Source organism: Candoia aspera, chromosome 5 (assembly GCF_035149785.1).
Source record: "Candoia aspera isolate rCanAsp1 chromosome 5, rCanAsp1.hap2, whole genome shotgun sequence".
Lineage (NCBI taxonomy): Eukaryota > Metazoa > Chordata > Lepidosauria > Squamata > Boidae > Candoia > Candoia aspera.
Window position 1 is genome coordinate 94,292,444 of NC_086157.1, and position 64,201 is coordinate 94,356,644.

Below are 64,201 nucleotides of genomic sequence, written 5' to 3' on the forward strand. Positions count from 1 at the left end.
TGGGTATGTTGGTAATGCCTTCCAAAAATTAATGGGTGAAAGTCAGGATAAAATCTCAATTTTGTTTAATTTCCATTTAAATTTTATTAAAATGAATTTTAGATTATATGTATATTTAGGTGGTGGTTGGTCTCAAATGATAAGAACAGTAGGACCTGGTTTGTATTTGAATGGGAAACCTCCAGGAAATTCCAGAGCTGTAGGCTAGATTGGGAAGTTTTTTTTAAAAATCCCCAAAGAAAGCAGTGGCAAACCACAGGTGGTGGTGGTGGTTGTTAGTTGCCGTCCACTCATTTACGACTCATGGTGACCCTACGAATAACAGAATGAAATGCTGTTTGGTCTTGCGCCATAAGCCTGACTGTTGCAATGTTTGCATCCATTGTTGCTGCAGGTAGTCCTCATTTAACAACAGTAATTGGAACCAGAATTTCTGTCATGAGTACTGATGGTGAGCAGGAGGGGGCCCCTATCCAGAGGGGAAAACGCATGCGTAGTACTGAGGAGTTAAGCAGCCATTCAAAGAGACACAGATCAGACCTGCCTTAACCTTTGGGGTTTATCTGTCTGGGTTTTCTCACGCTTCTTCAGTTTGTTAGGATTTTCTGTCTAATGTAGCAGTAATAAAACACTAGAGACCTATTCCTTGTCTCAGCGTGGTTCCTGACTGTTAGGACATCAGTCCTAACAAACTCTACTACTCCCATTGAAAGATGGAGGAACCAAAAAAAAAAAAAAAGGAAGAGACATTTGGAAAAATATCTTCAGAAAACCAGGAAATTCGGCAAGCTATCCAACAACTGGCAGCAGCATTGCAACAACATCAACAACAAGTAGATCTCCAGATCAACACATTACAAGCAGCTATGCTACAGCAGTTACAACAACCAGCCCCGGTTGACCCACAACCGGTGCCAGCAGCAGCAGCAGCAGCTCCGCCAGTAGTCTTGAGATCCCAGGGCAGTTTACCAGAGAAGTTTGGAGGAGAAGCAGGACAGGTGAGAACATTTCTCACACAGTGCACAATGTTTTTCGACAGCAGACCGGCAGAGTTTCCCACAGACAGAACCAGAGTCACCTTCATTTTAAGTCTGCTAAAGGGCCCAGCAGCCAAATGGGCTATTCCCATGGTGGAGAACAACGACCCAATTCTCAATGACTACCAGAATTTTCTGGCAGGGTTCCGAGCACATTTTGATGACCCAATCAGAGAGGTCACTGCCAGCCAGGAAATTCGGAAGCTCAAGCAAGGCAACAAGAGGGTGGGAATTTACATTGCTGATTTCAAGCTGTTAGCAGGAGATCTGGACTGGAATGAGAGTGCCTTGAAAGACCAATTCAAACAGGGGCTGGATGAGGAAATTAAAAATGAATTAGTGTGCCAGGGAACACCAGCTACCCTAGAAGGTTTATATCAACTGTCTGTGGTCATAGACGCCAGGCTAGAAGAGCTCAGACAGATGCAGCCAGGGAGAAACAGGGGCCTCAGAGCACTTCCAGGATTTTCAGCTCTCTCCGCAGCATCTCTTTACTCAGGACTACTACCAGAGGAGCCGATGCAGATCGGGGCGAGCAGAAGGCTTATTTCCGAGGCTGAGAGACAGAGAAGGAGAGAGAGAGCCCTCTGTTTCTACTGCGGAGTCCAGGGACACATGGTGAGAACTTGCCCAGCGAGAAGCCAAGCAAATTCCGTAAGAGCCCCAGGGCAAGCAGCAGAACCAAGAGCCACCTCCACCTCGATTTCCAACCAGGGAAACTCTGTCGGTCTCCCTCCACAGAGCTCAGCAGGGAGACCATCAATCAATTAAGAAGGGCTCATTCTGAGGATTCCAGGCAATCCTTTTACTACTTACCAGTCATAATGCACGTAAACCCAGAGCACCAGGTCAGGCTAGAGGCCCTCATGGATTCCAGAGCTTCCACCAATTTTATTGATGTACAGACTGTACAAGACCTCAACATTCCGACCATAGAATTGCCACGTCCCATAGAAGTGGAGACCATTGATGGCCAGCCACTCAAGGCAGGGCCGATTAGAAGGTTCACAGAACCTTTGCAACTAACAACCGGAGACCACACTGAGTGGATCCAACTTTATGTTACTGCATCACTTAATGTGCCTATAGTCCTGGGCACACCTTGGCTGAAGATCCACAACCCATTGTTGAACTGGACTACGGGAGCAATCTCCTTCCCAGCTAAGGAATGCCAGCACCACAAGATTCAAGCCGCTCTTCTCTCTCCAGCAACCAACGCAGTCATGGAAGCAGGGAGGGTCCAGTTGCCAGCCAAGTATGCAGATTTCGCAGATGTTTTCAGTGAACAAGAGGCCACAGCACTACCCCCCCATAGGGACTGTGATTGCACCATTGAGTTGATACCAGGAGCCAAGATTCCAGCAAGAAAACAATATCCCATGTCCCTCAGGAAACTAGCCACCTTAAAGGATTACTTGGATTCTAATCTCCAAAAGGGTTTCATCTGACCATCTACTTCCTCAGTGTCTGCTCCTACCTTCTTCATACCAACGAAGCCTGACCCGTTGGCACTGGCAACCCAGGAGGCACCCATGAGAGTGGTGCATGATTTCAGTTCCCTCAATAAAGTCATGGTCAAGGAAAATTACCCACTCCCCCTAATATCTGATCTGCTGGATCGCTTACAGAAAGCACGCATTTTTACTAGATTGGACCTCAGGAATGCGTACTATCTCATCCGGATGAAAGAGGGGCATGAATATCTGACTGCCTCCAATACCAGGTTTGGTAAATTTGAGTACCTTGTTTTGCCACCTTTGGCTTGTCTAATGCAGGAGCCATATTTTCCCGATATATGAATCAAATTTTCTCTGATTTACTAGTTAAGTATCTGGTCATTTATCTAGACATATTGATATTCTCTGAGGATGCTACAACTCATGTAACTCATGTACATAATGTCTTACAAAGACTGAGAGAGAACAAGCTGTTCACCAAACTAGAGAAGTGTGCCTTCAATTTAACTGAATTACATTTCCTGGGCTATAAAATATCAACAGAAGGCATATCCATGGATCCTTCAAAGGTCCAGGCAATTCTCTCTTGGCAACCCCCCCGAAAAGTGAAAGAGGTACAAAAATTTCTAGGGTTCTGCAATTTTTACAGGGCTAAACCCCTCACACAGAAAGGATCAAAATTCATTTGGGGGGAGAGGGAGCAAGCAGCCTTCCAAGAATTTAAGCAGCTCTTTGCATCCCAGCCACTTTTGAAGCATCCTGATCTCACAAAGCAATTCATAATGCATTCAGATGCTTCAAATTTTGCTATCGCTGCTGTTTTATTGCAATATGCTAACAAAACAGAGAATACATTGCTACCTTGTGCATTTTTCTCCCACACGCTCTCACCAGCAGAAAGAAACTATGATGTTTTTAACAAAGTTGCTGGCAATTAAAGCAGCATTTCAAGAGTGGAGGCACTGGCTAGAAGGTGCAACCTTTCCTGTGAAAGTTTGCACTGATCACAAGAATTTACAGCTTCTACAAAACACCAGATCCCTCACCCCACGCCAAATCAGATGGAGCCAGTTTTTCTCCTCTTTCAATTTTGTTATTTCTTATGTTCCCAGGGCACAAAACTGTTTGGCAGATGCCTTGTCTCGATCCATTCAGGCAACCCCCGCCACTCACCAGGAGGTACAGGCTACTATATTACAACCTCACAACTTTGATCAGTCTATGAGGGGGAACCAGACAGATTTTAGCAGCAGGCAGACAAGCAGAGGACCTATTTACAAGAGTCGGAGCTCAGCAGCAACAGGACCCATATGCCAGGGCCAGGATGGATGACCTCCAGAGGGGCCCGCAAGACACTGCCTCCCCATTTAACGTGGAGGCAGGAATCCTCTGGCATAGTGGGCGATTATACATTCCCCCCTCATTGAGGGAAGAAGTACTGAGACTTTGCCATGACCATCAAATGGCAGGCCACAGAGGTGTTTTCAAAACTCTCCATAGAGCTCTGAGAGACTACTGGTGGCCTAAGATGACTGTAGACATAAAGGGTTACGTTGCTTCTTGTCATACCTGTAGATGAGCCAAGCCTCTCCCAGGGAAGCCCACCGGACTCTTGCAACCCCTACCCAACCCCAGTAGGCCTTGGGATACAATTTCCATGGATTTCATCACTGATTTACCCCCGGTCCAGGGGCTGACTTCCATACTAGTGGTGGTGGACCTTTTCACTAAAATGGCGCATTTTATTCCTTGCAAGGGCCTCCCATCTGCACAAGCCACAGCGCAGTTGTTTATGGACCATGTTTTTAGGTATAGAGGCATGATAAATCACTTGGTGAGTGACAGAGGCCCTCAGTTCACTTCCAGGTTCTGGAGGGCCCTTTTCCAGTCATTAGGGGTCCAGATCCACCTATCATCATTGCATCATCCGGCTAGTAACGGGCAAGCTGAGAAAATTAACCAATGGTTACAGCAGTATCTCAGGTGTTACACCACTTATCGGCAAGACAATTGGCCAGCCCTGCTCCCCATGGCAGAATTTACTTATAACAACTCTGTGCAATCCTCTACCAAGATGTCTCCTTTCCAAGCACCCTACGTGGTTAACCCTCAGGTGTTGCCCACCTCCTCCCAGCAGAGAACTGTTCCAGCCATGGCTGATTTTCTTAAAGAGCAACAAGCCACACAGGAGTTGTTAAAGGAGCAGCTAAACAGGGCAAAGAGTGCTTACAAGAGAGCTGCAGATGCTCACAGACAAGAGAGGCCAGCGATTGTGGTAGGAGACAAAGTGTGGCTCTCTACCAAGTTTTTGACCTCTACCAGGCCCTCCAAGAAGTTGGACTCTAAGTTTGTGGGCCCTTTCATGTGGTACAGCAGATAAATCCAGTGGCTTATTGCTTAAAGCTGCCAGCATCCATGAAAATCCATCCAGTCTTTCACAGAGCCTTGCTAGCCAAAGACCCTCCCCCAACTACCTTACGATCGCAAATGCCCCCCCACCTCCAGTAATTGTGGAGGGGGAGGAGGAATACGAAGTTGAGGACATTCTGGACTCTAGGAGGAGGGGAAGGGGCATCCAATATTTAATACACTGGAAAGGGTACCCTGAGGAAGAGCGCACATGGGAAAATGCCAGAGATGTGCATGCACCAACGCTGGTTCAATGATTCCATCAGCTTTTCCCTCACAAACCCAAGCCTCGCACTCTACCAGAGATTCCTCACTTGACTGAGCAAGCAGAGGAATCCCAAGCAGAGGAGTTCGTAAGTTAGCAACCTCCACCCCCACCAGAGGCTCTGAGGCCAGAGAGAGAGGAGGAGGGGGAGCTGCAGCCCTCCACCTCTGGCTTGCATTTCCCAAGGGGGAGGGGGGAAGAATCTTCTAATTATCTAGCTATTTTCCAGCAGCAGCCACCTGGGCCAGAAGCATTATCAGACCTGGAGAGCAGCAGTGATTCGTCCTTGGAGGAGTTTTCCTTTGAAGAATTTCCATCGTTGCCCAGTTCCCATGGGAGCTTGGAGGGGGAGATGGACTCTCATGAGACCCTGGAGGGAGGAAGGAACTCTGGAAGGGAGGGGGCTGAAATGGAATGTGAATATGGAGGGGAGGGTGATGTCATGAGCACTGATGGTGAGCAGGAGGGGGCCTCTATCCAGGGGGGAAAACGCATGCGTAGTACTGAGGAGTTAAGCAGCCATTCAAAGAGACACAGAACAGACCCGCCTTGACTTTTGGGGTTTATCTGTCTGGGTTTTCTCACGCTTCTTCAGTTTGTTAGGATTTTCTGTCTAATGTAGCAGTAATAAAACACTAGAGACCTATTCCTTGTCTCAGTGTGGTTCCTGACTGTTAGGACAATTTCCATCGCTAAGCAACGCAGTCATAAAGGACAATATTACATGACCATGCCACTTAGTGATGGAAATTCTGCACTTCTGGTTGCTGACATTAAGTGAATCACCACAGGTCATTAAGTGAGGACTTCATGTCACCATTTGCAACCTCCTGCTGGCTTCTCCATTGACTTTGCTTGTCAAAAGCCAGCAGTGCAAATGACCACAGGAATGCTGTGACCAATGTAGATATGAGGACAAGTTGTAAGTACCACTCATTCAGCACCGTCGTAAGTTTGAATGATTGCTGAACAAGTGGTCATTAAACGAGGACCACCTGTACTTCTGCTGCATTACCAAGAATGGATGGTATGGTCAGCATGATGTGGCCATGAAATCAACTGGATTAAGCTTGACTGTCCTAACAGTCAGGAATCACGCTGAGACGAGGAATAGGTCTCTAGTGTTTATTACTGTTACATAAGACAGAAAATCCTAACAAACTGAAGAAGCGTGGGAAAAACCCAGACAGATAAACTCCAAAGGTCTGATCTGTGTCTCTTTGAATGGCTGCTTAACTCCTCAGTACTACGCATGCATTTTCCCCCCTGGATAGGGGCCCCCTCCTGCTCACCATCAGTACTCATGACATGACTCAAGGCTTCCTTGTTTTATTATTCATATGCTTATTCTCCAATCATGTATTTTAGAATGTCCCAAATAATTTGGTAACACTTGCAGGAACCAGGAGCCACATTCAAGACTTTGGAGAGCCATTACTCCAAGGTCTCAGTTTGTACACTTTTAACTTAGGTTCTGCACCCATGTCTTAGAAGCATCCAAAACTATTTGCAACACTAAACTTTGCCTGGTGAGTTTTCAAGCAAACAACACTATTGTCACCTTCAAAAAAAGCAGTGATGGACTGAGAATGAAGGAAATGTTATTAGATTAAAACAGGCAACTTTAATCTCTTGATGCATTTAAAGCCCTTGCCTAATATTTCAAGGTGAGTACAGTGTCTCTCTGCACATAATTAAAAGGCACAGTTTTTCATTACTGCTGAATAATACCCAGGAACTAAGAAATGCAATCATTCGCAATCAAGTAAACTCAAATCATGATCTTAAAATGAAAGTTCATTTCCCCAAGCATGTAAATGAAGGGAAGAGATAAGGACTGAGCTGAAAACAACAAAACAACAACAACAACAACAAAATTTTTAACCTTTTCCTCCATTATTCATTTCAAAATTGATGAGGCTCAAGAGCAATAAGTTTGTCCAAGAAAAAGGCAAAAACAGACGAGACCTAATCCATAAATGCCAAATCATATATTTTGAATTATCAGTGGAATCTCTTTAAAACAAGAATAATGGAGTCCTAGAGATTTGGTGACATAATCTGAAAAAATAGATTCTGTCAAATCCCTGTCAGTGAAATACATTGGTATATCAAATATAACTGAATGCACATACAAATATTGAACACCAATTATGAAATTTATTTTATTTATTTATTAATCAAATTTGTCACTGCCCATCTCTCCCCAAGGAGGGACTCTGGGCAGTTTACTATAAAACATACCACTGAAGGCTGGATTTAACAGCAAACTAGCTGTAGAGTCCTTGGTGCTCTCTGAGCTGGGTTGTTTGTTTGCAGACATTTCATTACCCAACTAGGTAACATCATCAGTGCCTAATGGTGACTGATGATGTTACTTAGTTACTTAGTTCGGCAGTGAAATGTCTGCAAGCAAACAACCAAGCTCAGAGAGCACCAAGGACTCCACAGTTCAGCCCTGAGCTACAGATATTCTCTTCTATTGGAGCAAACTAACTATTAAATATAAGGAGGTATAAAATGGTAGCAGCAAATTCTGCTGAACTATTAGTGGGAAAGTTTATGCTTCTTCATCTATGAGTCAACCTGAAAATAATAAGTCTTAAAAGAAGAGAACATGTATGTAGCTCAGGGTTAAACTATAGAGTTCTTAGACAGCACTAAGAAGTCCACAGTAATAAGTATCTAGAATAACATGCATTTTTAAACTCATCAGAGAGAAAATATAGGATAGTAAGCTATGGTTTATAGGGCAGTGAGCCCAGGTATGAATGAAGCCAGTTGCAAGTTGTTTGCAAGTTCTGGAAAATGCCACATCACTGCTTTTCTCAGCTTAGGACTTAAAAAAAAAGATAGCTGTTCACACAAATCAGACTGAAGCAGCTACATACCACCTTTGTCTTTCCCTCTTAATAGTTTTAATGGTGTGTGTGTAAAATCACTCTTACTACCCTGGTCTCATGATGCTTTTGATATAGAGTCCTCTATGGGTGTATCTAGTGATCCAATCTAGTTTCAATTTCTGATGCCTGAGGACATGGGCAGGCTTCTGGGAGTGATACACTCCATCACCAGTCCTTTGGATCCTTGCCCAGGGAGATTATTAAAGTCACTCATAGTTAATATGATAGAATACTCTGTGAAGGAGGGCAGGATGCTTCTTGTTTTATCATTGGTACATTACTCCAGTACTGATTGCCAAAATAGATAATTCATTTTTTTTAACCTTATTAGAAATGCAATAATCAGGTTGGATCATTGTTTCTTATTTGGTGGCAATACTGTAAAGCCCAACAATTCTGGAAGATGATTTATTATAAAATGAAACAAATTTTAAAAGTTGGATTCTTTTTCTGACCAGCTGTTTTTCCCTTGAACGTTACCAAATCATATATTCCCACACAGTATACCAAACTGGCTTTGTATATATGCCTATATACTAGCAACTATTATGTGAAAGGCCATCATTAATAATATCATTATTGCTCACTTTCTGCATTCTACAATGGCTGTCATCCAGCTCTGTCTTTGTCTTTCTCTCTGTGAAAGAGAGGAAGAGAGAATACTTTGTATCACCCAAAGATAATCTCAGTGAAACCAGCAGGGTTTTTTTTTTCATGTTAAGGGGAATCAGACAAATTCATTTCTCATTTTAGGAGGGTCAGAGCACTGCAGAGTTTGAGAACCATCAATCTAGGCCACTGAGTCCAACCTCTGTTCATTGTAAAATCCAAATTAAAGCACCTCCAATGGCATCTGAAGATGCTTTTTAAAGCTTTTCCAATGGCTGTCCCACCTAGACTTAAAGACATCTAGCAAAAGGAAGAGAATTAACTTGCTCTGGTTCCACTGTCAAACTGATCTTACCATTCAAAAGCTTTTTCTTAACATTCAGTTGGAATCTGTCTTCCTGTAACTTAAAATCATTATTCGGTGCCCTACATAGTAGTCAGATGGATTCAGCTAATAGTAGCACTTGACTGACTTTAGTAGAAAACTAAAGAGTTTGAGGGACGCGGTGGCGCTGCGGGTTAAACCGCTGAGCTGTCGATCGGAAGGTCGGCGGTTCGAAACCGCGCGGCAGGGTGAGCTCCCGTTGCTCGTCCCAGCTCCTGCACACCAAGCAGTTCGAAAACATGCAAATGTGAGTAGATTAATTGGTACCGCTTCGGCGGGAAGGTAACGGCGTTCCGTGAGTCATGCTGGCCACATGACCCGGAAGTGTCCTATGGACAACGCCGGCTCCAAGGCTTTGAAACGGAGATGAGCACCGCCCCCTAGAGTCGGACACGACTGGACTTTACGTCAAGGGAAACCTTTACCTTTACCTAAAGAGTTTGGAGACTTGGTTGGGATACTTTGGGGAACCCCAAGACAGTAGACTAGACTAGGAAGTTAAAAAAAAAAAACCTCTGAGAAGAAGGCAGTGAAAGCACTTCTGTATTGCTGCCAAGAAATCATCAATACTATATATTGGAGCCTTTGCTAGAGATGTGCTTGTGAGTATATACAAAGTGCTAAAAAATATTGAGTAATAAAGTAGCAGAAGGACCTGTTAAAAGTATAAATATAAATACAGTTTTCTTGGATGCAGAATATAGGCTTGGTCCAGCTATCAATGAATGCGAACAGATTCTCATTACATTTGAAGCAAACATTAGATTAGTTAAGAAATGCATAGGATAGGAAAGTAAGTAAGTAAGCACACCTGACTTCAGCCTTACTTACTTACAGTGACTGTATCTTAAAGAGAGGGAAACACAAAAGACACACAAAGAGTATCCTTTGTCTCTTAAAGACAGAGCCAGGAGAAAAACAGATACAGGGATAGTGTTTGAAGACCCTTCTTCCTATTTGTCTCTCAGCATTTGCCCTAGAGATAATACAGGCTATAGATGCAAAGAAAGGATGCAATCTCCAACAGTACATCCATGAAGTCACTAGGAGCTGTGTTTCATCTAGAATAAATTTTATTTTATGCTCAGATGGGGAGTTGCTGTAAAACTCTCAGAAAACATCTCTCCTCAGCCCATCTCTGTGCAAAGAATTAAATGAATACAGTTCTGACATCAGAAATTGTAACATTCAAAGAAAGGTAGCAAAGTAGCTCAACTTGCATTTATTTTGCAACTGACTTGAAAGCAGCTGTTCTTGCACAGAGAAATTTCAAACCGAGGCTGCAGGATGAAACCACTGAATTGCAATTCATCATGATCATAAAGCTGAATTACAGTCCATCAATTTTGTCACCTGGGGTCTGAAGCGGAATAAATGATGACTGTTGTATCATTCTACATGTTACACTAATTGATTTAGCCAATACCAGGATGCCTATATACTAGCAACTATCATGTGAAAGGCCGTAGTTAATAATATCATTACTGCTCACTTTCTGCATTCTACAGGGGCTGTCGTCTGTCTTTGTCTTTTCCTCTGTGAAAGGGAGGGAGAAAGATCACTTCATACATTCAATAGACCATGATGTCTATAAGCATAATATAGTGGTTTATGAGCTACCACAAAACACCTTGTTGCTTTTTCTGCAATGGACCACTACAACCATCCCTTTGGAAACTTCTCAGCCCATGTTTTCAAGGAGATCAGAAGCGATCTCAAGGCAGGGAGCATCATACTTATGGACAAGCTAAGTTTATTATTATTTATTTATTAAATTTCTAGGTTGGTTGCATTCCACACTGACCCAGGACTCTGTACTCAGAGTGGTCCGCTGGAGGAGTTAAAAAAGTGAAGATGGCAGCCATGGCCGTGACATCAAAATTCTGCCTTTTCAACTACAGCCCCCATCTTGATATTTTACACACACACACACACACACAGCCAATGCTCCTGGACTTTTTGAGATATGTCACCGTAATGGAAAAAAATCACATGCATGATGCTTGCTACATATGCTCTCTTTATGCCACATGGCATATGGGAAGGGGAGTGGAAAGAATATGCTATTATTGACATTGAATAATGTATGACCTTGGACCTCCCTCCCTCCCTTCTTCTTTCCCACATCTCTACTCTGCTGCAGTCCATAAATAAAAAGCTACAAACAATTAAAACAGAAAATAAAGATCCCCTAATAAAATCAGAAGGCTGTCCAGAACAATTCTGTCTTAAAGCTCTGAAATGTTTACAAAGGAAGAGAATAGCCGGTCTTCAACCAGGAGGCTTCTCCATGGCAGCACCTCCTTGCTTCAGCTCCATCCCCCCACAAACCTCCCCAAAATGTGGGACCAATAGTAGTTTCTCTCTGTTGGACTGAATTGCTTAGGCTGGTACTGCTTGGAGTAGGCAGCCCTACAGATGGCCAAGTGACAGAACCCCAATCATCTACAGGGGCATCCGTGGGTGGTGGTGGTGGTGGAGAGATGGCAGACACAGCATCGCAATGCCAGTCTCATTCCTTCCCTACATGTGTGCAACACTGATGTGCATACAAGAGGGGTGGGATTTGCATGGTGATGTTATGGTCACCATCTTGCCTTTTTTCACTCCCCCCACCCCGCCTTACTGACACCACTGACAGTCAACATTTGATAGCAAACCCTCAAACAGTGGAAAGACAATTTCCCATCAATTTTCAAAACAAAAGGGATATAAAAATCAAGCTAACACATTCACTTGATATACCCTCTGAAAAGGTTTTAAGCAGATTGCGAGATATGAAGCAATGGCTCAAAGTTACGAGAAGGCTGAGTATTAGGAAAAACTTCCTTACAGTAAAACTTCCTTACAATAGCAGTTCAACAGGGGAACCACTTATCCAGCAAGTGGTGAAGTCCCCTTTACTGGATGTTTTCCAAGCAGAGGTTGTATTTTATCTGTTGGGGGATGCTTTAATAGAGAAGTAGACTGATAATATAAATGGCCACTTCCATCTCTAGGATTCTATGAAGAATCCCAAATTCCCCTCAAGAGACAAAGAAAGAGGTAAGGGTCGAAACTTCCATGAGTCAACTTAACTTATGATGACTATCCATCCAACTCATGATGGATGACACATCCATCTTGGGATTTTTGACAACAATGCAGAAATAATTTGTCACTTCAAGGCTTCTAGAAATCTACCACTGCCTATATACATGTCATCCTTGTATCATGGCTTCATCCATTTGCTTTAAATAATCCCATCCATACATATGGGTCAGATTGTGGCTTATGCTCTGATTCTTGCTTTCGATATCAGAGGTCTTGAGTTCTTCAAATTCCAGACAGTGAGTATTGGCAAATCAATAACGGAAGCTTCTTTTCCATGGAACATCCATGGGAAAGAAGCTTCTAGAGACAAAGTAAGTGAGGTTTCTGTTCTATAAAACCTGAATTGTGACTTAGAGGTCCTGTTTTGACAAACTTGTCATTAAAAATACTGTTGAAAAAAAATTGCATGACAATTCACTCTCTGATGTCCTCTCCATTCTGATTCCTGGCCTGCCTCATCTAAAACTAATCTTCTGTTATCTGCCTAAGGATCTGATGTCAGCCATTCAGGGTAGACCAGGTTAAGAAACAGACACCAAACTGATTCCAGAAATGCTACTTTATTGTTTTAAGGTATAATAAAATCTTGAAAGCCTGTCCAACTTTCTTTCTGCTGCATTGTATTCCTAACCAACTTGAGACAGAATTATTTTGAATTCCTTTCTTACACTTGCTTCAATCTCTGGACTGCATAACTGCTTCTCCAAGTCCCTTCTTAATCATCCTTTCATAACTTCCCCAAGATTACCTCTAAATTCCTTTATACCTGGATGCAGCGGTACTGTGCTTATGATCTCTAAAAATTGCAGAACTGTGCAATAGTGCTAGACTGCTCTGCCAGCAGTACAGGAAGTGCTTTCACTCTATAGCACTTACCAATTTAGTGCAAGGCTGAAAAAACAAAACAAAGGAATGGATGGAACCACATACATGCAGTGCCTCCAGAACAGAATGAGGAGAAATATGGAAGTTGGCTTCTGGGGGTGGGGGTGGGGGTAGGGGTGGGCCTTTGAGGTAGTGTTGATTCCTGGTGACTGCCTAGACAAGTCCCTGCTGTTTTCTTGGCAAGATTTCGGAAGTGGTTTGCCATTGCCTCCTTCCTAGGGCTAAGAGAGAGTGACTGGCCCAAGGTCACCCAGCTGGATTCATGCCTAAGGTGGGATTAGAACTTACAGTTTCCTGGTTTCTAGCCTGATGCCTTAACCACTACACCAAACTGGCTCTCTAGAAGTTGGCATTGGTTGCCTATATAAATAAAGGAAAGGAACGTGAGATACCCCTAAATAAAAGCCCTGCTTATGATCCAGACCTTTTGTGATTTCAGTCTGCCTTAAAATATGTTACTCAGCTCAGTTATGACAAAATGGGGTGTAGATCAAGGGGCTTCTGGAAGGAGCTTAGAGATGGTGGACAGAGAACACAGTCAGACCACCCCATTAAAGGGCATTCCACCAGAACCTGCATCAGCAGAATAATGTCGGGCATGCAATTTGCTGCCCCGGCACCTGAGCCATCTTCTGCCTTAATAAAGAAGTCACTAAGTGTTGCTGTCCTGACAGTTTCATTGCGGGACAAGTTAAGGAAAGCATCAGCTGGATTTCCCTGGCTTCATTTCCCCTCCTACTGAGCATCACCTGGCAGTGGAAAGACGCCACCAGCTCCTCAAACTCCAGGAATTTCTAGCCCCTGGCCGTCCTTCTTCAATGAGTTATGAATCTCTCTTTAAATGGAGTGCCCAGAATTATCACAAAGCTAGAGTTGGGGTCTGATCAGTGAAGAATATAGTGAAGCTATGACGTCTTGAAATTTGGACCTTACCTGTTGAGGCAGCCTAAAATTGTGTTTCCCTTTTTATCAGCCATGTGATCTTGCTGACTCACATTCAACCACAGTTCCAAAATCATTTTCAAACGTAAGCGACCAAAACCATTTGACTGGTTAACACCCAATTTTAAAAAGTGTAGCAGCACACAGAAACATAAATGGAACTCATTCCTATTCCTCCAGATCTCTATTAATAACAAAAAGAAAACTGCCCAGCAACTAAAGGAACCTGTTTTTTTAGAACAAAAGGAAAGATGCAACACAATAATTGCATTTTTGCAGCTTTCTTTGGAATCTTTTATCAATAATTCTTTTATCTTCCATCCTAATTCAGAGGTGGGGGGTGGGGAGCGATATTGCAGCCATCCCTAAGTTACTGCTTTCCACATGTGTTGGGACTACAATACTCAGTATTTCTGGTAGTAAATTCTGGGAAAATACTGGGCATTGTAGTCCCAGTACATCTGAAGAAGCCACCCTGGGGAAGTTTGTTGTAGAATGTGATCAGCTGAAATCAACAAGACTTACTTGGCTGTTGGTTTCAGTTGGTTTGTTTGAAGCACAAATCATCTAGAAGGCAACCCACAGTACCTGGAGCCGCTTCGGCACTCCCCCCTCCCCACTGGCAGGGTGGGGAGGGCTGGATCCTTCAGTCTTCCCTGGGCCAGTCTTCCTTTAAAGCAGAAACTCTTGCTTGCTCGCTAAGTTACAGAAAGAGAGGTCGCTGGTAGATCCGCTTGTTTTAACTGAAGCCTCGGGAGGAGAGGTTCAAGTGGGGTAAAATCGAATTAAAAGAAGTCTGCGCTCCAATGACAGCGGTGGACAGCGCTGCCGCCCTGAACGCATCTGTTTGGAGCAAGGATCAGCGAAAAGGGTTTCTCAGATAAGCAGGCTGACGACGCGCATCCTATTTCCAGAGAAGGGACAAACCTCAAGAAGCTTCCTGGCTTCTCATGGCTGATCTTCCTCGAAGGAAATGGAACGGAACGGAGCAAAGAAAAGCTGTATCAAGCACTCAGTGCCCATGACAGAACGAGCCTGGGGTCGCTGTTGTTGTTTCAGCTCCCCAGTTGGGAAAACGAAGAACGTGGTGGCTTCTGTTGATACACTTTTCCATGTCATAGATTTGTCCTCTTCCACAAAGGATTAGAGTATTTCACTTCTACCTCTCTAGTAGGACCCAGCGAATTCCAGATATCTCAGGTATTTCCAGACAGAGCTGGAAAACCGAAAATCCTTTCTGACACTTGGAGACCCCTAACAAGTCTAAAGCGTATTCCCCCCTCACAGGTTCTGGGCTTACACACTGCATTGATGTATAAACCAGCAAATGGGTTTGCACAACAAAAGTTGCAAAAGCAATCAAGCAAACCAACAAAAGCCTGGTTTAACATGAATCTTAGCATCTGGTGTGAATGCAGTTTCTAGGCTTTTAACTGACTCAGCTAAGAATGCTCTGTGAGCAGACTGGGCAGTAATGGGCCAAATGGACCTATGGTCTAACAGGAGAGCTACCTAATAGGGCTGCAAAACTTTGGACCACCACTAGATGGCAGCAAAGCCAATAGTTTCTATATCTCTCTGCTGCCCCTTTGTGGTCATCCAGATCTTTCTGTTCCTTATCTGATAATCCTAGACATGATTCAGCTTTGGGTATTCGTGTGCATCCAGTTTGGTGCAGTGGTTAAGGCACCAGGCTACAAACTGGGAGACATGAGTTCTAGTCCAGCTTAGGCACAAAGCCAGCTGGGTGACCTTGGGCTGGGTGACCATTCTTTCTCAGCCCTAGGAAGAAGACAATGGCAAACCACTTCCAGAAATGTCACCAAGAAAACTGTGTGCACTTGTCCATGTACTCACTGGGAGTCAAGTCTGACTCAAAGGCACCCCCCCAAAAAAAAAGTATCATAGGAGGAATGGGTGTGCACACTGAAGATCCAGGCCCGTGTTCCTCTAGAGCAGTCCAAGGAAACAGCCAGTCAAGTGCTCTGAGGGGCTTTGAGCAGAAGTCCGATGAATCAGTGAACATTTTAATCATATCTTGCAGAAAAGCCCCAAGCAGGATATGGACTGTGCACCTTCAGCTTCTTCTGGCATAATGTAGCCATCAAGAGAGGAAGCCCCAACAGTATGATTTCTGATTCTATTGGCTTATCTCCTGACTTACGTTTCCCAAGTCGGTGCCTGACTCCAGTTTGGAATGCTCGCCCAAGCTGAAAGGGGCACCCCAAATCATTTCAGCGCAAACTTTGACCTTCCAAATGCATTTCTAACTGGAGAAAACTTTGAGTTCAGACTGACTCAAGTGACCACAAGGCAACGTGTGCTCCAGTCCAATCTCATGAAGACTGACATCAACAAGCAACTCTCCAGTAATACTTACACTGTAGCTTCTATTTTGCCATTTGGGACAGAGATTCTAAATGGCCAGAGCCCTCTGCAAATGTTTATATCTCCTCCTCATTCTTCCAAAGGACTTGATTTTTCTGGGGCCAGCAAAACAGAAGGCATGGGGGTGGGGGGAGAAGCACTTTCGTGGTAGTTCTTTATATGCCCTCTCTTAAAGCAAAACAAAACAGGAAACAGTGGAAGCATTACTCAGAAGTAAATCCCACTGGCTTATGGCCCCGGAAGCGTTAGTAGTGAGGCTGTTCAGGGCCAGCAAGTATGAAATGGAAATTGTGCTCTGGAGAGCACTGCACATCTTTCGTGTTGCCACTGTAACCTGCTTCATTCCTGCAAGTTAATTCTGTTACACATTTTTTTAAAAAAATGGAATCAGACTGTATAGAGGTTTACATACAGGAAGGTGCCCTATCAGAGGATCTAACAAGCATTATTTGTTGTTTTCTGTATAGTAAACCTTGTGAGTCCTGCTATCGTTCATGTTAGATGAAGAAGAGAAAAAGCAGAGATGAGTGTGGATTCTCCCGTATTTTACAAGGGCCTTCTTTATCTCTCTTTTTTTATTCAGGGCAGAGCAACAAGGCAAAGTTAAGCATCAAGAAGATATTTCTCTTCTTCCGTGTAGGAGAGAGCTGTGTTAGTTTATGGTAGCAAGAAATCAGAAGGGGTCTGCTGGCAAGGCTAACAAATTTTATCCAAACACATAAGGTTTTATGAGCTGCCTAAGGGCTTATGCCTTTTAATAACATTTGTCAGTCAGAAAAGGTGCTATCATTCTCCCTCTGACTTTTTGCCCATATATACAATTTAGCTGTTATATTGACTTTTGTCACCAGGGTAGATCATGTTTCTGCACTTGTCTGAGGTAGCATTGCCCTACATGTCTACCCAGAAGTAAACACCAATGAGTTCGACTCCTGAGCGGAGCTGCACGCTGGATCCAAGCCAACGAACTAGTTATTACATCCTACAGTTTTGAGGGGGGAAGAGTTACCCTTCCCAATAAAATTAGTTGGGAGCATATAAAGGGACCGTTGAATGGAGAATATTACTCAACATCGAGTGAAATAAAATTTCCTGATTCTGGTAGGAAAGTAAAAGGCGTTTCAGCGTTCCCACTGAACTTAGTGGGACTTTCAAGTCTTTCACCATGACTGGATAGTGCCAGCACATTCTGCAAATCCAAAGCATAGCCAGACCTTTCAATTTATATCTATATATATCTCTAATTTTTTTTTTTTTTAAACTTTATTTTTGCTTCAATGCCTTTACATAAATAAATAAATAAATATCTCCTGGTTTTCCAGAAAACAATTCAGCCGTACCATAATATATTTCAAGAAGGGTCGACTTAAGAAAAAAAGCAAAACAGAAAAGAAACCCACATCAAGTTAAACCCGTTGCTGTCTGCCCCTGTTCGTACTGAAATGTCCCTCTGCTTCCGAACAACGGGAAGCAGGATCTAGATGTTACGCCAAGAAAGAACCCGAAGGGAAGGAGAGAGGGAGGGAGGGAGATGTCAGGCTCGGAGATAGCCAAGGCGAGGAATCCCCGGACACCGACAGATAAACCAAGTTGACCGCTTTCCCCTTCCCTACTCTTCAGAGAAAGAGAGGGGTCGGCGTTGTGTCAACCTCCATTGGCCAACTGTGGTCAATCTCAACCCACTCCATAACAGAGCAGGGGAGGAAGAAAACTGCCTCGGAGAGGGAATAGATGATACTCCCCTTCGCCAACAGCTCTGGACCAGTGCGCGCTCGTGGCGGACGGGGGCGGCGGGGGGCGCGGTATTTACATCGGATCTATAGACCGTCCTTGTCCATTCCATCTCCGGAAGACCAGGCGGGCCCAAGGAACTAAGTCGCCCAGGCGGCGGAGGCGTCACCCCTTAGGGAGTCACGGCGAGTTCCCTCTCGTCCTTGCCCGAGGAAGACGGGGACATGGGCGAGTCCTCCTCGTCTTCGGAGCACTTGGCGGCCGCTGAGAGGGAGGCGCACTTACAGCCGGGAGCAGACGGTCCCCCGGCGCGGTGGGAGCCGCCCTTGCCTTCCTTCTTGTGTTTGACGCGCCGGTTCTGGAACCAGATCTTCACCTGCTTCTCGGAGAGGTTGAGGTAAGTGGCGATCTCGATGCGTCTCAGACGCGACAGGTACATGTTGGAGGCGAACTCCCGCTCCAGTTCCAGCAGCTGCGTGCTGGTAAAGGCCGTGCGCATCCGCTTGCTGCTCGGCAGCTGGCCCGACGTGCTGTCTGCGGAGAGGCAAAGCGCAAAGTCAAGGCCGGCAGGTCCCAGCCAGTTTGGCCCGCGGGCAGGCCAACCCTTCCCCAAAGACCCCCAGCGAGTATGGAAGCTTAGCGCGGACGAGTTTTAGATCGTCCCAGCCATGCTATACAGATCGCTACTGCCGCTGGCCAAGGGCGCAGTTATAAGCGCCGTCTGGATACGGCGAAGTGACCCTTGAGATGCAGTTTTCACTGGGCTTGGAGCTGCGGGAGCGACGGAAGCAAGGATTATCCGTCTAACCTGCAGCGTGGAATGACAAGGGATCCTACAGAGGAGCGCGTGTTCCCAGCCGGGCATTTTCTTCACGATGGGTTCCCCACTACCTGCTAGCTCCACACCATTGCTCGAAAATGTCTCTATGAGCTCACTTGAGGTTGTGCAAAACTACCTCAGGTCAGCAGGCTGGAAGGCGGCAAGTTTAGAATCCCCCCCTCTAAAAGCAGCCCGTGGAAGTCAGATCTGAGCTAACCCTCAGCAGCTTAAGCGCCGGCTGCCATTCTCTGTGCAGGCACCCATCAACCTCCGATTCTCAACACCTCTGCTTGGATTCAAATCTCTCTTCCGCAATCCGGACTTTGTTCCTAAAACTTGACTACCACTTAGGTGTGCAATCCAGTGTGACAGTCCATCACTTTAATCCCACTGACTGCGGGAGCTGTGGACTTTGGCTCGAGGGTATCAAAGTACCCCAAGCTTCTGTTGAATTTTCTCTAGGGAACGACAAAGGGTCCCTCGAGTCGAACTCGACTCGTGGTGTCTTAATGGACATGTCCAGGGATTGGGGGCAACGGTTCAGGAGTGGATGGCCACTGCCTCCTCCCGGGATTCTTTCAGACTTGTTATTCTCGCCTACAGCTCCGGAATTCCCTGGTCATCAAATACTAACCACTTTCGCCCCTCTTCCGAACCTCGAGAAAGTCATCCAGGGCTCCCACCTGCTAAGGCAACTTTCTCTAAGAACTCTGCTTTCCAAAGGTTGGACAGGAGGGAGCTTCTGACCAGTTTTATCCCACTCCCGCGCTCCTCCCTCCCATTAAAGCAACCCCATTCTTAAAGCATTTATTACTCCTAAATTCGCCTTTATTCGGAAGTGTAGTGCGGGAACCCACTGCACCCTGCGGCAGCGCCTGTTCCATCTAGATAAGTGAAAAACGTCCTTCCCAGTCACCAGAGAGCGAGGATCGGTCTTGGCCCTCCGTGCCGAAACGCTGCAGGCAAGGTAGGGCCGGACCATCAGTCGTTCCCCAGCCCGCCCCGTGGCCCAGGCTACTCACCCACGGAGATGCAGTGGAAGTGTCGGGGGTCGGGCAGCGGATAGGCGCTCTGGTAAAGGGCGGGTGCGTGGCTGCCGCTGGAGGCGGATGAACCTCCGGGAGACTGCCTGGCAGCCAAGGGCGAAGGGCAGAACTGGGAGCCGAAAGGAGGAAAGGAAGCCTTGAGGAGTGGCAGGGCGGGCGGCGGCGGCGGCGGGTGCAGTTGAGAAGCGGCGGCCACGCAGAGCGGGCACACACATAGCAGGCCGGCTTTGCGCGCAGCCGACGTGGACCCGGGAGCCGCGGGACAGGCGCCTCCGGAGGCCGCCGAAAGGCCGTGCAGGGGATGCGAGGGGTGTACGGCATACGGGAAAAGCGGCGGGGGTGGCGGGCTGCCGGGAGAGGCGCCCCCTTTCTTGTCGCTGCCGCCGGCTTCGCGCAGCACCAACGAGTCCACCAAGAAAGAGCGCGGCATGGCTCGGCCCCGTCCAGCCTCACCCTCGCCTTCCGCTGGGTTCGTCGGCGCAGTGGCTGTTGCCCGCGCGGTTCCTCGCAGGGCGCTGACCAGCGCCAGTGGTGCTGAAAGGGCCGCGCTGCCCGGTATAAATAGCGTCTTTGGGGGCCATGTGATGAAGGCTGTGCCGGCCCCCGTCAATAGGCTTTTTGTGCCGTGCCTTGGCACCGCCGCTGCACACTCCCTCATTATGCCCCTTGTTCGCCAAAAGCGCTGCACAATGTCCCTCATTCTTGTCAACCCCACCCACGTTTCGGGGCTGTCTTCCCTAGTCCCCCATCCCTCCTCCCTCGTCCCACCGCCAATCTATTGGCTCCTTCGACTCCAGCCCCTGTTGCGCTTCGTTCCTTTGGCCGGGTCAGACGTTTCCTCCCCTGCGCTGCGGTGGAGGTGCTGGATTTCAAAGAGCCTTGAGGTCTTGGGAAAGGCAGCTGACTTTTGTTGAAGGTTGGACTGGTGCAGGCCATCCCTCCAGTACTGAGTTACGCCTCGCAACATCAAAAGTGTTTACGGACTTTGGAGGGAAGAGCATTTTCATCAGGTGCTGATTTGAAAGCAGAAGTGAACAGGTCTGCAGCTAAAACAGCACATCTTCAGTCCCAGGAATGCTACAGGCACTTGGCAAATCTATGGGATTTGCTTCCATGAAAGCCTCTGTCCCCAAAACACAACTACCATTGCCTGATTATAAATTCCATCCATTTCAAATGTTATATACTTTTGTCGGCAATTGATTTCCAAGTAACTGCATGTTAAATAGCAGATTTGGTTGAAGGTTCCTTTTTAAAAAGAGGGAGAGAGTCTAAGATTAATTGTGGTTAAGCCCTGCTAATTTTCAATATTCATGCTTAGGATTACAGTGTTATTGGAAAGGAAAAATACTCTGATTTCCTTATTAGCCTTATTAGTGTTATTGGAAAGGAAAAATATTCACTCTGATTTCCTTATTAGCCTCTTTTTTCAAATAGCATTTGCATTGAAACATAGTTACTTTGAACTAAATAACACAATAGACATTTACCTCCCCTGAAATAATTTGGATTTATTAGCCCACCTTGATTTCCTTTTGCCAATTTAATAATCAACAAAAGCTCCAACCTACAATTTACAGTGAAAATTTGTGTGAGGGCAGCAGAACATGCTTTTTGACAGATAACTTCCCTATTTAAAAATCAAAGTAGAAAGTAAATGGAGTATTTTATTATAGTGAAAATCTTACCCTTATCATTTTTTTAATTGGGGTGGGGTGTAGAATTCCAGCTGCCATAAGCCAAATCCCAATGATAGAATGGGGTAGAAATGTTAATAAGATCTGACACAGCTCAGTATTCTGATTTTTAACTTTTGAAAACAACTGTCATATTTAATGTGTAGTATTTTGTTTTGGAATTGTCTCATAAATGTTCATTTTATTATTGTCTACGTAGCCCAGGTCTATGAAGTTACTCAGTGTAAAGTCCTCAGATTTCTATGACATTTTCCATCTGCAAAATGAGTATCTATGAAAATAGTAAACAACATATTAATTAATAGATAAATTCCTGTGTCCACAGTCTATAGAATCTAAAACAGAGAATGGAGAAGAGAATAAAAGGCACAATTTTAACAATATTATTTAACTGGGAATGAAGATTAATGGGTTAAGAAAAAATCTTTTGTAATCATTCTCAGGAGTAAGATCCACTTGTTACTGATAATATTGATGTGAATATGTATGGTCATGCCTAAGGTCACCAATAATAGTTTTTAAAATGTAAAGCCAAAGTCATAGGTGACACTTTCCAGAAAGTGGTACTCCCTCCCTAGAGGGGCTAGCATGCCAATTTTTTTAAGAGAGGAAGTCAATCCAGAGGGCTTGCTTTGCAGGTAGTCACATTTTGGGAAGACGAAGTTGCAGCATTGTTTCTCAGCCAAGGCACTGGATTATTGCCCACGAAACAGTTTTAGGAAAGGGATGATAGTCTGCTGGAATCGGCAGCACTTTTGCCACAGAGCTGTGTTCACCTTCTCCTCTGATAGGAATCCTCAGTTTCCTGGAAACAATCCCCTTGAATTTCCCAGGATTTGCTCTTGAGTAGATTCAGAAAGGATTGCAATGTTAGAATGCTTGTCAGTGCAGTCCATCCACTCCACACCCTCCTTTCCATCCATTTTCAGAGTCAGGTCTCCAAAATTGTTCAGTCTGCAATCTTCCAACTTCCCTGGTAACTCAACAGCAATGAATACCTTTTCTGCATATCATGGACAGAAAGATGCTACTCCAGTAGATATATTCAAACAATGAGCAAAGGGAGAAAGATGCTCCCTCTCCCCACCTCCATTTATTTTGATATCAGTTACTACAGATTACGGAGATTCAGATGTAAGATCTCAGAGAAGAGGAGATGGGGAATAGAGCGTGTGGTGATCAGTTCGATGTTTAAGAGACAAATGGAAATATTGTATCTCCCCGGTTCATATCCTTAAAGCCATGGAAACGAAAGTCATGACTAAGGGCTAGGATTCTCACACTTACTATTATACGTGCTAATTGACAGTGCTGATCAATTTAGTTCAATCAAGCAATAAGGCTGAAGCACATTGATAGCATGTACCAGAAGTAAGCATTAGTCTGTCTCTCCTGCTCTTCAGCTCTCCACTTTTGGGAGGGCATAACAGTCACACCAATAAATGGCTATTTCTAAAACTATCTGTTAGAGACCCAGAATCCTACCTGATTCTTCTGCATATCTCACCAATGAAAAAGGGCCAGAGAGATATCTTCCATCACGTAGTATTCTGCATCATTTAGATGCAGATCTGTTTTGGATATCAGGGAAAACCTCACATGGATATTGCATGTCTGTTATTTGAGTGCCATCTAGCCACTGCCACCATGGGGACCTCAACGTATTAGAAATCAGTCCATGAATGTGCATGAATGCTTGTGTCCTGGTACAGGGATATGAAAGGCAACATTCTATCTACCAGATGTGTGTGTCTTGGAGGGGCTGTTAGAGCAACTGGGTTCCTAAGCAAAATCTAATTGGCAGGAGGATGGAAATCCATAAAAAATATCACCTTCCTTTTTCCAGGCAAGTCAGAATTGATCATTAAATACTAGTGTTCCCCAAACATAATAACTGCAATACGTCTTGGAGAAAGAGCTTTCAAGCATACTGGGTATTAAACGAAACCCATGCATAACCGAAGAAACAACTTGAATGGAGAAAATGAACTTATCTGTCCAAAGTCAAGAGTGACTGAATGCATAGCCTTTTCTGATACTTATTTTCTTGTCTTCTCTCCTCTTTGCTATTTAAAATCAACAACCACCCAATGTGCCAATTTTAACTGAGAGATGTTTTCAAGTGTCACTGGCCATGATTCAATGATTTTGAACACCACCCCTTTCAAGAGAAAAGTTAAGCATTTGTTTGACTTTTTCCCATTGAAATCAATGAGACCAAGGTCTAATACTGCTACTGAACCCATTGCTGTAAAAAAGAAATGGGAATGGTGATAGAAGTATCAATGGACAGTGAGACTTACTAAGGGATTTAGAAAGTTGTAGGATTGAGTTTTGCACTCTAGACTGACAGCAATCATATAACTAAACCTTGAATACATATTATTGGTCCACAGACACACTCCGTGCCTGGAGACAAACTGTTAAATCAGAACCACACAACTTTGCTGGTTGTCGTCTGTATGGCTGCAGTGCAGTCTGATGCAAGGTCTACTCAGAGACAATCTATTTAATTAACTTCCTCCCAGGAGAGAGTAAATTAGACAGTAGTCTCTTATTCCTAATCAGTACCTCTCTTTTTTAGGATCCTCAAGAGAAAAGAAACATTCTTCGCAATTTTATGTTGTTATTTTTTCTGTGTAGATACTTGCTTGCTTTTATTTTGGTCACAGACCAGCATAAATGCAATCTTCACACATAAGGAAACCAACTTCATACAGATCTGAAACACACTTGTTTTGAAATAAGCTTCGGAAATTATGCTGAACTTCGGTTTTAAAATAAATATATCTGGGTCCAAGAAGTTCACTTCTCTTTTCCCTGTTTCTGTGAAAGCAAATAAAGTTGGGCCAGGAAAATATTTTTGTCCCACATAAGACCATGCAGAGATTTCTTCTAAGTACTACACAAGCATCCTTAGGATAAGGGTACCATAGCACAAAATCCTCCTGCAGTGGCCAAACTATTCATGAATGGTTGGAAGGGAGAGAAAGTTTGGTCTTGTTGTTTTATGGCAACTTTCTCCCACGGTTGCCTCCCAGATGTATTGGTAGACAACAATGTGCATCTTCTCCAAGTCTTTTCCATACTAGTTGAGGGTGAAGAGAGCTGTAACACAGCAGCACTTCTGTAGGGCACTCAGATGGGGAAAGCAGCTTTTGAATCTAGTCTATGAATTAATATTTAGTTGAATGAGCTATTCCTCTTAGACAATGGATCTTCCTAGAAGGACATCCTAAGGTATGGCTGTACTTTCAGGATGGAGCCCCTGATCTGTTAGCTTCAGGAGGGAAGGAGTTAACCACCCCTGAATGCAGACGAAACCCAAACCTATTGGGAAGAATATGGAGGGGGGAATAACCAGTCCCCCCCGCTTGTGCTCGCTCCCTCCAGCCGCTGGACTTTATTGAATGTCACTGAAAAAAGTTTTGAATGCCAGATAAAGGGAGGTGAATTAAACTGTGTGACAGCAGAGGATAAGCAAACACAAAGGGAACTCTGTCACACTTTGGGCAAAATCCATGGGCTTTTTACCAAGCCTCTTTGCTATGATTGAATTAAGTAATAGGAAAACATTTTCTTTCAATTTAGAGCCATTAAACAAAAACTTCAAAGCCGAGAACACTTTTTAATGTGCAGCCCCCAGACAATGAAATCTCTGGTTTGCGGTGAAATATTGGAAATGGCTTCTTGTGCAAATTCTTGAAGGCCCTGAAGAAGGGAGCAGAAGAGGGATCACAGGAAAACAGGCACCCCCTCTCCTATCTTGATTTCGGAAGCCTATCCAAGCCCTTGAAAGCTGGACTCAAAGGTGGCTCTTTTCCAGACAGGATTGGAGAAAATGGGGTACTTTTAAAGCGCCTAGATCTGGGGTGCGGCATCAGAATGGAACCATAAGAATGCCCAATCTGCAGACAGCAAGAACCACAGAAATGGTGCCTTCCTTTCCTTGTCCTGAGATTAGGTTACCTTCTCTGAGTAAGGTTGTACTTCCCCTCCAAAAGCAGGTACATCATCTGGAGGTGTCTCTAGAACAGTGTCCTCAATCTTGGCAACTTTAAGAGGTGTGGACTTCAACTCCCAGAATTCCACACCTCTTAAAGATGCCAGGGTTGAGAAACACTGCTCTAGAACCACAGTCATCACTAGAGGCAAGAGTAACCTTAACTGGAAGAAGTGTCTTCTTCCAGATCTGGTTGATGTGCCAATAACAGCTGCTTTTAGATAGGGCTAACCTGGTCTCAATAATTAATGTATTTGGTACCTTACAAACTGGACTATTACAATGCTCTGCAGGAAGAGTATCCTTTAGTTGGCTTAGAAGCTCCAACTAATTCTGCCATGAAGTTGCTGAAGGAGACCTCCCGCCACAAAAATAAACTCTTCTGAAGACACTGTCCTGGCTGCCAGGCTGCTACTGAGCTCAATTCAAGGAACATACATGGTTTGCCATTACACCTATTATAATGAGAATTTTCGTCCCTGATATGGGGCTTCCAGGAGCCACAAAATCAACTCACTCTGCTGCTCCTTTGTGACATCTCATCACAACTGGCACAATATCACTACTGCATTTACAGTACTTCTGGATTTCTTTACGTGTGTTTGTTCATGCAGCAAACTGTAGGATCTTCAGGAAATAACAGGGGAGCAAACCTTCAAATACAGGGCAAGCTGTTTACTGGCTGAGTATATTATTAAATAATAATATTGTTTAATTTTTTTTTCAGTAAGAAACAGTTTCTTCTGCCCTACTGAAAAAAATAGGTCATCGCCGAGTTACAGACACACTAAGGTGAGCTACATCCAGGTTTGCTTGGTCTAGGGAAGTCAGGGGAAAGGAGGCCTCCATTTCTTGGAAGGATCAGAAGTCCAGCAGCAAAGCAAAAGGTCAGACTTGTTTGTTTCTCACAGCAAGGTTGCATTAAGAACAAGACGTGCCTGTGGCATCTCCCCAGCCTTTCACTCAGGGGGTTCAGACCTCTCACTGCCCCTCTGGCCTTTCCAGTTAACCTTTTACTTGCCTCTTCTTTTTCACACATGGGGGGATATTTGGCTGTGAAAGGAGGGTCTCCAATCAGACTTGTCAGTTATCATAACTATAACAGCTTCCTGATTCCTGACAAGTGCTATTCCTGGGGATGCCCTAAATCAAATATTTATGTCATTCCAAAATCCTAAACTTTCTTTCCAGCTTCCTTTTCATACCCAAATGGCCTCAGGACCGTGTGTGTGTGTTTTGGGGGTGGGGGGGGAGGAATTCCCTTTTTTGATTTTTGGAATTTGAAGGAATTTAAGTAAAACAGGAATGTTATGGCTATCCAAATCGCTTTTTATTATAATTTTTTAACTGTGAAAAACCGTGTCACTGAATTTTGGTGGTTTGCTGGTTTGGGTAGTACAAACTTTCCAGGGAGTGCAAAAAATAAGATTAAGCCATATACCCTAAACTATGTCAAGTTTAAAAGGACCTCTAATTTCAATGGGAATTCTATATTACAATAACAACTAATCAACATGTGAAAGATCTGGTTGTAGAGGCAACAGAAAAACTGAAAAAAAAACTTTTTTTCTCAAGTCATTTGAGATTGATTCACTTCTTCTTTAGCCATGGAGAAGTTGTAGTTTATTCTCAGACAAAAAGGAATACTTTCCACAATTGCTATCTGCTTTATAATGTAGAAATATGGTAAAACATGGCCAATTTAAAACTGATTATTTAAAAATGACTGCAAGATGATAGTAAGTGCAGAAAAACGTTATATGATCCTGTTGTTAACATGGCAAGAAGGAAATATTTTTAGAGAAAAATAAGTATGTGATCTAATTTTCATGTACTGGACATTCATTAAAACTGATCAGCTGCAGAATCTGCAGTTTTAAAGTTTGCTAGATAAAGGATTGTTTTTATTTGGTTTTTGTTGTTGTGCAACAAATGTAACTTTTTTTTTTTTTACCTCTACAAAGTACATGGAATTCCCAAATCCTTTTTGGGTCCAGATGCCAAATCCCAATACCAAAATATGCTTTGTATTTGAACAGAAAGGCAGGTATAAAATTAATAGTACAGTAATACTTTTTAACTTCAGCAAAGGATCGTTACCTTGTTGTGGTGCTGGAGCTTGAGCACCTCAATGATGCCATGAGCTAAACCGTGAAGGGCCACCCAAGACGGGAAGGTCATGACAGAGAGGTCAGACTAAATGCGATCCCTGGGGAAGGTAAGGGCAACCCACCCCAATATTCTTGCCGTGAAAACTAAATGGATCAGTACAACCAGAGATATGTTGGTATACCATCGGAAGATGAGACCCCCAGGTCGGAAGATGGTCAAAATGCTACTGGGGAGGAACAGAGGATGAGTTCAACTAGCCCCAGACGTGATGACGCAGCTAGCTCAAAGCCGAAAGGACGGCTAGTGGCCAATGGTGCTGGTGGTGAACGGCAAATCCGATGTTCTAAGGATCAACACACCATTGGAACCTGGAATGTAAGATCTATGAGCCAGGGCAAATTGGATGTGGTTATTGGTGAGATGTCAAGATTAAAGATAGACATTTTGGGCATCAGTGAACTGAAATGGACTGGAATGGGCCACTTCACATCAAATGACCACCAGATCTACTACTGTGGACAAGAGGACCACAGAAGGAATGGAGTAGCCTTCATAATTAATAGCAAAGTGGCTAAAACAGTGCTCGGATATGATCCAAAAAATGATAGAATGATCTCAATTCGAATTCAGGGCAAGCCATCTAACATCACAGTGATCCAAATATACGCGCCAACCACAGATGCTGAAGAAGCTGAAGTAGAGCAGTTCTATGAGGATCTGCAGCACCTACTGGACAACACGCCTAAAAGAGACGTTATTTTCATCACAGGAGACTGGAATGCTAAAGTGGGCAGTCAAATGACACCTCGAATTACAGGTAAGCATGGCCTGGGAAAAGAAAATGAAGCAGGACATAGGCTGATAGAATTTTGCCAAGACAATTCACTCTGCATAACAAACACTCTCTTCCAACAACCTAAGAGACGACTTTATACATGGACTTCACCAGATGGACAACACCGAAATCAGATTGACTACATCCTTTTCAGCCAAAGGTGGCGGACATCTATACAGTCAGTAAAAACAAGGCCTGGAGCTGTCTGTAGTTCAGATCACGAACTTCTTCTTGCACAATTTAGGATCAGACTAAAGAGATTAGGGAAGACCCACAGATCAGCTAGATATGAGCTCACTAATATTCCTAAGGAATATGCAGTGGAGGTGAAGAATAGATTTAAGGGACTGGACTTAGTAGATAGGGTCCTGGAAGAACTCTGGACAGAAGTTTGCAACATTCTCCAGGAGGCGGCAACAAAATACATCCCAAGAAAGAGAAAACCAAGAAGGCAAAATGGCTGTCTGCTGAGACACTAGAAGTAGCCCAGGAAAGAAGGAAAGCAAAACGCAACAGTGATAGGGGGAGTATGCCCAATTAAATGCAAAATTCCAGAGGTTAGCCAGAAGAGATAAGGAATTATTTTTAAACAAGCAATGCATGGAAGTGGAAGAAGACAATAGAATAGGAAGGACAAGAGACCTCTTCCAGAAAATTAGAAACATCGGAGGTAAATTCCAGGCAAAAATGGGTATGATCAAAAACAAAGATGGCAAGGACCTAACAGAAGAAGAAGAGATCAAGAAAAGGTGGCAAGAATATACGGAAGACCTGTATAGGAAGGACAACAATATGGGGGATAGCTTTGATGGTGTGGTCAGTGAGCTAGAGCCAGACATCCTGAAGAGTGAGGTTGAATGGGCCTTAAGAATCATTGCTAATAACAAGGCAGCAGGAGATGATGGCATCCCAGCTGAACTGTTCAAAATCTTGCAAGATGATGCTGTCAAGGTAATGCATGCTACATGCCAGCAAATTTGGAAAACACAAGAATGGCCATCAAATTGGAAAAAATCAACTTATATCCCCATACCAAAAAAGGGGAACACTAAAGAATGTTCAAACTATCGAACGGTGGCACTCATTTCACATGCCAGTAAGCTAATGCTCAAGATCCTGCAAGGTAGACTTCAGCAATTTATGGAGCAAGAATTGCCAGATGTACAAGCTGGGTTTAGAAAAGGCAGAGGAACTAGGGACCAAATTGCCAATATCCGCTGGAAAATGGAAAAAGCCAGGGAGTTTCAGAAAAACATCTATTTCTGTTTTATTGACTATTCTAAAGCTTTTGACTGCGGACCATAACAAACTGTGGCAAGTTCTTAGTGGTATGGGGATACCAAGTCATCTTGTATGCCTCCTGAAGAATCTGTATAACGACCAAGTAGCAACAGTAAGAACAGACCACGGAACAACGGACTGGTTTAAGATTGGGAAAGGAGTACGGCAGGGCTGTATACTCTCACCCTACCTATTCAACTTGTATGCAGAACACATCATGCAACAAGCTGGGCTTGAGGAATCCAAGGCTGGAGTTAAAATCGCTGGAAGAAACATTAACAATCTCAGATATGCAGATGATACCACTTTGATGGCTGAAAGCAAAGAGGAACTGAGGAGCCTTATGATGAAGGTGAAAGAAGAAAGTGCAAAAGCTGGCTTGCAACTAAAGCTCAAAAAAACCAAGATGATGGCAACCAGCTTGATTGATAACTGGCAAATAGAGAGAGAAAATGTAGAAGCAGTGAAAGACTTTGTATTTCTAGGTGCGAAGATTACTGCAGATGCTGACTACAGTCAGGGAATCAGAAGACACTTAATCCTTGGGAGAAGAGCAATGACAAATCTCGATAAAATAGTTAAGAGCAGAGGCATCACACTGGCAACAAAGGTCTGCATAGTTAAAGCAATGGTGTTCCCTGTAGTAACATATGGCTGTGAGAGCTGGACCATAAGGAAGGCTGAGCGAAGGAAGATCGATGCTTTTGAACTGTGGTGTTGGAGGAAAATTCTGAGAGTGCCTTGGACTGCAAGAAGATCAAACCAGTCCATCCTCCAGGAAATCAAGCCAGACTGCTCACTTGAGGGAATGATATTCAAGGTAAAACTGAAATACTTTGGCCACATAATGAGAAGACAGGACACCCTGGAGAAGGTGCTGATGCTAGGAAGAGTGGAAGGCAAAAGGAAGAGGGGCCGACCAAGGGCAAGGTGGATGGATGATATTCTAGAGGTGACGGACTTGTCCCTGGGGGACCTGCGGGTGTTGACGACCGACAGGAAGCTCTGGCATGGGCTGGTCCATGAAGTCACGAAGAGTTGGAAGCGACTAAATGAATAAACAACAACAACAACAACAATACTTTTTAAAAATTACAGAGCAAGACTACTCAGCAAAGTTTATAGGGGATGATTTAAGTATATATATATTCTAATCCGTTCAGTCGTGTCCGATTCCTGGAGACTGCCTGGACAAGTCCCTGCAGTTTTCTTGGCAAGGTTTTTCAGAAGTGGTTTGCCATTGCCTGCTTGCTAGGGCTGAGAGAAAGTGACTGGCCCAAGGTCACCCAGCTGGCTTCGTGCCTAAGGCAGGACCAGAACTCACAATCTCCCAGTTTCTTGCCTAAACAAATTCTAGCAGAATAAAACCACTAAAGACACACAACCAAACCACTGAACACTCTGATGGGCAGAGTTTGTAGAGATGATCAGACTCATTGACCAGCTATTATGACAATATTTGAGATGCCACTGCAGAACCTTTCAGCTTGGTCCATTGATGAAAGGAAGCTGCAGCAATGTCTGAGCCTCTGCAAAGCCAGAAATTTGAATCTTCAGACTGTTTAGAAATCATGGTTTAAATTCAGCACTTCATATCCATTTGAGAATTAATTTAAAGATTTGATTTGAAGGGGTGATTTTAAATATCCTTTGAACAGAACCACTCCTTCAAAGTCTTGCACAGCCCATGGCTCATAGCTTTACAGATCATTCTGTCATTTCTGGAAAGACTGGAAAACTTTGATAAAAAATGAACTGAAAGCAAAATAATAGCTGCCTGAATAAAAGAAAAAAGTGTGGGAGTGGGAGGCTGGGTGGGAATGCCCAAGTTGATGATGGTGATTCATCAGTTGCAGAGGAAAGACTTTCTCTAAGAAAGAGGGTTGAATGAAACTTAATTCTATGGTGACTTGCAACCATCTCAAAGAAGAGCAGTATAAACATGGAAGTACTTTATTTCCCAACAAGGATATGATGAACTTTGTTTTCTCATTAAAGGCTATGCTGTCTAAGTTCATCTTAAACTAGCTGGGGAAATAAAGCACTTCCATGCTTATATGAAGCAACATTGTTTGGATAAAGAGCATTTTAAGCCATCAGGATCTAAATCAAGTTACCATCAGAAATATAACTATCTTGGCTTTTCCAAGTGTACTACTGTGGCTTTTTTCAAATAACAGTAAAAAACTGCTTAGGAGGAAGCTCATTTTCATGGCTAAGAAAGATGAAAAATGAACTATGTGCCACACTGCTATAAGAAAAACTCTGTATTAAGCCCTATGTGTACAGAAAGTGATAAACCTTGTAACCTTTGGAATGACACCATTAATAACTTTGTTCTTCAAAAAATTGAAATGACATAGTAAAAGCTGTTCTGCTTCAATTTAGTAACAGCATTCAGCTGATGCATTTTTGTACCTTAAAATATTTCATGAATTCTAAAGGAAAGACACATAACACATTTTAATTCAATGCCTTTTCTAACACAAGTAGAAATACTGCAAGACAACTGCATTGTATTGGCTTTCTGTGGCCTGTTTGCATACTGTATTTCTATTTACCTTTTTAACTGCTTAAACTGGTTTAGATTTTGGCCAGGAAAGTGATAATCTTTCCTTATCCATTCAGTACAGACAAAGAATAAAAGACATAAGCTCCAGCTGAAACCCACTTCAAAAATGGTCTAAAATAACAAGACCAAGAGCAGCAGCAATAACAATATCAGCTTTTTGAGTAAAAAAAACAGCCAGTAAAAAGGGTTGCCACATTGGAGTTTCTTCAGTTTAATAGCTAAGATATTTTCCCAGGAGGAGATTTGATGATACTTATATAATGTTTGAAAGGTTTCCACAGCATCCATGATATCAGTTTTAATGGGATTCCCTTCGACACCAGCTTTCTACAACTTGAGATTCACAAGGTGTGTCTAACTTAACACATGGGATCACACCCATTATGGTGGATTAACACAACTAGGGGACATCAGGTTTGCAAATGTTGTACTTTGTCTTCTGGATCACAACTGAAAGCACCTGGCTAACTGCTTTTCCAGATTTCAGTTGGTGCAAGGACAGTAAAATCAATATGGCTTTCTTTCTTGTTAATCTAAAGAAAACCATAAGCACATAAGATGCATGTAGAGTCTCTATAGTTTTGAGGCATTCAAGAAATAGTACAAACATCTGTTGTGGGACCCAGACCATACTTATACAAACTGTAGCCATTCCTGGTCCATTTCTCACCTGTCATTTCCACTGGCACTTAATGACAGGAAAATCCCAACCTCAGCCCCAGCCATGGCTAGCCTTCAGCAGTCATTGGTCGATTCCTGGGAAGGTGCCTGTGTTTTACTGAGGAGGAAGGGAAATGTATGCCAATGGCTATTCATCAGTCAATCAGAGCTCTTGAACGATTTGCCCACTATCACTGCTTCCCACCATTAGTTTTCGCTAGCCAGCCTCTATAGCAATCAGAATTAAGGAGAGGTGACTATACCAGAAAGATAAAGAAAATTTTGAGGATGCCAACTCCGTAGCAACTCTGGGTGGCTTATGTATACAAATTAAAAGAAACAAAATCTATCAAGAAAAACAAGAAGACAGTTGATTGGAAGCCAAATTCAAAAAGCCAGGCAGTCAATAACCAACCAAAGGGGCTCAACCCACATCTACCCAGGACCTTGGAGAACAACCAGATCTTAAGCAGTCTGTGGAAAGTCAGAATGCGGGGACCAGTAGGAGTCTCTAGGGATCATCATTCCACAGAGCAGGAGCCATCATCGAGATACACCAAGGACTGATACATCAAGGACAGGGTACTCACTGAATTATGTTAAGATGAATAAGTAAAGAATCAGTTTGCTAAATCACCTGATAGTATACTGTATACATCTTTTGGGATGGCCTGTCTCAGAAGGCAGCATTGGGTGAGTTCTGCTCCACCCTATGGCTGATTTTTTTATACCTTACCACAAATCTTGACTAACTTTAAGATCTCTATATATTTCTTTTTCTTCTTAAGAGAGATAATGTATGCTTGGAGGCACTGGAAAAAATGGACTAAAATGTATTAACCTGATTCTATTTTATAGTCTCTAATTATTTAGCTATCATAGTGTCCAACCTCTTTCTCCACTGTAGATATTAGAATGCTTTAGAACATTTATACAATTAAAAGCCTATATTAAGCAGAATTGGTCAAGCAACCCTCACCTTTGTTCTACATATTCAGAATGTTTATAAATAAAATTCAGCATTCAAAGTGCATTTTTCCACTTTTGTAAGCTAGGGATTTTTAAAAGGAACTTAAATATTGCTACAGTCAAGGTGGACATTTTGACCAAACATATTGACACAATTCCTCTGATACCTATTTGAAAAACCAAGATTAGAAGAATTATATACTTTGCACTTTATAAAAAAACAGTGTGTCTTGGAGCAACCAAAATCCTTGGCAAACAAAAAACAGAAAGATGGGAGCCATACAGTTGATAGGAATAGGAGTCAAGAGAGCAAAGAAACACACCTATAGGTGTGTTTATCTGCAGTCCCATGTAACAGGTTAAATGAAACATCAGCTGGACAAAAAGAGTCTGTATTTCCTAAATCCCAACTTACAATTCCACTGGTAGAGTTGTCATTGTTCTTTTTTTTAGGATGGGATTCTGCATTAAAGCTTTTCACTGCTTCGTTTCTAATATCCTAATAATTATAATATTCTGTATTAGAATAATAGCAGAGGGACGAGAACCCTGCTTAGGGAAAACTGCAACCTTTCCTCCAATGTAAGTCTTACTCCCATGATTTAACAGGAAGCCTTTATATTTCAATCTGGCTCTAGACATTAGACAATAGTTTTGTCAATCAGATTAAATTAAAATAGGGCCTCGATCTGAAGATGTTGCAGGGGTAACCAGATATTTTGAACTGCAATTCACATCATTGATTGCCAATGTTGCTCTGACTGAGGTTTCCTGGGAGGTATGGCTCACCGACATCTACTTTACTGCTCTAAGGCTGCAATATATACATTTACAGTACCTGGGAGTAGATCCAAAAATTACATTGAATTAATGAGAAGGAAGAATCACTTTTGTGATTTGTTGCTCTGTGTGTGTATATGTGTGTGTGTGTATTCCATTCAATTGTGTCCGATTCTCAGAGAGTCCCTGAACAAGTCTGCAGTTTTCTTGGCAAGATTTTTCAGAAGTGGTTTGCCATTGCCTCCTTCCTAGGGCTGAAAGAGAGTGACTGGCCCAAGATACCCAGCTGGCTTCGTGCCTAAGGCCGGACTAGAACTCCCAGTCCCCTGGTTTCTAGCCTGGTGCCTTAACCACTACACCAACTGGTGTGTGTGTGTCATGTTACCCATTTCAATGTGCTGTTAACATTGTAAGGTTTCACATGTCATCTTCTGTTCCGTGTTTCTTCATCCGGATTTTTCCATTCCCTCGCCCTCCGTTGTTTTGAGGGCTTGGAATGTATGTTTGGGTTTGCGCTCCTGCTCAAGGTTACTTTCCCAGGCGCGTCTAACGGCTCCTAGCACCTGGGAGGGGGAGCGCCCTGACGAGGGATGGGGCGGAACTTGCTCACAGGCAAGGCTTTTAAGTTTGTATTTGGCGCGCTTTTGCTCATTCTCAGCTTTCTCTGTATTTGCATACTATTCCTTTAATAAATCAGTTATCTTTAAGCCCGAGCTTGTGAGACTGAGTATTTGGGATTAGGCAACCGTTACATAAAGCTGAGAATCATTTCAACCATTTTCCGCTAGCCCCATCCAATCGCTGGATAAGAGGGAACGCTAGCGATGACCGAACATCAGCTTCGCGCAAGTGATGGGAGCGAGGAAGAGCGGGAGGCGGCAAGGATCCGGCCAGCTCTAACCTTGAGAGCGCAAAGGACAGCCCGTCAGGCGGGGGGGCGAGAGGCAAGACCTCCTAGGGATCGGCCACCCATGGGGGCTCGGCGTACGCTGACATTCGCGGAACCGCCACAGCCAGCTGAGCCGGCAAGAAACTTCCCACCATTTGGGGTGAAGTTCGATGGGGATCCCACTACGCTCTCCTTCTTTATCACTAATGCCAAACATTATATGGAAGATTGGGGCCGGAACTTTCGGTCAGAACATGGCAAAATCAATTTCATTGCCAACAAACTGAGAGGAAGGGCAGCTGATTGGTATGTACAACTGTGCCAGGCTGAGGCAACTGAGTTAGAGGACTTCAATGACTTTTTGTGGGCACTTAAACAGCATTTCGAAGACCCTCTAGCCCAAGAAACAGCTAAAAACGCCCTGAGGAAACTCTACCAAGGGTCCCTCTCAGTTGCCAATTATGCGCTGGAATTTAAAGCTTTGTCAGGGAAAGTAGAAGACTGGTCTGAGCCAACTTTAATTGAAATGTTTAAGCAGGAGCTAGAACCAGAAATCCTTCGCTGGGCACTAGGAAGAGATGATCCTAAAACGCTGTATGGGTGGATTCAGTTGGCAGGCAGCGCAGAAAATGCCCTGCAAACCTATGCCCATACCAAAGAGCTTAGACAATCTCGTCTTGCTAGAGGAGCGCGTACATCTGGGCTTGCCAGCCGCCCCAAACCGAAAACCTGGGAAGAAGAAAGGGAACGACGATTCTCCAAAGGTCAGTGCCTGAGATGTGGGAAAGAAGGGCATCGAGCCACATCGTGCCCCAGACGTCGTCCAGAGGAACGACAGACGAAACCTGCAATAAAGTCGCCTGCGCCTACTCTACCGCGGAAACTGAAAGCGGCCGTCGCAGAACTGGACCCCCCAGAACTACCCTTCGGAGAAGAGGAAGAAGAGTTGCAATTCGAGCAGCCGGCGGGAAAAGCCTACCACCTGCCCTGAAGGGCGCCCTAGGGCAGGTGGAAGAAACCGGGCGTAACCACAATTCGGTGAGTGGAAATTTCCCCACACTGACTGTTAAAGTTAAACTGGGCTCAAAAACCAAAACTGTGGAAGTTTGGGCCATGCTAGACTCGGGCTGCTCCCGTTCCCTTATGCACCCTGATGTCGTAGCGGCTCTGGAACTGCCCACGTTTCCTTTGCCAAGACCTATGATCTTCACCCAATTGGATGGAACTATGGCGGGAGGGAAAGCAGTCAATCATTCCACGGGACTGGTAGCCTTGCAGATGGGCTCCCATCAGGAAAAGCTGCCATTTGTTGTAGCTCCAGTGGGGGGTCCTCTGGTCATCTTGGGGATGCCCTGGTTTGTGCAACAAAATCCTTTTATCAACTGGCTACATAGAACTGTGACTTTTGCGGATGGATTTTACAAAGTACCCGAAAAGGACCTACTGGAAGACATGGAGGGTGGAGGGGTAGCGTATACTACTGTGCAAACGCTTCAACCTCTTGAGGGATTACCCAATCAGTATCAGGATTTTGCTGAGGTATTTGGGGAAAAGGAAGCAGATCGCTTGCCACCCCACCGAAAAACGGACTGTGCCATTGAATTCTTACCAAACGTAAAATTGCCTCACCCAAAAATATACCCCATGTCTCCCAAAGAGCTCACTACGCTAAGGGAGTTCATTGACAAAAACCTGGCTAGGGGTTTCATTGAGCCTGCTAATTCCCCGGTAGGAGCCCCTGTCCTATTCAGGCCAAAAAAGGATGGGTCATTACGGCTTTGTACCGATTTCCGCGGGCTCAATGCGGTCTCAATATTAAATAAATATCCTTTGCCCCTGATCAAAGATATGTTATCACATCTGGCCAGAGGCAAAATCTTCTCAAAACTGGATTTGAGAGAAGCTTATTTTCGTATTCGCATAAGGGAAGGGGATGAGTGGAAAACAGCATTTAACTGTCCTCTTGGGGCTTTCCAATACAGTCTTACCATTTGGTTTGTCCGGAGCACCTGGGGTTTTTATGCAACTAATCAATGAGGTCTTGCATGACCACCTATTTAAGGGGGTACTGGTATATTTGGATGATGTATTGATTTATACTGAAACCATGTCAGAACATATCCACTTGGTGCGTCAGGTACTGGCTAAATTGAAAAAAGCAGAGTTGTACGCTAAACTGTCAAAATGTGCCTTTCATCAGTCACAAATTGATTACCTAGGCTATCGAATTTCAGCTAAGGGCATTGAAATGGACCCTGCAAAAGTAGAAGCTATTGTGGCATGGGAGCCTCCCCGTACCAGGAGACAATTACAAAGTTTCCTTGGGTTCGCTAATTTTTATCGGGCATTCGCCCAAAATTTTGCTGAAATTGCCCTCCCCCTTACTGAACTGTTAAAAACCAAAGGACAGGGGGATACGTGACGTTCAAAGAACCCAGGCGCGCTCCTTAAATGGACTCCAGCCTGTCAGCAGGCGTTCGAAGCGCTCAAACAAATCTTTACCACAGAGCCAATTTTACAGCATCCAGACCCCTCTAAACCCTTCGTTGTACAAGTAGATGCTTCTGATTTCTCCATAGGAGCAATCTTGTTACAATCTGACCACTCTGGCGCCTTAAAACCCTGTGCTTACCTCTCTCGCAAATTCACTGGAACTGAGAGGAGATGGCACGTTTGGGAAAAAGAGGCTTTTGCTGTAAAAACGGCTTTGGAAACGTGGCGACACCTATTGGAGGGCACTTCCAACCCTTTTGAAGTCTGGACTGATCATAAAAACCTGGAAGCTCTAAGCACCAGTCGAAAACTCAGTCCCAAACAGCTGCGCTGGGCTGAGTTTTTCAGCCGCTTTGGCTTCACCCTTAAATTCATACCAGGCAAGAAAAACTTTTTGGCTGATGCACTCTCCCGCAGACCCCAAGATGCTGGCCCAGGGCCAACGGTCCAAGGCACCGTCTGGACCGATAAACAATTAAGTTTGGCAGCGGTGACTCGCAGCCAGACCCGAGCGCAATCAACGCAACCTCCAGCCGCTCTGCCTTCCAGCCGCTTGCAGCGCTTGTCAATTCCATCTGATTTGCAACAACAGTTGCTTTTCCACCTTAAAACAGATACTTGGTTACAAACCAATAGAGACAATCTAACTTTCACTGACGATCTCGCCTGGCACAACGATCGCCTTTATGTACCCGATGCTATGCGAAAAACCATACTCCAGCGCTGCCACGATGACAAGCTGGCTGGACATTTTGGCTATTTAAAAACTCTTCACCTTGTTCGCCGACAATTCTGGTGGCCAACTTTACTCAAAGACCTAAAAGCATATGTTACTGCTTGCCCTGTGTGTGCAGCAACAAAGCGCAAAACAGGCAAACCTCAAGGTCTCCTTCAACCCGTCGCCACCCCATCTGTCCCCTGGCAGGACATTTCCATGGACTTTATTGTTGATCTACCTCCTAGTCAACGCAAAACTGTCATTTGGGTGGTCAAAGACTTTTTCTCCAAGCAAGCTCACTTCATCCCATGCGCTTCTATCCCCACCGCACAACAGCTGGCCCGCCTCTTCCTCATCCACGTGTACCGCCTCCACAGTATCCCCGCCCGTTTGGTGAGTGACAGAGGCACACAATTTACGTCACAATTCTGGCGGGCATTTTTGAAACTTCTGGGCACCAAACAGTCACTTTCCACCGCGTGGCATCCGGAGACGGACGGATCTACAGAGGTGGTTAACTCTACACTGGAACAATATCTCAGGGCTTTTGTTAACTACCAACAGGACAATTGGGTCGACCTACTTCCATTTGCAGAGGTCGCCTACAACAATGCTGTTCATCAAAGCACTGGTCAAGTTCCTTTTAAAACAGTTTTTGGGCGAGATTTTGTTCCTATTCCTGAACTTCCCCATCCACAACCGCTGCCAGCTTCCCTTACTGACTGGGCTGACTCTCTCAAGCACTCATGGCTTAATATTCAACAAGCTCTCCTCCATGCCCAGGCTACTTATAAACGCCATGCCGATGCAAAGCGTTCCCCAGAGCCATCTTTTACTGTCGGAGATAAAGTCTACTTATCAACTAAGTTTCTCAAATCCCCACAGCCCTCCAAGAAACTTGGCCCTAAGTTCGTGGGACCTTTTCCAATTATCGCCCAAATTAACCCTGTTACGTTTAAACTTGCTTTGCCTCACAACCTTAAACGTTTACATCCTGTTTTCCATTGTAGTTTACTCAAGCCCTACCTGCCGTCGGACCGCTGGCATCCCCAACCCATTCCGCCACCTCCGCTCATGATTGACAACCAGCAACACTTCGAGGTGACATCCATCCTGGACTCCCGACGCCAGCGCTCCGCTTTGCAATACCTCGTCCGCTGGAAACATTTCCCTCATCCTGAATGGGTTGCTGCTCCAGACGTGCTTTCCCCCCGTTTGGTAGCCCAATTTCACTCTGCCTATCCTGACAAACCTGCTCCATAGCCTTCATTTGGGGGGGCAATATGTCATGTTACCCATTTCAATGTGCTGTTAACATTGTAAGGTTTCACATGTCATCTTCTGTTCCGTGTTCCTTCACCCGGATTTTTCCATTCCCTCGCCCTCCGTTGTTTTGAGGGCTTGGAATGTATGTTTGGGTTTGCGCTCCTGCTCAAGGTTACTTTCCCAGGCACGTCTAACGGCTCCTAGCACCTGGGAGGGGGAGCGCCCTGACGAGGGATGGGGCGGAACTTGCTCACAGGCAAGGCTTTTAAGTTTGTATTTGGCGCGCTTTTGCTCATTCTCAGCTTTCTCTGTATTTGCATACTATTCCTTTAATAAATCAGTTATCTTTAAGCCCGAGCTTGTGAGACTGAGTATTTGGGATTAGGCAACCGTTACAGTGTGTGTGTGTGTGTGTGTGTGTAATCACCCCTCCATGCATATGTAAGCTGCATTCACTATCATACTTATGAGATGCACCCCACATACATTGAACTGCTTAATGTGCCCTTATAAGGAAAACATTCACAGCAAACTGAATTGATCCTGAGCTGCAACAGGGAGAAGAATCAGTCAGGAACCTGTGGCCCAGTAAGCCAAATTGTCTCTGTTCACTGACCATATCTCAAAGATAGTATCTTCAAAGTTGGTTGCTTTAGGTGAGCCAGGCTTTGGCCATAACAACATTCTTAATGCATGGATGTCTAGCCAGGCTATTGTAACCCAAAGAACTTCATTAGTGAAATCCACTGAACTTGGTTTATAACAGGGGATCTCCAAAAGTTCATTAAGTCAAATAGAAATCATTTGGTTACGTGAGAGAGCAGGAAAGACAAAAGGCTCAGCCAGAACTGCAATGTAAGATTTCTTCAGAAGACAAAATAGGGAGGTATTTTTACTTTTTTCTCCATTATTTTACTTCTCCCAATTCAGTTTCAATGTTTCTGAGATAAGTATCATCTCTGGTAGTCAATAACAATGAACTGGGTATAGGAAACAATCATGTCCATGGTGTTGCTTAACCTGTAGATGAGGCAGTATCCTATACTGTATTATCAAAAATAACAGCATCTACCTCAAGCTGTTTTCCATAATTGAGAGTTCTGCTGCCTTGTTTTTTGCTTTTACTTACACAAAGGTTATGTTTGCACAATATGCTAACTTCCGTTTGACTGAATCACGATTCATTGAATTTTCCAGTTGTTTAGATTACATAACATAGACTAGCAAGTCACATTACAGTTTACCAACTGTAACTTAGAGTGCTCTCAGCGTAAGTTGTGTATCTAAATTTCCCTATCATCCATCCATCCATCCATCTCTCTCTCTCTCTCTGTCATCATAGTCATCTCCTATCTCTTCTGCAAGGAACTTGAAGTAGTAAAATATTTATGTTTATATAAAGTAGTATAATAGGTTTTTATTTATACAAAAAATCCTGCCACACCCTTGTAATGCATATGCTTTGCTCAGGACTGCTCACAACATATCTATTGCATTAAAAAAAGGCACAGGGGCATGAGATACATATTGATGCCATTATATACAGTATTGTTATCATTGCTCTGAACATCCGATTAGAGAGACACATTATTGAATTTAAATAGGTTTTAGCCTGTTCCGTGCTGAATGGAAGACCCTCCTCTCAGAAAATGTATTCAATCCTAAAGTGACAGAATTTTAGGGTTGGCAGGAATCTTGGAGATCATCCAGTCCACCCCCCGCCCAGTGCAGGAACCCACTAGTGCAGCTTTCTTTAAAAAAGGTCCCCCAGCCTCTGTTTAAACACCTCCAGCAGAAAACATTCCCCAGTTCCCAAGACAGTTTCTTCTACTGTTGAACAGCTCTTGCTAGTGAGATCTTTTTCCTGATGGCCAAACCAAATCTATTTCTTTGCCATTTGTACCCATTGTTGCTTGTCCTGTCCTCTAGGATGACTCAGTTTTGTCCTGCTTCCAATATGACAGTCCTTCAGATACCTTAAGACAGCTATTATGTGTCCCTGCAGTCACCTCTAAGTTAAAAATACCCATGCCACCAATCACTATTCCTAAGTATTTCTTTTAGGCTGTCTATCATCTTGGTTTTTCTCCTCTGTGCACACTCTAGTCCAATGTTTCTCAACCTTGGCAACTTGAAGATGTGTGGACTTGAGAGTTGAAGTCCACACATCTTCAAGTTGCCAAGGTTGAGAAACAATGCTCTAGTCTGTCCTTCCTAAACCAGAGGCTAAGTATGATCTGATCAATCATTCGAAGTAATTCTTCAACAATTCTCCTCTCCTAAACATTAATTCCTTGTTAAAAAGTTAAAGCTACCTTGTGTCCATCATTCCATGGTTTAGAGAACTGCCCTCCACCTTCTTCACTTCCCTCCCCCTTCTGAGTTCTGTTTGAACTCTCAACACTCAAATCCAGTAAACTCCAAAGGGAAGAAACCAAGGCTGTTTGTATGAAATCAAGGGTGATGTTAGTAAAAAAAGAAAAGAAGGGGGAGGGGAGGAGATTTCGGTTGCTTGATCATGACCCCCATCTGGATTTTTTTGACCCTCTCCCCCCCGTAGATGACTCTGGACAAAACAAACTTCCACCAATTGTCCTATTCCCCACCAGATACTCGTTTCTGGAAACAAGTTGTGACTGATGAGGAATTTGTGTTTGCTACATTACTTGATTTGATTATTATTCCTAGAATCATCTGAAGCAGCACCATATTCACATCTATTTAATAAGTTCAGCAGCAATGTTCATACCCATTTAAATGTGCAGGTGTTTATTTTAGTACAGTGAGAGTCTTCTGTTTTATAGGGCACTTATTTTGATTTGTAATTTTCTTTGATTTTTTTTCCCATACAGAAGTGGAATAAGAATATTTTCTTACAAGTAGAAAGACGATTGCCCACTGGGCTTCACACTCCATTAAGAACTAGAATTTTGTTACTTCTCTTACTAAGACTTTGAATAAATATGATGTGACTTTCCTTCAACTGAATGCTTAGCAAATTCCCTCAGTGTCCTGTTAGTTTAAGGAGGGTTTGCTGCTCTCTGCAGGTCAAGGCTGAAATTGTCCCACTTTCTAATAAGTTATTTTTAAAAAGTTATGGCTACTTAGAGGATTTTCAAGAGTATACAAAATGTCATTCTACAAACCACTGCATATTCTTCTTAAATGGACAAAGAAGACTTTTACCTATAAAGTGTTAACTGAATCAAGGGCATTTTTCTCAGCCAGCCTGATCCTTTTCTAGTACTTTGAACTACAGCAAGCATCAAACCCACCATCCTGAGCAATGTCGCCTGCCTGAAGCAGTGTGGTCCATACAAGTTCTGGCTGCTTGTGATACTACTTTAGACCATGTACAGTATAACTACGTGTAGAATTTGGGTTTTCTTATATAATGTTAGTTCTTGGCATAGGTTGTTTTATAATTTTATAAAGAATTCGATAACTTATAGGTTTCTTTTCTCCACATCAGTGTTTCTCAACCTTGGCAATTTTAAGATGTGTGGCCATCAACTCCCAGAATTCCCCAGCCAGCCAGCCAGCCAGCATTTGTCAACCTTAGCAACTTTAAGATGTGTGGACTCCAACTCAGGAAGTTTGCCATTACCTTCTTCAGGGATGTCTTCTTCAACTTCCCAGTCTAACTATACCCTGGGATTCCTTGGAGTTCCCTCTTCCTCTTCCCTAGCTTTGTAGGGTGGCAGTAGTATACTTCTGAATGGAAGGTGCTAAGGAAAAGCAACATAGGAAAGTGAAGCTGGCTGGGGAATTCTGGGAGTTGAAGTCTACACATCTTAAAGTTGCTACGGTTGAGAAACACTGCTCTAAGTTTTAAACTCTTTAGGTAACATCTGCCTTGCTAAATAATGGAGCTGTCAGGCCCGTGACAGAATGAACAGGAGAATCACCAGATGCAAAAGCGTGGTATTGTTCCACATTATCATCTGAACAGGACGAGGGATGTAGATAAGCAAGCCTAGAATCTAAAACTACTTAATAGCAGCAATATTACTAGAACATACCATTTTCTGTCTAGTCCAGTCTTCTGCTTTGAAGATTGGACAACAGACCATCCCAAGAACACTTTCCTATGTTGCTTTTCCTTAGCACCTTCCATTCAGAAATATACTACTATACTATACAATACTATACTACAGTACTAGTATATAGTACTATACTATACTATAGTACTATATACTAGTGCTACTATGGTATAGTACTAGTAGTATAGTAGTATAGCATCGTACTATACTATACTATACTACTATACTAAGGAGGTTAGTATAGTATAGTATAGTATAGTATAGTATAGTATAGTATAGTATAATTTTGCCAAGACAACTATATGGATATCATGAAGTCATCAGATGTAGATCTTGAGTCAAAGCAGACTTGAGCTGAGGTGAATTGAGTTGGGTGAATTTTATTTTTATGAATTTCTCTAATCCTTCTTCCAAGTCATCTAACTGAGGGTCCATCATCAACACACCTTGTGGTTGTAGATCCATGATTCATTGTGGAAAAAATATTTTCCCTATCTCACTCCTAAATGTGCTACCAAATAACTTTATTGCATCACCTCACAATTCTAACATTCTGGCTAGAAATTAGGGGAGTTGGAGTTGGAGTCCAACAGATCTGGAGGACACAAGACTAGAAATGGCTGATTAAAAAAGAGAGAAGAAACTAGATTGTCTATTCTTTTTATATGTCTCACCACCTGCATCTCTTTTTCAAAATTCAGGCTAAACGTACTTATAAGCCTTTATTCAATGGGAACATACTGCAGTATCAACAGACTGAATTATTTTTCTCAGAATTTCATTTTGTTTTGCAATATTCTTTTTTGACAGGTGGCATCCATAGTTGCACTTAGGATTTCCAGTGCAGCCTCTTTCTGTACATTTATCGAATGAATTATGACATGGATCATTTAATTCTTATATTCTCTTTTATCCTTAATCTATAATTGGTCTCATCTAGAATTTGTAATACCACAGGAAGCAACATTTGTGGAACAGCGCTACACTGAGGCCATATGAAGGTCTTCCAGCATTCTAGGTGTCATCAAAAAGAATATCCCAGAATGCGGTAAAGAATTTCATCTCCAGATCTTCAGTGCATTGTCCTTGCCATCTGTTACCCCCCTTTAAGGAATTTCTAATGGAGAAAGTGATAAAGAAGAAAGAAAATTCTCTCCCTGTTTCTTTTAATTTTTCTGTGAAAGGTCTCTATTGCTTTAGAAAGCAGGTTATAAATTATGTAAATATTCTATATGTTAAACATCTGGGGAAACACTCCTCCTCCTCCTCCTCTTCCTCCTTTTACGCAGTCAGCTGGAAATATTTGGAACTCCCCACCCCGCCACCTCCAAGAATTCCATTGTTCCAAAAGAACTAGTTTGTTTAAGAACTGGGTCAAGATTCAAAGATCAGCCAGTTCTATGTTCATCTGTGGACTTTGAGCCTTGGATCTTGGCTGCTTCTGAATATCCCTGAGCTTGCAGGTTAAACAATATAAGTTCACATGTCAAGTACGATCACAATGAGTTCATCCCTGGCAGATATGTGGGTTTCAACACTCAGGGAACTTTAATTAGAATCAATTACTATGAGCCTTCTACTAGCAGCTGAATCATTTAATATGGAGAAGGCAGCCTTTGATCACCCAGAAGAAACTGTGACTGATGGTTCTGAGCTGTCTCTCCCATGGTTTATAGTCCTGTAAAATTACAAATTGCCTTTGCCAAGAGAAGTAGAATCCAATATTGTATGGCATAGCCATATCTGTTGCCAAAGTCTTGCAAATTCCAAAAGTGTGAAGCATGAAATAAACTTCTATATCTCATAAAATCCAACTTACACGTTTGCCAATGACTTCACACTCTATTTAAGATCAGAGGGCTGGTCGGTCTATTTGGTGCATCCAGTCTTGTTTTTTTTTTTTTTTTTGCTTCTGGAATCTCCTGGATCGAAAAGCCCAAATCTGGGTAATGCCAATGAATTATATTGGCACAATTTTCTTGTTACACAAATAAAAATAAAGATTAAAACTGATATATTAAGTTTCCATTATGTTTTCAGTAGACTTAACAAAACTATTTTTGTTTTTAAGAATAAAATGGAAAAAAATGACCCAGAATCCCAGTTTGGCCCCTCTAGAAATGTCTAAAAATGCTTCACTACTTTAATGAGTAAAACAATGTGAAAGAACAGAGTGACCCTTGGCTGCAAAATGATTTTTGATCAAAGACTGTAAGGTAGTGCAGATGTCCTAACAGCCAGGAACCACGCTGAGACAAGGAATAGGTCTCTAGTGTTTATTTACTGCTACATAACAGAGAATCCTAACAAACTGAAGAAGCGTGGGAAAACCCAGACATATAAACCCCAAAGACTAAGGCGGGCCTGATCTGTGTCTCTTTGACTGGCCACCTAATTCCTCAGTACTACGCATGCGCTTTACAGCCTGGATGGGAGCCCCCTGCTCGCCTTCCTCACTCATGACAGCAGACATAACTTGAACACCAACCTTAATAATCTCTACCCCCTCCTTTCTTTTTCTTAATTTCTATTTATCATCTTCATTTGGTCTAATCAGGATATTTCCTCTTCTGACCTTTTAAAATTTATATCATACTTTTGATGGGAATCATAGCAAAGCATAGCAACAAGTTCAAATGTAATGCTGTTTTTCTTAGCATTTGTCCTGCAGGGTCCAACTATTTTCCACTGTGCTTGTCCAGTTATTAAAGCTTATTAATGCATGGTGCAACAAGATGTTTGCAATGTGCACATCATCAGCTTGCCACAAGATCAGCATATCAGAGAGCCTGATGTTGATTAGGGCTCAGAGGGAGTGACTGGCTCAAGATCTCCCATCTGGCTTCCATGTGTAAGGAGGACAAGAAACTGGGTCTCTCCATCCTCATCCAGCCCCTTAAATACTACACTATGTTGACTCTCAACAAGTTCAAATATATAATTATATTTCTCTACATTTCTTTTACTTATTTGATTCATAATGCCTCGGAATGGCTAACAGTAAACCAACAAGAAAACAGCAAACTCATATAGAAAAGAAATAAACAAAGCAGTTAAAAACAATCCTGCAGTAGCATACAATATATATACATATATTCAGTAATATGCGTCACATTATTTCCTTTTGACATAAGCAAAAATATACAGAGCAGAGAAAAGGGGTAAGATACAACAAGCCAAAGAAATTAAAGGCATGAGATAAGAAATAAATAAAAGAAATATAGCTAAATCTAATTTATACCAGCACCATTCATGGGACAATACCACTCCATACCATCCTTACAAACCATTCTTGTTTCCATCATGTCCATATGCTGCTTCATATATTGCTTTTTGTTTTTCAAACTTCTCACTTTTTCCTTGTGAGGATATCATCACCTTGATCCAACCGAACTCTTCCCCCTCCTTTTGACACATTCCTTCTTCCTTCCTTTAGTTATTTTCAGATTTGATGCTCATTTATTCATCCTCTATGAGCAATAGTCTCAATGCACTTCTTTTGTACTGATCTCACACTGATGTACTCAGTCCACATTTACACACTTAAGTAACCCATAGCTACTGAATCCAATATATATATTGCTTGACATATCCAACTCATTCTTCCATAAAAGAAAGTGGGTAGAAATGCCATTTGAACTTCTTTCAATACACATTCAATCACAATATACTTTGCATGTCTTAAATTTTCCATCCATTTCCCCATTTGCGTAAGGAGTGCAGAAGAGGAGCTGCGTAAGAACATTATTCAGATTACCACAAATGCACTGCAGCAACCCTGAACACCAGAAAAAGGAAACAGATTGCCCATACAGCATCTTCCAACAAAATGGATACTCATGCAACTTTATCAAAAAGTACCTGACCACTCAACCCACTACAGCACAACCAACACAAGCTATGAAAAGGATAACACCGCCATACATCAGAAACATCTCAGAAACTATCAACAGACTGTTACAACCACACGGTATCACTGTAGCACACAAACCAACTAAAGCCCTCCAAAACATCTTAAGCAAACCAAAAGACCCAGCAGCCCAAGAAGAAAAAACAGGAATTATCTACAACATACAGTGCAAGGACTGTAGCAGCCACTACGTAGGACAGACAGGCAGAAGACTAGCAGAGCGCATCCATGAACACCAACTAGCAGTCAGAAGACATGACGAAAATTCCTTAATCTCACAGCACATGGACAGACTCAACCATAGTTTCAACTGGGAAACTGTGAGCATCCTAAACCAAGCCAAATCCAAAAACACTAGAGAATTCCTGGAAGCCTGGCACTCAGACAAAGCAGTCATCAACAGACACATAGAGGTAAACAACATTTACATACCATTCAAAAGAGACAATAGAAAAGCTAAAAGACCAGAACATCCTTGCCAGCAATCAACACCCAAATATGCAAAAATCAACACTAGGATTAACACCAGATGAACCATCAAAAGCACACTATACCCTAATCAAGGAACTATTAACTCAGGCAATCAACCAAGCAGCAAACAACAGCCCAATCAGGGAACTCCCAAGAAGAGAACAACACCCCCACCAACACAAGCAGGGCAAGCCATGGTATATAAACTGAGAGCAAGGCCCTCTCTCTGTTTGCACTGAAGATGTTGCCTAGTCTGGCAATGAAACGTCTGCAAGAAAACAACAAGGCTCAGAGAGCACCAAGGACTCCACATTTCCCCATCTTTAGTAAACACTTTACCAAGGTACAAAAATGCATCTTTGCCTATTTTTTTTTTTTACCATTTATGTATAACTTACAATTGTTTACTTCATTTCCCTGTCAAACATAAGTACTTTGATGTTTGATAGGTTAATTTTCAGCTCCATCCTCCTCACTGCATCATGTAATCTATCTAATACTTCTGTAAATCATCTGAGTTCTCAGACCAAAACATGGCATCATCAGCATACAAAAATGCATGAACTTTCAAGTCCTCAACCAACATACTGCTAATGTCCACATAAATATTTCTTATATTTTTTTTCATAAATATATTGAACAACCAAGGGGATATCTCACATTCTCTAAGTGTTCTATTTATTCTCCTGTATGCTTCATTTCCATTATTGCAAAGAAAGTCAACTTTCAACTCTATATTTATATAAAACACCTCATAAGCCTAGTAGGTGCTTGGTTTAAACTAACAAATGTCTAAAAAAATTAAAAGAAATAAACTTCTTTTCTCACATTCATACAACTTAGTGACCTGCTGAAGAGCAAAAATTTGGTTTGCACACCCACTACCCAGCATAAAACCACTTCCAACGTTTTGTTCCTTGACAACTCTCATAGCTGACAGTTTTCTTCCAAACACCTTCCCAGGCCCACTTAAACACATCTGTAGTTTTTGCACTCATTCATTCTACCTTCCTGTTTGTAAAGAAAAATATAACAACATTCTTTCAATTGTCAGACACAGATGCTGTCTTCACACGTATGTTAAAAAAGTCACACAGCCACCCCATAAGCAAACATTCACATTTTAGCCTTTCTTCCAATTACATTGTCTACACCGGCAGCCTTACTATTTTAAAACACACTCACAATATTTTCTTTTTCATCGGTTTTTTCCTAGCTACTAACATGTATTGCAGTTTTTAATTACACTCTTCAATGTATTGCCAACATTCTCATATAAATCCCTGAAATACTTCTTCCAGCGTTTTTTTACTTCAGTTTCATCCCAAATCATTTTGTCACTTTTCTTTTTAATTCCATTCCCCTGTGCTGGAAATTCCTTGTTTAGCCTTCTTCACCTACTTCTTAAATAAAAGGTTATTCCATTTTTATTTGCTCTGCATTCTTTGACTACATTCTTTACAACTTTGGTTTTTTCCATACACATTATACAGTACAACATCTTTCTCTCATCCTCATTTTTTGCAGCATTCGTTCTCCAAGGTACATTTTTCCTCATCTATGCCTCTTTCATCTCAGCACTTTCTTTTTCATACTTCCCATCTCTGCAATTCTGCACATCTCTGTCACACTCCATAACATAATATTTTTCACTCTATTTCAAGCAGTTTCTAAATCCACTTTTTAAGATCCACCTTCCAATCACTCATTGGGAAATTAATCTACTTTTTCATATAGGACTTTCTCTTCCTGCAGTCATTCAACTTTCATGTTCATTTGTTTGACATTTCTTTTTCTTCTATGCCTACTTTTCCCAAGATTCAAGCTTGACACTACCAGGAAATTATCTGACTGCATTCAGAATGTTTTGACGCTAATGGGTCCTTTACTAATTCTTTCAATGTTTCATCATAATCAATCAAATCTATCATACTTCTATATCCATTGCTTTGCCATATGTACATAAGAATAGTCTCATGCTGAAACTAAGTATTTAAAACAAAAATACCTTTTTCTTGGAAGACATTCACCAATCAACATGAGCATTCCTTCTTGGGTCTCTGAATGACCCATTCACTCTTTCCATACTCTTGTCTCATTCCTACCCATATATTAATGTCACCCAACAGAATATTTTTCCCCAGATCACATTCATTCAGAATGGTACACAATTTTTCTTACAACTCATATCTGGTTCTTCCATTATTACCATTAATTGGAACATGCAACTACCCTTACTGAGATTTCACATGCAGATATATTCATATTATAACAAACGAAAGAAGCTACCTTTGTTAGGCTTTGCAGTATGCAGTGAACCTTGCAATCCTAGTTAAGGGTGTTTCTACAGATCCATTAAGGCAAGGGATTTGGTTTGTCTGGGTCCCTAGACTATTGGCATAGTTGTTCACCAGGCATACCACACTGCATTCAATGTTTTTTATGCACTTTGAAAGATGTAATCAAAGATCTCACTATATGCTGCCCATGATGAGGTTCACCAAACATCATTCCAACAAAGCTAGTCATTTTTTAACATTAAGCTTCTGGTTTCTCCAGCAGACCTTTGGATTTTTTTCTTTTAATGATGATCCAACCATCTGAGGGGGACAGGGAACCTCTAGATTGTTACTGAATCAGTGGGGTGCATTGCTGAGCAACAATAGGGTCACTTTCATGTGGATGCTGCAGCAGGCAAAGTCTTCCAAGGGCAGGGAGAGTCTGAATGTGAATTTAGCTAGTTTTGGATAAAGACGCCTTTCAGCGTCAATAAACACCATGAATGCAGCCACAGTAGAGTTACAACTTAATGAGATGAGGGGAAGTGCAGAGGGTCAGGCCTCCTCTCTGGGCCTCTGTCATGCTAATGAGCTGGGCAGCCTGCAGCTGAAAAACTGCTGGAATTTTTATTTGCATTTCATTTAGTTGGAAGGAAATTGACCCAGATGGTCTACAAAGGCAAGGGAAGGCTGGCAAATAGTCCGGCCCTGCACACTTTGCGAAAGGCTCCCTCTTGTTTGCCCATCCCTTTCAGAGCCCAAGGCATAAAAGATTAAAACAGCGTAAGGGAATTGATTTCATGATTTTTCTTAAAGATAATTTCCCCAAGATTTCAAAAAGGACATTGGGGTTTTAAAAAGCCACCCTAATTTAATCTGCCAGGACCTCAATAGTAATTAAAGGGAAGAAAAGCCAGGCTAATGAAGGAGGTGGTCAGGATTTTTTTTGCTGTTGCTGGTGGGAACCTTTCTTAATTAGGAAAAGTCCAAAAACGAAATGATGTTAATAGAGACAACCATGAACATTTATTGCAGAGGCTCTGAAGCCATGGTCAGCTTTGATGATTAATTGTGCAAACAGTTGACTGTACATGAAAGCTTGAAAATGAATTGCCAAGTCAAATGGTTGTCTGGAGCTGAAGAATATCAATGGTGTTGTTACCCAAAGCTGATATTCTTACATAACTGCCACAGGGTTCCACAGTTCTATAATCTTATGGATTTTGTGGTCATGTTTCTTGAAATTGCCACCTAGAGAGATGCAGATGAAATGAATAATCTTTTTGGTGTAATGTTATAGAAGCAATGCCATAGAAAATTTTGCTTAGATTAAGTGTACAATGAGATTTTGACAACTCTGGCCACCAGCTAGAGGCAGTTTTCTATGTCCAGTCTAGTCACAAATAATTATATATTCAATTTTTTTACTGCTTCAGTCACAGGGCCCTGAATGGTATAAATATAATCCAACATAACCATGGTAAAATGGACATCCACAATATAGTAATAAATATTAATAGACAAAAATAATACAGATTCCTGCTAAAACAACCCATTGCACTGGTATGATGGGCTGCTGGCATCTAGTGCCAGTCAATCAGCAGGCCTCTGCATTTTGTATCAACTGTTGGTTCAGAGTAGTCCCCTCAAATGTAGAGAGCATTGTAATAGTCCTACTCTGTAGTACTGAGGGCATGAGTTACTGTTACAAGAGCCAATTGTTATAAATATGGCTGCAACATGAACCATCTGGAGCTGAGCAAACATCCCCCAGGCAATGGCCTTGACTTCCCATTCAACAATAATCATGAGAATCCTCCTTGCAGAGTCAACTTCCTCAGGAGTCAACACGAGGGCCATCAGAGAACCTTGATGAACAAACAGCAACTTCATCTTGCCTGGGTTCAACTTTAGCCTGTTTCTTCTTATTTGGGCCCCAACCTCTAAATATCAGGACAAGCATCACCAATATAGCCTAAGATAGTGATGTTCAATGTGATATCATCAGCATATTGATACATAACCTCTCCCAGGGGATTCAGGCATGTTAAAAAGTAGTGGGGAAAGAAGTAAATCCTATGACCATCCACTGGGTTGACCTCTCTTCTCCCACGTCCCACTATATGGAACCATACCCTGAAGAAGAGTGGAACTGCTGCAGTAATTGCTCCAATCCCCAAACCCTGCAGATAGCCCAAGAGGATGCCATACTTGACAGTTTTGAAGGCCTCTGAAAGATTTCATAAGACTAGAAGGTATGCAGTGATAGTCTGAAATTCAAATGGAGAAAAAAGTAAGCAATAAAGCTTACAATTTTATTGTAAACTGCCCAGACTCCCCCTTTTTGGGGGAGTTGGGCAGTGATAGAAATTTGAGAAACAAACAAACAAACAAACTTTTCCCAATCTTATTTTCCTCCAAATTCATTGATCAACTATTTGCATTATCCCATATCCAGCACAAAGAATGGTTCACTGAGAGGTAATATAAGAAAAGGTTACCAACTTGCAAGGCAAGTGATGGAACTTGAACTTCTGTGGGTACAGCCTGAATTTTAAAATGAAAGCGTACTACAAATTCTTCAACAAATCTGCTCCAATTTTGCTCACCATTAGGAAAGCCATTAAAACCGTGCTTTTCCCCAGGCATTTGGGGCCAGCTGAGTGGTGTCCCCTTCTGGTTGTTTCTATTATGGAGCTTGGTCACCATTTTATATTCTGTATTTCATAGTCGTATTCATATATGTTTTAAAGTTACGTGGTTCTTTTTTGGCTTATTGTTTGTTTTTGTTGTTGTATGCCAGCCAGAATCGCATTGTCTGAGTTGGGCGGCCTTATAAATAAATACAATTGAAAAGTGATTGTTTTGAAAAGTGTACAAAATAGTACTGGCTGAAAAATTAACACAACAAAGAGATCATTTTTCTCACATGTGGTCTCTTCTTTTAGTAATATTAGCGAAGTATTTTCAGAGATGTCCATAATCTGTACAAATAACAGTAGAGAAATATTGAACATCAATGTTTAAATTTTCCAATCTGTCCAGTAGAGTATAAAACCAACATCCCCACTACAACGGATTCAACTTACAGTATTGATAGAAAGTTTCCTACTATATAAAAGCCCTTCAAATGTTAAAAATCAATCTTGATAACAAGCTTATTAGCCCTAGAAATCCCAACTTGCAGCGTTCTAAGATATGAACACATGAAAGGGATGCCAGATGCTGGAAAGGCCAGTTTCAGCTTTATACTAAAAAACAAAACAAGAGACCAGAGCAAGGCATCAGCTGCAGCTGAAGCTTTTAAACACCTCCCCACCCTTCCTCCTCCTCCTCCTCATAGCATCATTTCTCCTTTTAACTCCAGCCATTAAATTATTGTCGCTGAACTGGAGTCTATGGAGGTGATGGATGCTTCTCTTTTTATTGCAATGTCATTCTGCAGCTCCATGCTTTCAGCACCATTCTCCCTGGATGTAGATGCAGGCAGTAGATCACTGCCCTATGGCATGTTTTGTCCTGCTTGGACTACAGGTTAGGAAAGAAGCCTGGCAACTGCTCTGCATCACCATTGACCCAAATGACCAGACCAGAAACTCCTGGCTGTCTTTAGCTCATGTGAGTAATGCCACACCAAGACCAGAGTCCTACATGCAAATACATTTCGTGAATTTTTCACTCTACCCTGCATCTCTTGGTATGGCCTTCATTCACATGTGACATTGTTCCAGAAGTTACTGGCCTGATCTGGATTTATAGCAATATAAGGCAGCTGCCAGCCTTTGTTTGCTAAGCTGTAGACCAAGCAATACAAATCATGTCATAGGCTGGTGATCTATTGCCTACATCCAGATCTGGGGAGAATGGTACTGAACGCTTGGAGCTGATGGTCTGAACACATTGCATTGAACTCTCATGGCTGGCAGATATTGTGACTAAGTTGAGAGTAGGTAGTTTGCAGGTCCCTTCAGCAGCAACTGCTCTATGATGGCTTAGTGCTCCAGTGAAACATGGATACATGAGCAAGTATATCTTTGGGGGAGCACTGTTTTAGTAACCCTCAGGCACCAAGGAATGCACAAACTGACTGAGCTTGCCTTATGGGCAATCCAAAAGGGTTTATTTTATGTGGTTAAGCATATTGTATGAGCCCCACCAATTTCAGCTAGCTCAACAAACTACCATTAAGTATGATTGTATGGTTAAGCACAATGTATGAATCAAAGCACTTTCTGCTGTGTTCACTCTGCATTCATCTACCAGCGTCCACTAGTACGCTTATAGTCCCTTCCTTTCTTCATTACACTTCTAGGGCTCTTCTCAGGGACCCAGAAACTATCCTTGCTACCACTCTGTCTACATGCAAACCCAAAGTGTTGCCCATAGACAAGAAACCTTTAGCCAGATATGCAACTGCAAGCCAAAACTAACATTCTGGTTTTGCTACCTTGTTTGGTGCAGTAAGTCAGAACTCTAAAAGAGTGTGGAAAGGAGCGATCCTGAAAATTCTAGCTCTATATCCAGTTTTCATTGCATCCCATCTTTGATTAGTTAAACAGAAAGCTGCATTCTCAAATGCCATTGTGCCCAAAATGACTTGTCATTATACCTCAATAATAATGTCAAATCCCAATATCTGTACTGCCCTCCAGATGTGTTGTACCACTTTCCTTCTCATTTCCATTCAGAAAACCACTGAATAAAATACACACTGTAGTTGAACGTATTTGTCGGTCATTGATTTGAGAAGACTGATCTGTATCTATCTTCTTTAAGCAGCCTGCTGGGTGAGAAATATGCAGTGCTCCATCTTCTAGTCTGGAACAGTTGTCACATTATAGTCACTGTGACACCTTGCAGTGTCCTCTGTTCTGTCTATAGAATGTGGGAATCTCTTTCTATGTAGCTGTAGAATGATGAGCCAGCACTTTAGGTTGTCCTTTTGATCTGAAATAGAAATCACACACACATACACACACAGTTTGTACAAGAATAGGCAGACCTGCAAATAACGTGGCCCCTACCTTCCCACATTTACCTCCAATGAGCTGGCCAGACTCATTTGCCATTTATGATCATGGAATTGTAGATTACAAAGGGACCAAAAGGATCATCTCATCCAACTCTCTGCAAAGTGCAGGAAAACCAGTTAAACCATCCATGAGAGGTAGCTCTCCAGCCTCTTAAAAACTTCCAGAGATGAAGAACCCATAATTTCCACAGGTGAACTGTTCCACTGTTCTATAGATCTTACAGACAGGAAGTTTTTCCTTATATTTAAATGAAATCTAGATAGCTGCAAGTTATACCCATTATTTTCAATCCCAGATTCTCTCCCAATGGAAAATTGTTCTTAATCATTTTCACTGTATCTTCTCTTCATTTACCTGAATACAGTGATTACGTCTCCTTTCAATTTTCAGGTCCCACCTCATTGCATTCACCAGCAGCCAGCTCCTTGGAGTTCTTTTAGCTCCTCCAGGTTGATGTTGCATAATTTCCATTTCTATCAAGAAATATTTTCTCTGTGGAGGCACTATGAAATGATAGGTCAGTTGCTCCTTTTACTGTTTCTAGTTGTATTTTTAAAGTCCATTGTGTTCATTTTTGCTGTCATCTGTCACACTGGGTTGTCATTCCTGGTTTTTGAACATGGTTCAGTGATTGGAAACTGGTTCATTAAAGCAAATAAGTTATAAGATAAGGAGCAACATGAGTACTACAATCCACTGATAATAGTGAATATGTTTTGAGTGCAATGATTGACTATGAGTCCATATGTGCTATGCTCAGAGGAGCTGATCTCACACAACCAATCCAGGAAGAAGTGTGTATTGGAATTTATTTGTGTATTTATATAACTATACATATCTAAAAAGAGATTTCACTGGGCTAGAGATCCACTCATCCTTAGTTCTCTGTGTGTTTTATAAAACTTTGTCAGATGATGCCACACAAACCCTTCAAAACTTTTGCAGTATTTTCAAAGTAGAGTGAACTTGCTGGTAATCAATAGAACAAGTGCAAAGCAATGCTTTTCCACTTGGAAAGCAATCAGTTTTGTTGCTAAGGATGAAGAAGAAACCAAAACAACAGAGGCATCATTCAGAAGTCTGCTCTTCATAAGCAAAAGTAGGTAAAAGCCACTCCATTGCTGAAAAAGCTTATGAGCTGCCAAATTGATGACAAATACTATGCTCAGAGAGAAGGTAGGATGAGCCGTTATCAAAATTTCCTTTTCAAATGATACTGTGCACACTTGTGTAAAACCCATGGCAGACAATGTGGAGGAGTAATTGCCATCATATGGGTGTGCTAGCAAATACTTTGGATTTACAGTTGGATGAACAATGGATGTGCAGAGCATGAATCAGCTTATGCTGGCACATAAATGAGTGAGAATTGCTGTTCTGTTTATCACTGAAAACCCAAGTTCCAGTGGGAGAGATATTTGGTTTGGTTGGTTACTATTTTGTGGGCCATGGTAGAGACTGGAAAAGGTGTGCTTGGATAAGCACTGATGGAGCACCAGCTATGTACAGAGTAAGGATCTGCTGCACACTTGAAAGAACTTACACTTGAATGCCTGGACACATCCTGCTTTATTCACAGAGAACCACAACAGTAAAAAAAATCAGCCTCCTGCTTTCAGTTCAGCCAAGAAACAAGTCATGAAATTAGGAGCATGATCAAATAGTTGTCATGTACACATCTACACCATAACAAATTGTGGCAAGTTCTTAGTGGTATGGGGATACCAAGTCATCTTGTCTGCCTCCTGAAGAATCTGTATAACGACCAAGTAGCAACAGTAAGAACAGACCACGGAACAACGGACTGGTTTAAGATTGGGAAAGGAGTACGGCAGGGCTGTACACTCTCATCCTACCTATTCAACTTGTATGCAGAACACATCATGCGATGTGCTGGGCTTGAGGAATCCAAGGCTGGAGTTAAAATCTCTGGAAGAAACATTAACAATCTCAGATATGCAGATGATACCACTTTGATGGCTGAAAGCGAAGAGGAACTGAGGAGCCTTATGATGAAGGTGAAAGAAGAAAGTGCAAAAGCTGGCTTGCAGCTAAACCTCAAAAAAACCAAGATTATGGCAACCAGCTTGATTGATAACTGGCAAATAGAGGGAGAAAATGTAGAAGCAGTGAAAGACATTGTATTCCTAGGTGCAAAGATTACTGCAGATGCTGACTGCAGTCAGGAAATCAGAAGACGCTTAATTCTTGGGAGAAGAGCAATGACAAATCTCGATAAAATAGTTAAGAGCAGAGACATCACACTGACAACAAAGGCCCGCATAGTTAAAGCAATGGTGTTCCCCGTAGTAACATATGTCTGCGAGAGCTGGACCATAAGGAAGGCTGAGAGAAGGAAGATCGATGCTTTTGAACTGTGGTGTTGGAGGAAAATTCTGAGAGTGCCTTGGACTGCAAGAAGATCAAACCAGTCCCATCCTCCAGGAAATCAAGCCAGACTGCTCACTTGAGGGAATGATATTAAAGGCAAAACTGAAATACTTCACATAATGAAGAAGTATTAGGACACCCTGGAGAAGATGCTGATGCTAGGGAGAGTGGAGGGCAAAAGGAAGAGGGGCCAACCAAGGGCAAGGTGGATGGATGTTATTCTAGAGGTGACGGACTCGTCCCTGGGGGAGCTGGGGGTGTTGACAACCGACAGGAAGCTCTGGCGTGGGCTGGTCCATGAAGTCACGAAGAGTCGGAAGCGACTAAATGAATAAACAACAACAACACATCTTCTGAGTGTGTATGACTTTTCAATGAGTTATGTGAAGAAATGGGCAGTGAATAAAGGCCATGTGTTTCCACACAGAAGTATGGTCACTGTCAAGGGGAAAGCCCCCCACAAAAGGTTTTGAGCTGTGAGAAGAGATAAAAAACATTTCTTGATGACAGTGTTGAGGCCAGTGAAGAGGTTCTCCGTGATTTCAAGCACAGTGTACCTTAATGATATGTTCAGTGCTCTGAATAGCCTTGAGCTTTTGTGTCAGGATCAGTACGCCCAGGTAACATCTCTACTTCAAGAGCTGCACAGGTTGCTATTTGGTTTCTGGGTGCAATTCAAAGTTCTGGCTGCCTGCTTTAAAGCCCTTCACAAATTAGGGCCTAGATATCTGTGAGACTACCTTCTCCCAGTAACATCTGCCTGACCAGTAAGATCAAGTAGGACAGTCTTACTCTGGGTCCCTTCTGTATGGAACTGCCATCTGCAGAGATTTTGCAAGCAGGTCTCTTTAGTTGTACTCCTCCTTCTCTGGGATAACATGCTCCTGGACAACGGAAAGGCCCCTTCCCTCCTAGCTTTTAGAAAGTCCATTAACATACGACTGTTCTATCAGGCCACAGGGGCCTGAAGGTTATGACTGTTCCTTCTAGCAAGAAATGGACTTCTACTTTTCAGCCCATTACTTGTGTTAACAGGAACATTCAAAAGACACATCCAAATGCTGCCACAGAACATTAAGAAACATTGTTCTGAATCTGGTGTAACCGAAGAGTAGATTAGGAATCTATTTGCCTTCCGTCTTCCAGTTTACGAGTATGATATGCTTGTTGACTTAGGGCTTATCTGCACCACCAGGCCACCTCATCACCAGTACAGGCCAGGCATCATTTTTGGGTGGCAGGAACAAAGAAATTATCTTGTACTCATCACTCACTACTGTGAAAGTGACCAACATGCATGCTTTCCTTTCCACTATCAAAGTATTGTTTTCTTTTGGGATCATAGTATCTACATATCTGCCAGGTAAGTATTTTATTTTATTTTATTATTTTATTATTTTATTATTTATTTATTTATTTTATATTTCAAATTTCATCACTCTCAAAGAGTAACTCTGGGTGGTTTACCAGAACTAAGATGGGGAGACATACAGAAATGCAATCATAATCTTATTTGTCAGAAAATGTGAATTCCCATGCTTTTAATCCTTTGCACATCACCAATATCCTCCAATCACAGCACTGCAATCACTGCAGAAGGAGTAAGGCTGGTCTGTAATAGAATAACACTGGAGGAAAGTATTTCAGCTTTTATTTCTGGCTACATACACATCACTGAACTATAGTTGCCAGGACTGGGGAGACCTGCATTCAAATCCCCAAGTCTAAAGCTTACTGGATATCTTTGACCTTGCTATTGTCTCTCAGCCTAACTACCACACAGGGTTTGTAGAAATAAAAGACAAGTGAGAAATGTAGATCATCCAAAATTCTTTTAAAGACGAACAACACAAGCATGTAATCAATGCTTTATTTACCTGAAGGAAGTCTAGCTTTTTGCCAAATTAATGAACCTTCAAAACGAAAGGATCATATTAAATACAGGTAGTCCTAGCTTACCAACTGCCCTGTTTAGCAACTGTTCAAAGTTACAACAGTGCTGAAAAAGTAACCTTACAACCAGTCCTAGCACTTACGACTGTTGCAGCATCTCCAGTCACATGATCACCATTTGTGAGCTTCACTGCTGGCTTCCGACAAGCAGAGTCAATGGAGAAGCTGGCGGTAAAATCACAAGTCATGGTCACATGATATTTCACTTAACAACTGTGGCTAATTTGCTTAATGAACACAGTGGAAATGAGGTCTTAAGTCCATTGTGGTCACATGATGACTTGCTTAATGACCATGTCATTTAGTGACAGAGTTGCCAGTCCCAACTGTGGTTGTTAAGCGAGGACTACCTGTATCATGAGATAGAGGAGGCAGATGGGCTTTCCTCTACCCACTGTTTCTTTTGGGGAGGGGTTGTCTTAAACAGTAAACTTAGTGTATAGTAAATTAGTGGCTGCCTCCACACAACATACTTAACCTGGTTACTAAATTAACCCATTAGGTTCTCAAATTATATTGAATCATAAACTAACTAAATGGTCAGATTCACACAGCACACGAAGCCTCAAAAAATTCTAATTCTGGCTAATGCAAAGCAGGCTTTGCACATTGCACACATCTAGCAGCTAAGTCATTACATGGCTTAAGCATGCTATGCGAATGCAGCTGTTTTGTGTATGATGCTATTCATGCATTGGTTTTGAGTCACCTCTTTTATTACAGTGCTGAAGGAAGCCCAAGGCCAAGGGGAATACAACATACTATATTTTTGTATGGTATAAGTAGGGAAGTCCCATCATCTGGCTTTAAAGTGGTGTTTTGCTAGCTGTGCTCTGGAGGTGGGTGTGAAAGCAGTATAACTCTTTTGTTAGAAGAACATCCTCATTAGAAGAATACTGAAGAAAAAAAAACTTTCTAAGCTAAGACCTCAAGAAACTGAACAAAACCTATATAATCTTCTACATACAGTAACTCACCATTCCAATAGCTGTAAGACAACATTTTCTAAACAACATACAGTTCAAGAAGGCAAAAAAGTACTCCAGAAAAGGGTTTTGTATGGGAACTTTAACTTCCCATCCCATTTGACTTTAGGTCTTTTAAAAACAGGTCAAATCAATGAATTTAATGAAGGCCACTGAACACAATAGCTTTGCCTTGCATTTTGACCCAGATAAAGAAGAGTCAGTCTAGGTCAAAAAGCTTTAGCAAAACTTTAAGTGGTTAGTACACAAATGTGACAGAATGTTTAGAATCTCAGAGTCTTGCTATTCCCATTGACAAGCAGTTAAAAGTATTTGAAATGGCTACATGAATGAACTTCGATAAGGTAGGGCCATTGTCTTCCATTGTTCCTTTCTCCTCATACCAAAACATCCACCCCCAGAAAAGAACAAGAGTCAATGAATGTATAATGCAGTCCCACTTTTACTGGATTTCTTTGGACTTTTTGTTGGCTGTTCACTCCGTTTAAATGCCTTGCTACACATTAAAATCTTTCCCAAATGACTGTGACTGTTGAGTCATCCATGTCAGACAGCAAACCCTTTAATGATGCCAAGAAAACTATAGTGGGTTGGGACACAGATTAATAGAAATGAAGATTTAAATTAGGGATCCTCTGCCTTTCTCACAAAATGGATAAAAAAAATTCCACTGATACCAGGTTGCTTAGATACCATAGAGTTGAAGACTGTTGAGAAAACAAAATTTGATGGGAAGGTTGGGTATAGATTCATATTCGGGGTTTTCCTTTAAAAACAAACAGATCACAACAACAATAAAATCACCTCTCTTTTCTCAATCCAAGGATCTCTTGGGACTTTTGTACCTATCGGGTTTAGATAAACTAAATGTGTCAGAATCAGGAAAAAAGGAAAGAATTAAAGATCCCCAGAACTGGGTTAAAAGTTCTGCCAGATGAAAAAGTCATCCTTCCCATGCCCAGCCAATTGTAAGTCTTACACGACCTGAGCAAAAAAAAAGAAAGAAAGAAAAAGAAAAAAGAGATGTTCTTGTTATTTAAAACAATTCTGCAAGGTCAAAGACTAGATTGATCTTTTATTTATATTTTGGATGGACTGCTCCAAAGAACCATATGTTGATTTCACATGTGTTCTGAAGTCTTGAGCACCATGGTTTTTGGAAGGTTTTTTCCCCCCAGTAATTTTCTATGGCTAGGTTTTTATTGTATTTTACCCTTTTGTCTACTTTTTTGTGTTTGGAAAAAAAAAATCCCGCTTCATTCATGGAAAGGCAACTTTCTGTCACCCATCTTTGACTTTTCTCCTTATGTCTGCATTAAAGCTGTCATTTACTTTTATTCCCCCCTCCTTCTCAATATTTGACAGCCAAAAGCCCTTGTCTGCTTTTATGGCTTTTTGTTCACATTAATGACATAACCTGTGCAAAATGGCAACTGCTCCCCCAATCTCTGCATGTAAAATTTGCAACATTTTTTGAGACGGGTCAATGCCCATTTTGGGGGCCCTTTTCTTTATGTGAGGACCGTGTTAAAACTTTTTGCAGATGTGAGCCATTCAGGAGCAGTCTATGGCTGCACGCAGAGATGAGGGAAAAAGAAAAGACCTTCCTATTTTGTGATTGCCATAGTAACTCAAGCATTGCCTGTGCATGTGTGTGTGTGTAAGGATTTTTTCTTTTGGTTTTTGTGTGCTTTTTAAAAATGTTTTCTTTGGATTTCTCTCTTTTGGTTTACTAGATCCAGACAAATAGATTGGATTTCCTATGCAATCAGGCCCTCTACTGAAGAATATGGCCCAGATGTCACCAAGTTACCAAGAGGACAAGGTGGCTTGTTTGTATAAAATAAAAGCATCTAAGTTTAAAATAATGACTGGCTTGAATTAATTTTGTTCAGGATAACAACAGCATTTTCCAAATTTCCCTCTGCTGTTATTTCCCTGGAGTACTATCTAGCAGAAAGTTCATCTAGTAGAAATATAATATAGATGAATCCAAGGCATTTTAAAAAATGGTGAATGAGGTTTCAACAGGTAGAAGGTTCTACTGGCTATGAAGATAGGCTACTAAGACTCCACCGAGCACCACCATATTATGGAGTAAACCCATTCAGATGCTGGAACCAGAGAAAGTATTTCTAGAACATGTATAACATGGAATTTGGGAATGGGAATTGGTAAAATGTAAAGGAACATGCCTCCAGCCTTCCTTCACCTCTCTCAAACAGCATGGCCAAAATCTCATTTGCTGAGTTTAATATTAGTCTTTAACAGGATTTGTTTCGGCTTGGCTTAACATGTTGTATGAATTTATCCAGCTACTATGATGTGTAAATCGTGGCTTATGACATAGAGTATTATGTGAATGCAGCCAATTGGGTTGATTTATCTGCAGTATGTCAACCCATTCACTCATCCCAATGGGTTTAGTCTAAGTCTAGTTCCTGTTCTTGAAAGCCTACGCTACTGAAATCAACCAATGCAGCATGTGCAGTGGCCAGATTTAAGGCTGGAAAATTCAATGTATGAAGTCTAGAGCAACAGTTCCTGAGTTGGTAAACACAAGAGTAGACCTGAAATAGCTGGGCTTATTTTGTGTCTCCGGGGGTAGGGTTCCATTGCTCACAAGAGATACTAAAGAGTTAAATGCTTTGTGGGCAAATGGCATAATCCTCATTTTTTTCCCAACTCAGCTCTGTGTTTAAGCTTGATTGTATTGACACCTGCACTTGGAGGAGGGTGATGGGATGCTCTTCTTTTGTCACTTATAATAGCTCATCATTATTGTTCTAGTGCTTTTAAAAAGAAAAGAAAGGGGGAAAACCCACCAAACCCTAATCTTCCCCTTGGTGCTAGTGACAGTCAACAATGGTGAGATAGTTTGTTTTTCCCC

The 64,201-nt window shown here is 42.3% G+C and overlaps 1 protein-coding gene across 1 annotated transcript; it reads right to left on the reverse strand.

Moving 5' to 3' along the window:
* Window positions 1-18,276: 18,276 nt before the first annotated feature.
* Window positions 18,277-20,400, reverse strand: GSX1 (GS homeobox 1). Its single transcript, XM_063304454.1, has 2 exons — window positions 19,947-20,400; window positions 18,277-18,638 (listed from the first exon to the last, which is right to left on the reverse strand). The coding sequence occupies exons 1-2, from the start codon at window positions 20,398-20,400 to the stop codon at window positions 18,277-18,279; spliced, it is 816 nt and encodes a 271-aa protein (XP_063160524.1).
* Window positions 20,401-64,201: the final 43,801 nt, after the last annotated feature.

What these genes read in the sequence shown, in the direction of transcription:
- GSX1 (XM_063304454.1), bottom strand. Translation starts at nt 20,400, where the DNA reads ATGCCGCGCTCTTTCTTGGTGGACTCGTTGGTGCTGCGCGAAGCCGGC. An exon ending in CTTCCACTGCATCTCCGTGG is followed by an intron (nt 18,639 to 19,946) that starts GTGAGTAGCCTG and finishes GCCTCTCCGCAG; the next exon opens with ACAGCACGTCGGGCCAGCTG.